The sequence below is a fragment of the Emys orbicularis genome, chromosome 8 (genome assembly GCF_028017835.1).
Source record: "Emys orbicularis isolate rEmyOrb1 chromosome 8, rEmyOrb1.hap1, whole genome shotgun sequence".
Taxonomy (NCBI): domain Eukaryota; kingdom Metazoa; phylum Chordata; order Testudines; family Emydidae; genus Emys; species Emys orbicularis.
Window position 1 is genome coordinate 5,432,010 of NC_088690.1, and position 70,469 is coordinate 5,502,478.

Genomic DNA, 70,469 nt, shown 5'->3' on the forward strand with positions numbered 1-70,469 from the left:
GGGAGTGAAATCTTGGCCCTACTGAAGTCAATGGCAAAAACTCCTGTTGCCTTCAGTAGGGCTGGGATTCCATCTGGGGTGTGGGCATTACAAACTAATCTTACCTTCTCTTTTTTCAATCACAGTAATGAAACCAATTGAAGGTAAAAAGAGGAGATCCCGTATATTGTCTCAAATTGAGGGCCTGGTCCAGAGCCCCCCAAAAGCGGAGTATGGTTTTGGTTACAAGCAAATACAAGTGAAAACACGTCTAAGACTGGTAGCCAATCGAGCAGTGGTCCAAAGCCTCAGACTACACTGCCACACCCATCTGTCTTCCTCACCGGCTAACACCTCCAGGCTCTCCCGGCCCAGCCCTCGCCTCGCAGGTAACAATCAGTGAACTCCAGCCCCCGAGCTCCTCAGGGATGTTTCCCTGCCATGCACCATCAGCATTCACAGAAGATACTCAGTTTGCTGCTCTGTTAAAGAATCAGTGCATCACAGCTTATTAATTTAACTGACGGGGGGAAGGAGGGGGGGAAGATACATCCTTCCCTTCAAACACAGCACTGGATTGGTTTGTAATAAAAGTTAAACAGGTTTGTTCACAGAAGCACATGGATAAAGTGACACCAAGTAAAAGAGACCAAGGTAGCGATGGCTACAAGTTTTAGACTATTAGACGTGTGTTTTCACTTTTTATTTGCTTATAACCATCTCTACCTTTATCTATAAACCAATCCAGTGCTGTGTTTGAAGGGAAGGGTGTATTGACCCCAATTAAATTAATAAGGAGGAGAGAGAGACTCCATCTTTATCCTGCACCTTAAGAGACAAAGAAACCAAGCGATTTGATCTCTGTGATGTGTCCTGGCCAGGCTGGCCAGCAAAAAGGTGGAAAGAAGACTGCAAGATGCATTCTTTGTTTAAGATGGTTTCTCTCACCTGCAGTCTCCTCCCTTCCGACTATTAAGCCAGCCTCTCCTCCCGACCGCTAGGCAAGGCAACCCATGGCCTGCTCTTTCCAATGGGGTTGCTGCAGTCGTAGCTGAATGAGATCAAAAGGAGTAAGTCGGTTGTTAGCATCTACTGCTGTGTCTGTACAGTGTCCTGCAGAACGGGTTCCTGATCCTGGCGGCGGGTTAGGGGTGGTACCGTAATGGAAATAATAAAGGAGGGTAGTAGTAAGAACAGAGACGCACTGTGATTTTATTCATGCTACCGTCTATTTACAGGAAATCCTTCAAGGTCTCCTTTTTTAACTCCCCTTTTCATCTCCCCAGCCACCCCATCATTCACAAAGGCCTCTCCTCAAGGCGCCCGCTTGGCCATGCTGTTCTGGCTCTCTTCAGAACCAGTCGTCCTACTCTAAAAAACAAGCCAGATGTGTGCGTCGGGGGCATTCACAAGTGATACAAACCTCTCCGTCAGTCAGGGGCTTAGCATGTTACCTCCAAGGTGTTCTCAGCTCCCTCTGGTACAAAGAGAGGGAAGACTGAGCTCAGGACCTGAACTCAAAGCCCCCCCCGAGCTTCCCTGTCTGTGAATCGACCCTAAATCCACCCACTGACATTCTGACATTCCTTATAGTGAAGAATTCTAGCTAGATGGGGTCAGCCAATTATTCTTTCCTGCTCTCCACTGAGCCAGCCATGGGCACGCCTCACGTCCAGCAAGTGCAACGCCAGAGGCTGCCAGGAAGGGACGTCAACCTTGCTTCAGGCTTGGGGTGGTTCGAGTCCTTGTCGGAGCGAGGCTGCTGGCAAGAGGCAGGAGACAATCCCTTTGCCCTACGGCAGCACTTTTCTCTGGCCCCTCAGTGGCAGAGAAAGCAGCAGTGGCCATCACCGGCGGTGGGAACCTTGAGCACCTGCTCCCCTTTCCAATCACTCTCCAGCCACACACTCACATGCTCCTAGCCTTACCCAAAGGTTGCCAGCACCATTGCAAACACACCAGTTCCACGCGAGTCATAGCAATGATTCCAACCACATCACGGCAGAGATTCCTCCCAGCTCGGTCCAACCTTGCTACATGGAGGAGTCCCTCAGCACTCTCTGCCCCCTGCCCCCAGGGTATCCCATGAGCTAATGGCACAGGAAGTCCCTTACTTGTGCAGAAACTCTACCGGGATGTCCTAGCCCCAGATCTCATGGACCTGCTCTAGCAGCCCTGCTACCACGGGGCGCTGGGCTGAGGATTTGACCAGTGAGAGATCCCGTTGGGCAAGGCATAAAGCTGGGATCATTTTCACACACCGCCTCTGGCTTTACTGTGTGCGTATCATGGTCTGGGAGGGGAGGGGGGGGGGGACAGATTTGGGTCAGGGAACTTGGGGTCACTGCTTCACAGGGCACAGCTGTTGTGGAAGGGTCAAGTCATCCACCCCCTGTTCCCAGGGTTGAGAGGAAGGATGGGGCAGTGATTAGCACACTACCCTAAGCATGTGGGAGGCCCAAATTCAGTGCCCCGCCTTGGCACAGACTCCCTATGTGACTGTGGGCAAGTCACGTAGCCTCTGTTTGCCTCAGTTTCCCCTCTGTACAATGGGGATAATAGCACTGCCTGGTCTCACACGGGTGTCGTGAGGATGACTACATTAATGATTGGGAGGTGCTCAGATATTATGGTGATGGTGCCTGTAAAGGGCTCCACTCACCACAGTTGCACTTCCTCCTGGCTAGATCTTGCCCTGCCGTGGTCTCTCTCTCTTCATGACTCAAAGCGCTCCCTCATTGTGACTCGGGGCCCTCCTTCCAGCGTCTAAGGTATCAATGTGCCACTGGACAAGCTGTCTGGATGCCACCTTGGACAGTCTCCGTCCCACTTCTGGATCCTGTGCCACTTCCCAGTGGGTGGTAGGGGAACCCGGGCCCACCCGCCACTCCTGGTTCCAGCCCAGGGACCCTATCACTAACAACCCAGGCCTGCTCAGTCCCATTCCCTGGGCTGTTCCGAGCTCCTGGTCTATGTCTGGGTTTACCACGGTCTACTCCCCATGCATACTTCATGCCTCTTGCCAATCTCCCTAGGCCAGGACAGGAGGCCCAGGACTTACTCCGCCCCCAGCCATCCTCCTTATCCCTGACCAACTCCCTTTCCTCCAGAGAGTAACTGCAGGGCCCTTCTCCAGGTCTCACTTCCTGGCTTTATAATCCTAGCCTCCCTCCTGCCCCATCTTGGCTTCATCTGCAATTAATCTTTATCAACCACTCGCTGCCCTCCAGGTGCAACATATAAGATTAATGGGCCCTTTCTGGCCCACATTAGCCCACTCAGGGCTAGTGTGGGATGAATACCCCATCCCTGGATTATAGAAGTACCAGGGAGAGATTGTAGGCAAATGCTCAGAGCATGGAACCCTCCCTGGTAAATGAGTTGGGGGATCCACCCACAAGGCAAAACCTCACCACTTTTCCTTACAGCCATACCCTGGCTCTAAGCTGCTGCTTTTGGTTTTACTGGGCCTACTGAAATCAGCAGAAAGATTCCCATTGACTTCAACAGCCAGTCTGGCCAGCAGAACAGCTGGGCCTGCTTTGCTCCCCGTGACTGGTGAATTCTAGCGGAAGCTGGAATAAGATGGTACCAATGAGAGCGGCTCCAAAGATCGCCAATATCTTTGATGGGAATTGAAGGAAATGTTGTTGTGGGTTTTTTTTTCAAATTTTCCTGCAAAAGTTTTTCCAATTTTTTTCAACGCAAACCGGAGACCGAAAAAAGGTTGGTTTTCTAAGATCATTTTTAGTTTTAAAAAAAATGGAGTCTTCCTTAAAAAAAAATCAGTTTTTGAAAGCCAAACAAACATTTTAAACCAAAACATTTTTTTGTTTTCCCATTTTCTGTGGTTGAATCAAACAGAACAGAACATTTTTGACAAAAAAATTCCTTTTTTTTTTTTTTTTTTAAGTGTGGCTGTAGAACATCCAACCAGCTCCAGTGCTCACATTCTATTGTAGATGAAGCGCTGAACACCAGACCCCAAGTGGTATCACAGCCAAGTCTGTCTGTTGCACTCAACTAGTTACTGGGCACCAAGAGCTTTGCTGCTATTGGCTAATCTGTGGATCAGTCTGGTCAACCAGGACTGGGAGCCCCAGCACAGGGGCGAGTTGCTCTTGGTTTTAATCTGCTTTCCATGTCCCGATCTCAGAGTGGTCGATCGCTTGTCTGTACGACTCCTCCAGCTGAGCAATGAGGTTGTGAGGCCAACCTGCTTTCCCAGGGATTCCACTGAAATTGTTGTCCCCCATAGCCCCAAGATCCCCCCATAGCCCCAAGTTCTCCACTGCAATGATTCTGAAGAGTTCCAATGCAGATTTATCAAAGTGTCCTCTGAGCAGTGAACTTCAGTATCTCAAAGTCCACCCGTCAAACCCTTCTGCAGCACATAGCTTCCTGGGTTTGCCACTAACAAACTGAAGGATGCAAGACCCTTTGCTGAGCCTGCCCTCCCAAATGAAGAACGTTGCATTTTGTTTGGGAGCAAGAACATTTACCAGGCGGTTCTTTATTCTCTGCTCTTGCCCCTTGGGCCGGTGCCAGATTTATTATTAAACACCAGCTACATTCTTGGCTGTGTACATGGAACAAATAGACAGTCCCTGCCCCAAATTACTTATAATCTAAAGGCAGATACTGATGAGACAGGATGTTCTGGGAGACCCCCTGCAAGCGTTGACTGATTTTTTAAAAAATGTATTTTGTCGTTTTCACACCCTCCTCCTGCTCTACCCCTTGCTCTATGTGGGTGAAGTGTCTTCAGACCTTGGAGAAGAAATGAACATAACATAAGAACGGCCCTACTGGGTCAGACCAAGGGTCCATCTAGCCCAGTATCCTGTCTTCCGACAGTGGCTAGTGCCAGGTGCCCCAGAGGGAATGAACAGAACAGATAATCATCAAGTGATCCATCCCCTGTCGCTCATTCCCAGCTTCCGGCAAACAGAGGTTAGGGACACCATCCCTGCCCATCCTGGCTAATAGCCATTGATGGACCTATCCTCCATGAATTTATCTAGTTCTTTTTTGAACCCTGTTATAGTCTTGTCCTTCACAACATCCTTTGGCAAGGAGTTCCACAGGTTAACTGTGCGTTGTGTGAAGAAATACTTCCTTTTATTTGTTTTAAACCTGCTGCCTATTAATTTCATTTGGTGGCCCCTAGTTCTTGTGTTATGAGAAGGAGTAAACAACACTTCCTTATCTACTTTCGCTACACCAGTCATGATTTTATAGACCTCAGTCATATCTCCCCTTAGCCGTCTCTTTTCCATGGTTGGTTATTAGAGCTGTGTGACTACTTCAAACAATTCTCCAAGAATACCAACTAATCAACCCCTTTCAGCTGCCTCCGCTGCTCTCACCCCCCTTCCTGCTTCTCACCAACAAGTTTACAGCGAGGGAGGGTCCCAGACGCAACAAATCATTGGCAGATATTGATCGCAAACGCTGACAGTGATATAAAATCACAGGCTCCCAGGTGTAGTAATGAGCAAACTGGGGAATGGATGTGTTCCCTAGAACATTTTTTTTTTAATTTGTTTTCCTGCTGCTCATTGATCCTTCAGCGAGAGTTTGATCCTTTTTTGCTCTTCTCCCACCCTTTGGTTAAAAATTGAACACAGGCAAATGAAGCACTGATTGCACAGAGTCAGGCTTTGGCTGAATTGTTAACGAGGAGAAGGGGCTTTTGAAAAGGTTTATTAACCACTAAGGGAAACAGTCCGATTCACAGGGGTGTCCTCACATTATTTCATCTCTTAGTAGGAAGGTGACTGGGTTTATAAGTTCAAATCATTAGTGTCAGTGTCATCATCATCAGTGGGTCCCACTTTCCTCTTCCTCCCTCGGGCGAGCGTCTCCACCTCCTTCATGAACCGCAGACACAGCTCCTCCTGCCACGGCGGAGCCACGCACTGAACGGCGACAGGCAGCCCCACGGCTCCTTCCACAGCCTGCAGAGGAGAGACAAGCGTCCTAATGTCACCCAGGGCACGCGGGCGCTGACGGCACAGTCAGCAGCACATACCAACTGGTGGGAGGGGCACAAAGGGTCAAGTGACCCTCCCCAGGGTCAAGTGCCCCCACCGGCCCGGGTGGGGAGAGGAAGGGGCAGGGCCAGAGCCAGAAGGGAAGAAGTGGGGTCAGAGCCTCTGCTCTTCCAGCCATGCTGCCTGGTGCACCGGGCAGCATCCGGGAGTGGCTCTGGGGCCTGGCTGTGAGGAAGAGCAGCCGAACATGCCAAGGGGAGCTGGCTCAGCAGGAGGGCAGAACCCCACATGGGATGGGGAGAGCGCGGGGGCATCACGTGAGGCGGTCACGTGCCCCCCCTTTAGTTAGTGCCCCCCTTTGTGTCCCTCCCACGAGTTGCCTATCTAGAGCAGTCATAGAATCATAGAATATCAGGGTTGGAAGGGACCTCAGGAGGTCATCTAGTCCAGTGGTTCTCAAACTAGGGCCGCCGCTTGTGCAGGGAAAGCCCCTGGCGGGCCGGGCTGGTTTGTTTCCCTGCCGTGTCCGCAGGTTCGGCCGATCGCAGCTCCCAGTGGCCGCGGTTCGCCGCTCCAGGCCAATGCGGGCTGCGGGAAGCGGTGCAGGCCGAGGGATGTACTGGCCGCTGCTTCCCGCAGTCCCCATTGGCCTGGAGCAGCGAACCACGGGCACTGGGAGCTGCATTCGGCCGAACCTGCAGATGTGGCAGGTAAACAAACCGGCCCATCCCGCCAGGGGCTTTCCTTGCACAAGCAGCGGCTTTCCTTGCACAACCACTGATCTAGTCCAACCCCCTGCTCAAAGCAGGACCAATCCCCAACTAAATCATCCTGAAGTCAATGGCACTGCTAGCAGACAGGCATAGAGATATGGGGTGCCAGATCCTCAGCTGGTGGAAATCAGGGGAGCGACACTGAAATCAATGGAGTTCTGCTTTACGATGTGCTCAGTGTTAACGAAGTTACCTTATCTGCCTCCCATCCCTTCCCCAGCCCTCTGCCTCACCCTGTCCTGTAATGCAGCCTCGTCGCTAAGGAGTATGAGAAATTCTCCCCACCCGACCACGCCGAGGGAAATCAGATTGGCAGGACAGGCTTCCCTTAGTATTGATCTGGAAATCGCCCTCTGTAACGTCAGCTAACCTCTCTCAGCCTCTTATCCCAGGGGTCGCCGTAGTGCCCTTTGTAATTCTTCAGCTCTTCTTCGTCAGCCTCCGTGACGGCGGTGACCGGCACAACCCCAGCGGGGAAGTTCAAGACGTTGTATAAATTGGTGTAGGAGGTAGCAGCTGGGAAAAGACAACAGAAAGAGCTCTGATCATCAGGTCTCCAATTAAGAACATAAGAACGGCCATACTGGGTCAGACCAAAGGTTCATCCAGCCCAGTATCCTGCCTTCTGACAGTGGCCAATGCCAGGTGCCCCAGAGGGAGTGAACCTAACAGGTAACGATCAAGTGATCTCTCTCCTGCCATCCATCTCCATCCTCTGACAAACAGAGGCTAGGGACACCATTCCTTACCCATCCTGGCTAATAGCCAATAATGGACTTAACCTCCATGAATTTATCTAGTTCTCTTTTAAACCCTGTTATAGTCCTGGCCTTCACAACCTCCTCAGGCAAGGAGTTCCACAAGTTGACTATGCGCTGCGTGAAGAAGAACTTCCCTTTATTTGTTTTAAACCTGCTGCCCATTAATTTCATTTGGTGGCCCCTAGTTCTTATATTATGGGAACAAATAAATAACTTTTCCTTATTCACTTTCTCCACACCACTCATGATTTTATAGACCTCTATCATATCCCCCCTTAGTCTCCTCTTTTCCAAGCTGAAAAGTCCTAGCCTCTTTAATCTCTCCTCATATGGTACCCGTTCCAAACCCCTAATAATTTAGGTGCCCTTCTCTGAACCTTTTCTAATGCCAGTATATCTTTTTAGAGATGAGGAGACCACATCTGTACGCAGTATTCAAGATGTGGGCATACCATGGATTTATATAAGGGCAATACGATACTCTCCGTCTTATTCTCTATCCCCTTTTTAATGATTCCTAACATCCTGTTTGCTTTTTTGACCGCCTCTGCACACTGCGTGGACGTCTTCAGAGAACTATCCATGATGACTCCAAGTTCTCTTTCCTCATTAGTTGTAGCTAAATTAGCCCCCATCATATTGTATGTATAGTTGGGGTTATTTTTCCCAATGTGCATTACTTTACATTTATCCACATTCAATTTCATTTGCCATTTTGTTACCCAATCACTTAGTTTTGTGAAGTCTGTCGAGCCACGCTTGGCATCTGGAACCCCAGCTCTGGGCAAAGTCCTTACTCCAAGGAATAGAACGCTCAGAGGATTTGCTGGACGGTTCAGTCTTCACTCGTGATGAATGATCAGCGGCCATGAGACGTTGGACAATGACCTTTTCCAGGACATTTCTATAAGACGGTGGCAGTCAGAAGTCTCCCAGCCTTGGGTTGAGGCCTCCTGCCAATTCAGCTTTAGCGTCCACACCGACCCTCCTGATAACTGAATGAATTCTGCCCTCATCCAATGCATCAGTGCAAGTTACTCAGACGGTGTGAATAATGCCACAGAAGCTCAAGGCTCAGCAATCAATAACCTCTTCTTCATTCTCACGAGCCAGGATGTACGGAGCTGAACAAAGCTCAGCTTGTATTAAATGGAGGTGTCGCTCCATTAACTTCAGACAGTTATCCATGAATACTGGAGATGGGTAAAACTTCCCAGATCACATCCACTTACCAGCCAGGGATTGTTCAATACTGGAGATTAGCATCCAGAGCTTTGCCCAGTCTAGCCTAGCTCAAGTGCTGGGACCTCCATCATTTCCCTGGAGAGATTATTCCACAGCCAGATATTTCTTGGTATTCAGCCTAAGTTTTATTTTGCTCAGTTTCATCCCATTACCCTTCCCCTTTCCCCCAAAACAACAGCATATGCTGCATGTATTGCACTTGTCGGCACAATGGCAGACTCATTCCTGGACATTTAGCCAAGCTAAACACATTGGACCGGATTCTCAGCTTGTGGAAATCACCGTAGTACCGTTGAAATCGATGAAGCTACATCAGTTTGCACCAGCTGAGGATCTGGCCCATTTGTTCTTTTAGGAACTGATGCAAGTCCATTGAAATCAACAGGACTCTTTCCATTGACTTCAATGGTAGTTGGAGTAGGCTCTCAATTACCCCTCCTAATTCAAACCCTCCAACCCCATAGTCATGTTTGTTTCTCTTATCCAATTGCCCATTAATTAGTCATCATCTTTCTAGCTCCGAGGAGACATCCCTCCTTTATTCCAAGGTTATCCCCACCAGAGCCATATGCCTCCTTAGCCAAAGCTAAAAGGCAAACATTTAAAAATAATCATGTCTAAATAGACTAAGCTTCTCTGCTAAGCCAAGCGGTCTACGTAACATGTACACACAGCGTATGCTGCGTCTGCCTCAGGTGGCTGGTCCACATAGAGGATAACAGCCTACTATTGTTTCTAGCTAAAGGAGTTATTCCTTTAGCTCAAGCGGTAGAGATCTTTGCCGAAGCTGTCAGGTTCAATTTCTGAAGATGACCCATGCTGGAGATTGCCACATCTGCACGGTGTATTTAGCCGCAGAAACTTTGGAGCCCTCTTTGCAACAATGAGATTGGGCTATTTGGAAGAACAATATCATCCTTGCAGCTACAACACTTGCTCGGTAGCTAGATTTACAGTCAGATCACAATGGTGCAATTAATATGTCAAGGCTCACTTCAGATATTGCTCGTTGGTTTCTGTCTTCTTTTTTAACTCATCTGCTAATGCTGAGGAAGCCTCTTGCGTTGTGCTTTGAACAAATGCTCTATAAACTGTTGCACAATAATAATCCACTAGCCACAAACCTTCGCCTGTCCCTTCTGTCAGGGCATTCTTACCCAACTCAATTTTACCTCCAAAGTGCCTGCAACTCCTCTGAGCTTGGTGTCATTTTGCAAATTTTTATAAGCCTACTCTCCACTCTATTATCCAAGTCATTTGTGAAAGTATTGAGTAGCACCAGCCCTAGGACAGACCCCTCCGGGATCACACTAGATCCGTCCGCCCAGTTTGCCAGTGAACCATTCAATAAAGAGAAGTGCAAAGAACGTCACTTAGGCAGGAAAAGTTAAATGCACAACTACAAAATGGGGAATAACTATGTGTGGTAGCAGTGCTGAAAAGGGCCTGGGGGTTACAGTGGCTCACAAACTGAATATGAGTCATCAATGTGAGGCAACTGCAAAGAGGCTCATGTGATTCTGGGGTGTATTAACGAGAGTGTTGTATGTAAGACACATGAGTTAACCGTCCCATTCTACTCGGCACTGGTGAGGCCCCAGCTGGAGTAATATGTCCAGTACTGGGCACCACAATTTAGGAAGGATGTGAATAAAGTGGAAAGAGTCCAGAGGAGAGCAACAAAAATGATTAAAGGGTTAGAAAACCTGACCCATGAGGTTGAAAAAACTGGGCATGTTTAGTCTTGAGAAAAGAAGACTGAAGGGTGACTGGTAACAGTCTTCAAATATGTTAAGGGCTGTTATAAAGAGGACAGTGATTAATTGTTCTCCATGTTCACTAAAGGTAGGACAAGAAATAATGGACTTAATCAGCAGCAAGGGAAATTTAGGTTAGATCTTTGGGAAAACTTGCTAACTCTCGGGGTAGTTAAGCTCTGGAACAGGCTTCCAAGGGAGGTTGTGGAGTCCCCATCATTGAAAACAAATTGGACAAACACCTGTCGTGATGGTCTAGGTTTCCTTGATCCTAGCACAGCACAGGGGGTGGGACTTGATGACTTCTCAAGGTCCCTTCCAGCCCTACATATCTATGATTGATAACTACTCTTTGAGTAGGTTTTTCAACCTTGAAAAGCTTGCTTCCATTTCTGGTAGTACCTCAACCATACCAGCCTGTATTGCTAGAGTTAGACATAGCCGGGGATTACCAAATAGCTTCCCAGGATAGCCCTTGTTAAACGCTGGACCCAAAGCAGGACACAACATAACATCCAGCTCCAGCTCCCTCCATTTAGCAATGAATTCTGTACGGTAAGCCTAGGAAGAAAGACAGAGAGAGAGAGTTACAGTTGTAACTAAGCTACAGTTGTAGCCAATCTGTCTTTTCTTTGAAAACTTGGGGGGTTTGTTTCACACATCTTTGTGCTTCCTGGAAGACTACAGCATAACATACGGAGCTGATCAAAAGATGAAAATTTGACCAAAATTTCAGAACTGCAAAGTAATTTCCAATTCACTGGGTTCAAAGTGGGCCCTTTTTTTATTTATTTTTATCAAAAATCTTTTGTTCACCGAAAACCAAGATTTTGGTCAACAAAGCATGTCGATAACTATTTGAATAATAATTTCAAAACGTTGAAATTTGTCGTTTCCTGAAAAGTGGGGGTCTGGTAAACTCCAATGTTTGACTATCCAAGTCATTCAAAATGTTGTTTTTCTCAACAAAAAACATGTCTGTGATGTTGACAATTTTTCACAAAATATTTTGCGGTTCGAAAAAAGGTGGTTTTGAAAAATTTCCGCCACCTCTACTAATGTCCCGGTTTACATGTGCCTACTGCTGGATGGACTATCAGACTTGCTTAAGCATGAACATATCTTCAACTAGTGGCTGAAGCCTCCAAGAATTCTGTTTTGCACAAAAATGTGAAGTTCTGACATTTGTTTTTGTTGCACACTGGAATAAAAGCGAGATCTTTAGAATTTTTTCACAAAAAAATCAAGAGTGAGACACCAACACACACTGCAGAATAGCCAGTGGTTAGGGCACTTGCCTAATATGAGAGAAAGCCAGGATCACGTCCCTGCTCCAAATTAGGCACAACAGAGGTTTGACCCTAGAGACCTTACATCCTAGGTGAATTACCTAACCACTGGGCTATTGGCTAGCCATCCTGGAACTGATGAATGTTCCATTGAAACCAGTAACGTTGCTGTGAGAAGTTTCAACTAATTGGCATTTCCAATGGGGAAACAGTTAGTCCAAAAATTCCCAACCAGCTCTACAACAGAGGCCACAAACTCTCATGCAGATTCTATCTGAACTCAAGTACTGACCATCTGTGTATTTGAATCCTTAGGTTCTGGGTTCTAGCCTCAATACCGCTACATGTGGTTTAACTAGCAATAATGGTATCCAGTGTTTGAAGCTATGGATTTGCTTCAAGAGGAAATACATGAAATTGTTCATTACAAGTTCTTCTTCCGCTATTTCTGCTTGGAGAAAGCAGGCTGAAGGATCATAGAAGCCTCTGTGCCTATAAGCTCTGTCTGTACACTCATCACCTATTCTAGAATGCGTGTTTCTCAAAGCGAGGTATGTCTGATTTATGTTCACATGATCAGTTTCAGTATTGCACTGACTGTGTAGCTGAAATGACCATTTAAATATCAATATGAAATCTTGATGATTGGTCTTAGTGAGAAAATAATATTACCGCCACTGCAGCATGATGCTTCCAAAGGTTTTTTGCTGATCTGGAAAATTGACAGGATTAATTAGTCGTTGTCAGTACATCATATAAATAAAATCCAGATAAAAGTGCCATTAAAATGATGAGTGTCATTAGTACAGAACACAAATGACCACAGATATGACAATGATATAGATCAAGCAATCATACAACATATGAGCTAAATATGTCTAGGAATACATTTAAAGAGCCTTTCAGTATTTATTTTAAAAGGGTGTCATCACATTTCTTTTCACTCAGCCATATGGACAAAATTCACAATAAATTCACGTAACTCCATTCCCACCTAGCCTCATTGTGATATTGTGCTGGGGTGTAAATCCCACACAGATGGGCAAAAAGGTTAACTGGAGTCGGCGCACAATTAGCCCACTTTATTGCACCTGGAGGTGTGTGTCAGGCTTGGTTTGTTATCAGACCCATCTGGGGAGGAGCTGGGTCTTCTCTATAAAAGAAGGAAGTGAAAGCTAGGAGGAGACCCAGGACGGGACAGAGAATCCCAGGAGGGAGAAGGTTAGTGGCCCCTCACTCTGGGACAGGAACCACAGGGAAGTTATAGAAGAGGAGCTGGGCAAGGGTCCGGGGAAGTAGCCCTAGGGGTCAGTGTTCCACAACAGGACCAACAGCTGGGGAGAACCCACCAGGACTAACAGCTCAAGCCTGGATGGGCGGAGGTTCCTTTAGCTGGGTTTGTTTGGAGTTTTCTGCATTCTGTTGGGAGGAGACCCAGGGGACAGGATGTAGTGAGCTCCCTCTTTCAGGGAAGTGGCTGCTCCTGAGGTGAACCTGAAGCCCAAAGGAAGACGGAGAACTGCACCAGCTGTACACTGTGTGGTGGAATGAGACACAGGAGTCAGACACAGACGTGAAGTCACTGGGTTGCAGCCAGATAAGCCCAATCGGTTCTGAAGACTCAGTTGTCTTTATATTTCCGTTGGATCTGTTAACAGACCCTAGGGAGCCGGGAAGGGGTGGAAACAAGACTACCTGGCTGGAGGGCCGAGTGACGAGAAGAGGCAGACCACCATGGGACTGCGGTGACCATCCCCAGGGGGCGTCAGAGGAGGAAGTCTGCCTTACCATGCCCAGCCACAAGGGGGAGTGACTGTGGTGAGTCAATACTCCCACAGATACGTACATGTAGTGAAATCATAAGAACGGCCATACTGGGTCAGACCAATGGTCCATCTAGCCCAGTATCCTGCCTCTGACAGTGGCCAATGCCAGGTGCTTCAGAGGGAATGAACAGAACAGGGCGATTATTGAGTTATCTATCCCCTGTTGTCCACTCCCAGTTTTTTGGCAATTAGAGGCTATGGACAGTCAGAGCATGGGGCTGCGTCCCTGCCCATCCTGGCTAATAGCCATTGATGGACCTATCCTCCATGAACTTGTCTAATACTTTTTTGAGCCCAGTTAGACTTTTGGCTTCACAACACCTACTGGCAAGGAGTTCCATAGGATGACTGTGCACTGTGTGAAGAAATACTTCCTTTTCTTTGTTTTAAACCTGCTGCCTATTAATTTCATTAGGTGATCCCTAGTTCTTGTGTTATGAGGAGTAAATAACACTTCCTTGTTTACTTTCTCCACACCAGTCATGATTTTATAGACCTCAATCATATCCCCCCTTAGTCGTCTCTTTTCCAAGCTGAAAAGTCCCAGTCTTATTAATCTCTCCTCATACAGAAGCCGTTCCATACCCCCCGTCATTTTTGTTGCCCTTTTCTATACCTTTTCCAATTCCAATACATCTTTTCTGAGATGGGGGCGACCACATCTGCACGCAGTATTCAAGATGTGGGCGTACCATGGATTTATATAGAGGCAATATGATATTTTCTGTCTTATTATCTATCCCTTTCCTAATGATTCCCAGCATTCTGATCACTTTTTTGACTGCTGCTGCACATTGAGTGGATGTTTTCAGAGAACTGTCCATAGTGACTCCAAGATCTCTTTCTTGAGTGGTAACAGCTAATTTAGACCCCATCATTTTATATGTATAAAATCCCACCTATTTATCTTTTTTCTGGGAATCATGGCTAATTTTGTAATTACTGTTTTTCAGAGGAATAATAGAAAGAAAACTGAAAAAGAAGAAGTCCTCATTAGTCATATACACACAAATGTAAGGATTTCCATCATTTACTGGATGATTTCATGGCCCTTGAGGCTCAGAAGATCTAGGTTCTATTCCTGGGTCTTGGCACTTCCCTGCCTCAGTTTCCCCAACTGTAAAATGGGGGATAATGACACTGACCTCCTTTGTAAAGCACTTTGAGATCCGAGGATGAGAACAGCTAGAGATTATTAGATTAGCGTGTTGCCCTCAGAATGGGATTCAGGGAAAAGAAACGTTACCTGCTATTTTTCACTTGATACATCCGATGAAGTGGGTTCTAGCCCACGAAAGCTTATGCCCAAATAAATTTGTTAGTCTCTAAGGTGCCACAAGGACTCCTCTTTTTTTTTTTTTCTATTTCTATGTGATATACAAGCTGGGGCAGTTCCATTCAACACATACGGAATAAAAGTGCAAAGGCTTAATGACATGATCTAATTTCCATTAGGGCAAACGGAAAAGACCTCAACACAGTTCAAGGGAGCTCCATCAGGCTTTACACCTGGGGAAGCATTCTGGAATCCTGGGGAGGAGGGATAGCTCAGTGGTTTGAGCATTGGCCTACAAAACCCAGGGTTGTGAGTTCAATCCTTGAGGGGGCCATTTAGGGATCTGGGGCAAAAATCTATCTGGGGATTGGTCCTGCTTTGAGCAGGGGGTTGGACTAGATACCTCCTGAGGTCCCTTCCAACTCTATGATCTGAAGTTAATGGGACCCTTTCCATTGGCTTCAATGAGCTTTGGGTCCAGCCCCTGGCTTGCAAAGTATGTTCCCAACGGACTTTCACATGCAACACAACACACAAACGCTTCAGTATGTTTCTCAAGCTCAGCTACGAGCTGGAAGCGGAAGCGCAGTCTGGGTATAGACCAGCATCCTACTGCGATTTACAATTCATACCTCATGTACTGCTATCCAAGTACCTTTGTGAGCTAAAGCAGGGATTCCCCGGGCCAGGTATGTAGCCACAGATGTGTATTTTGCCCCGCTAGGAGACAGCGGTCTAGTCTGGCGCAGAAGAAGCGGAGCACAGAGCACAGACCAAAACCCAAGCAAGAACAGGGAGCTCTACATTCCCTGAGGTCATATCAGGCCTCCAGTATAAATAAAAATGAGCTGTACAGCCTTGATCCTTATAAGGAAGGTGTTAAAATACATCTAGTCTCCTCGGGAGATACCGGCTTCCTTTCCACTTCTGATACCATGACAAAGGCACCCTTTCTACATACCTTCATTTGATGGTGCACAGGAGCTTTTTACAGAGCCACTTACCCCACTCCGCACAGCGCGTTCAGATCTCTGGCGATTCGTGGATACTTGGAGAGAAACAACATTTGGAATGAGTGGGTCACAGGGCAGGGCAGTCAAAAGCGGCATCATTCAGAAGAAATCAGCTAGTCTGCTTCAGCCTTCCATGAAAACCAAATGCTGCCGAGGCCCAACCAAAGCAGGCCTGTGTAATGAAGTCTGTCTGCTCTATAGTCTTCCATTAAAGCAATATAAATAGTGCATCGGCTTGTGAACAATCAGCAATGCCATAGTGAACATATGCGCTTCTCAGAGAGTACCCTTTTTTACTGTACCGTATTTCATGAACAGTTTCTCCAAGATAAAACCCAACAGCTGCCCTTTGCAGAACAACAGTATAAGCAGAAGTGTTCATGAGACACCCTAAAATACACGTCAACGCCAGAAAACAGGAACATGCTTTTGCATTGCTTTGCCTGTCACATGTACCCATTTCCCCAGGCTTTGTAACTTCCAGATTCAATGACGTTTTTTAATCTGCACCCATCATTGTAGTTACTAAGGGCTTGTCTACATGAACAGTGAGTCTGCAGCAAGATAGGGTGTGAATCTACCCGGCACTAGACTGCCACGCACTAACTGTCTGCATGGATCCTGCTGACGCACACTAACAGTGCCTTAGTGTGCTTTCATCTAGTCCCGCTGTGAATGGGTATTAGATCAGAGCACACTAAGGAACTGTTAGTGTGCATCAGAAGGATCCACATGGACAGTTCATTGTATGGTAGATTCACACCCCCGTTTGTCATGGACTAACTGTTGATTCAGACAAGACCTGAGTGTAAGTGAAGTAGCTCTGAATAAGCAGACACACAGGACGGTGCCCTTAAAACAATACAAGGAAATACTGTAACGAGCAATCATTAAAATGATGAAACGCTATGCATATTTATTAGAGAGTGATCCAAACTAAAAACCCAGATCCAAACACCCCCAAGGCCTTAGGATATCCGAGACTGGGATCCAGAACTGGATCTTTACTGTCCACCATGAGTTGCTAGAGAAAAAGTTCATAGCAAAATGCTGAGGATTGCTCCCACCTTTGGGATTTAACTGTTTATAGCTAAGCTCTAAATCTGATCATCAGCAGGAAGAAATGGTAACCTACCACCAGTTCCGTAAGGTTTGTGATTATTACTGTCCTGAATGACCTGTTCTGCTCTGTGATAAGGCCACTGTATGAAACAAGAAGCACATAGTTTTATTGTGATTCACCTGTTGGACCCACTAGGCGATGGTTTAGGACAGAAGGAGGAGAACCATCTTCTTGACACAATTATTGTCGTAAGGGAAATGGTCCTAAATACAAGTTCTCATTCAAATCAAATTGGAGTAAATAGCTTTGGTTTTATACCAAGACTCCAGAATTGCTTCAGACTGATTTATATCGCAACAGCAGAACAATGCAAATAGGGTCCGGAACTTCACCACAAATGCTTGCTGTATAGATGCTCTTTGGATACTTGTTCGCAATCTCATTTTCCAATGAGGGGGAGGGGGGGAAACAATCAAGAATTCGGTACACAGCCAATGGGAGCCATGCATCCCTGCTCAATTCTTTCTGGGAGATTACCTGAATGGGGCTGTACAGAGACAGCTTCCATCAAAAATATTATCCCTTCCCTGCCGGCATATGGCTAAGGGCAACACAACTGGTTTCAAAGAGCTCTTTCTGTACAAGGTATATTGGCCATAGAGCCATGGAAGGGGAACATACTATGGGCTCATTCACAAGTGGTGCAGAAGGCCAGCAAAAGGCTCTTATGCAACTTCAGACCCACCTCAACCTGTCTTTGAGGTCTCTAGTAGTATGTAGACCTCTGCATGTCATTGAATTTCACCCTTTATGCCTACTGGGCACTAACACCCAGATCATCAAAAGTATTTAGTGGCCTAACTCCCAGGTACCACCTTGGAGGATCTAGGCCCAAAACGAACACTAAGCAGAAAAGAAGTGGCAAGGTAGAGGGTCTTCCTTCTCCATCTGTGGGAACCCTCCCAGCCTGTAGACGTTTGAGCATCTCCCACCGCAATAAGCGTGCGAAGAGGATACACATTGAGGTGACTTACCACAGGCTTTAAGATGAGGGCCAGAATCTTCTTCACCAGAATGGGAAGACGGTAACAGTTGATCTGCGATTTCAGGGTCGGATCCACAATGTCCCCTTTGCTGGGAGGTGAGGGAGAAAGGAGGCATTCAGGCCAATCCAGTTGTAGAGTGCCGCTTCCCAACCGACATTTTAGCATCTTTAAATAGTAAAATGACAACTCACGCAGGCACCAACCCAAGGTATTAAGTTCTGATCCCCTGAGCATAACAGAAGTCATTGCTCAGTGTGTAAGGGTAGATGCTCCAGAATAACTCTTTGCAACATGACATGAATGCTTCATTTCCTATATTTATTTGCATTTTTTGGTAGACTATGGAGTATTTTCCATTTTTGCGGGATTTTTTGTTTTGTTTTTACACACCTTGGGACTTGCCTTCACTCTGCTGGCCTTCTACCTACATGTCCCCTCACCCTAGTTCTAAGCACTTCCACCATGAGTCAACCTAACCTCATGCAATCCTGTTGTTATCCTCCCCATGTTGCAGCTGGAGCAACTGAAGCACTCGGAGATTAAATGACATGCGTAGGGTCACGCGAGGAGTCTGTGCCAGAACCAGGAATCATGAGTCCCAGTCCAGCGCCTCAGCCACAAGACCATTGCCCTTCTTTCCTGGCCTTTCCCCGTTTGTACGTGTATTGTGCTGGTTTGGGGAGATGCTCTGAGATGCAGAGGACTGTATACATCCGGCAGCATATTTTGCTTTGGAATTCGGATGCCGATGTGTAAAGTGGGGTGGGGCCCAGATATCTCAGAGACCACATCACTCTCCGAAACCTATCTTGACAGCTGTGATCAGGCAGGATGCTGCAGCGGATGGAGCCCACCATGAAACTCACTGGGGCTAGATATAGTCAGTGAAGGACCCTCCGCCATGCAATTCCCTACCACCAGGGATTAGAATGAGCTTCAATCCCTTTCAGACTCTTCTCTTTGAGAAGCCTTCTCCATCGAACCACAAGAGCAGAATGGCCAGCAGTCACGGAGACAGAAGACCAAGAACAACCACAGCGGTGCAGATGATGAAGAAGTGGAGAATACAGTCCTACCCCACAGAAATGATGCGATTCCTAATGGTCTCAATGGCGCTTTGATGCTACAGCACCGGACCCGTTGAGAGTGTGGACGTATATAATTCAGGTTAGCGTGATGTGGCAGACGATGCTATACAAGTATAACGGGCAGGTTGATTAGGCCTAGACAATTGAAACTCAGCACCCACTAGAAGTGAGAATAATGGGACTGACAGAGCTTACTCTCTGTTTAGCATCCTGTAAATTATCCCAAACTAGTATGGGCCAGGAAGCCACAATCTTAGTTTCTTAATGACGTTCCTCAGAAGAGTCTCAGCAGGACAACAGGACACGCAGAGACAACCCATCCTCCATGTTAATTCCAGGCTAACCAAACCTGGCCTCCTTGCAGAAAGAACCTGTCTGCTGGTTCCTCCTCACGCCCCCTTGCCTGCATGACCCATTGAGCCACAACAATCGGCCGCCAGCCCTGTTCAAAGACGACGGGATTTACTTACAATTTGTCCAACAGATTTGCAGCTCCATCAGAAAAGAGGCCTCTGGTGAAAAGCTCGTCCACCACGTAATCAATCCGAGGGGGGGTAAAAGGGATGAGCTGCATTAAAACCATTGTGGCACAAGAGGAGGCAAAGACATCGGACAAAATTATATGTTTGTGAAAACCTTGCTAGAGAAGCAAAAAAGGGGCGTCAGCTTGTTCCAAATTCAGATTAGCCGCGGGTGCCCAGATACATTTTCCCTAAACACTAATGTTGGAACACATCTGCAAAGTGTGTGTCACTGCCCCCTCTAGTGGCTGGTCCAGAGTGGATAACAGCCTACTACTTCCGGTAGCTAATGAAATGACTCCTTTACTCAAGTGGTAGAGGGGCTTTGGTACTGATTGTCCCAGGTTCAAACTCTCATTATCCTGGGTCTCCCTGATGATATGAAAACTTGCCCCGACCTCTGACTTGTGTCCCCTGAAGAGAGTTGCCCTTTTGCCTGGCAAACATGAGCTGGATTAAGGGACTGCGAGACCAGGGAGCCATAGAGGTTCAGATGTCTTGATATTCGTTGGGACAGAAGCATAAGCAATATTATGGGGAACTGGCACCCACGGCTGTTTGGAAGCCCCGAGTCATGGTTGGAGATATGGAAAGAATTTCAACTTGACGATGATTTTGAGACGTCAAAGTCAGACCAGTGGGCCCACGAGGCTAGTGAGAGAGCGGTGGCTGGGAACAAAGACTATTGAATGAAGCTTTTCACTTTCTAATCTTCACAACAGGTTAGTGAATAAGCATTATCTCCATTTGGCAGATGGAGGGGCCAGGGAAGCGGAGAAGTACATGATTTGTCCAAAGCCACCTGACCCTCCAACGCTTTTCTCCCTTGCCTCGTCCCCCTCCCTTCCCTTCTTTCTATTTAACTGATCACCTCCTAAGTAAATCCACCTCCCTAAAAAACCCCTGTGGAATTAACATGATGTTTGCCACCATCACATTGTTCCCGCTAACTTGTACGTTCTACCCCTCCCTCCAGGCTCTCTCTCTCTTGTCTATTTAGATGATACGCTCTTTGGGTCAGGGACTGTTTACTGTTCGGTGTTCGTGCAGCACCTAGCGTAATAGGGCCCTGGTCTCTGCCTGGGGTTCCTAGGTGCTATCAAAATACACAGGCGTCATGTTTTATGTTACTGCTGGGATTAGAACTCTGGCAATCCCTGGCCCTCAGGCCAGCACTCAGCACAAGAAACGTACCGTATGCCCTGCCTCCTGGAGAAGCTTTTTGGTTTCCTGGACAGCCCGTCTCATGCTGGGCGAGGGCTGGAAATAGCCGTCTCCGTCGTAATACCCGATCCGAAGAGGGGCTGAACTGGAGTACGCCTGGAAGCAGAGGAGCTTTTGCTTAGGAATCAGGGAATGGCCAGATTGGGTCAGACCTGAGGTCCATCTAGCTCAGTATCCTGTCTTGGACAGTGGTCACTGCCAGGTGGCTCAGCTGTGGGTGAATTGAGGTTCTGTCCAACAATAAACCATGTTCTAAGATGGTCTGCCCATAGTTGGTTAATGGGGCTATTTCCAGAATACAGATCATAGGTTTGCAAAGACTAGGATGTTTTCATCCATGGCGCCATCTCTCATGGAGGCTCCCTCATTGAGGAGCAGTCTGAGTCTGTTACCTCCTCGTTGAAGGGCAGAGGTGGCACGGTGGGGTCCAGGCGGAACATGTCGTCACATAGGAGCGCTCTCATGCACAGAGCCAGGCTGTCCACGTCCCTCGCCATTGGCCCGACCATTCCTGTAACTGCAACCAGAAACGCAAGGACGCCCGTCACCGAAGATGGAATGCAGAGGTGCCCCGTTACATAGTCCATCTCTTGGCTAACGCGGGGAAGGCTGTTCCACAACACAGGGCATGGTGGGTCAAACGCTTGGGGCCAGATCCTCGATCCTACTCTGTTTCCTTTGCAGCAGGCAGAGCAAAAGGAGCAGATGGTGTCTGTAATCTCCCTGTTGGGGATCCCCCCAGCAGGGAGGAGACCCCAGAGCCAGCAAAGCCGGTCCTTATCCTTCCCCAGCTGCCATTCCCCAGACCAGAGGGATGGCCAGAGTGCAACCTGCTCTGGCAATCTCCGACTGGCCTTAGGGACCCCACGCCAGCTGGCGCAGGTTAGGGCAACCCCCAGGCTGCTCTAACCTGTATCTGGGGCCAGGCCAGGTAGAGAATCAGGATCCCATTACCCACCTTCCCCACAACACACCCCTCCGTGCTGCACCCAGAGACAGCTGGACATAGCAGACAATCTTGTGCTTAGTCATCAAAAGAATCAGGCCTGTCAAGATCCTCTTCTATACAGCATGAAGTGTGAAATTTAAAGGGACAGTGTCGTATTTCTTAAAATACCTACTCACCACTAATAAAAATGGAAAGTGACAGCACAAAGGGGCTGCAGCAGGGGCCAGGATCTGGCTAACCACCTCTTCCAATTTTCCCTGCTCAGAACTTGTCATCAACCAACCATGTCTTTAACTAGCATCCATATGTTATCCTCCAGGTAACCAGGTTCTATTTTCTAACCTGGACGGACTCACCTGATTTCATGCCGGTTATCGGACTGGCGAGACCAAGGGTGCTATGAAATATATAAAATGGGAGAAAAATTAGCAACAGTTAACTGTATTTGGAGGGGATAGCTCTGCCTGAGTTGTAGATACTGCACTTGCTACCGAAACAGACTACAGGTGCTACTTGGTACGTGTGTTACCAACATGCACGGCACTGTATCTGGTCTAGAGCAAAGGGTCTCATTAAAGCAGGAGCAACGTGGGAGGACAGCGCTGAGGTAAGTGGATCCAAAGATGGGTACAGGATAAATTGGCCTATATCTTCCCTCGTGGATATAATCTAAGCTTCCTCTGCAAAGGATAGTCCACACCCTTTGAAAAGGGCAGGTGAATGCTTGTCTCTATTAAACGCCCCCAAATTTAGTTAACAAAGAGTTACAGTTGCTCAGTGGTGCCTTGTACCCTTCCAGAACGGGAAGGGTGGCTAAACTTCACCCTTTGAAAATCAGGAAATACAAAATACCGTCCAGGTCCAGAGACAAGGAGGTCCAAAATCAATTTCTAGCAGCCCCACCTGTCGGGCTGCCATGAATGGAGCAACTCCCCTGACTCAATTATTCCCAAGTTAGCACCTACGCATCACTGCTTGTTGCCTCTGGGCAGGGAAGCAGCCATAACACAATGGTTATGCAGGGCACAACCGTGCCTTGGGGCCACCCGATGCCTGGCTCCATTGACTAGTAAAACAGATTTCACTAGTGGTCACGTGGTCGTTTTCTACTTCAGCGCGTACCTCAGCCTGATGCCCGTCGGCTTGAGCCCGCACAGCCCGCAGAAGCTGGACGGCAGGCGGATGCTTCCGGCAATATCTGTCCCAAAGCCCAGGATGGAGCCTCCTCCAGCGATCAGCGCCCCCTCCCCTCCGGAGGAGCCGCCGGGGCTTTTCTGGTGGTTCAGCGGATTCACCGTCTGGCCGAAGATCAAGTTGCTGCAGTCGTAGCTGGAGAGAGGAAAGGAGCGGGTCGGTTGTTAATTATTTCTATCTCCACGCACAAAGCGAGAGTTCAGGGTGCGTAGACGGGCCAGTGCGGGAGATCAACGTGGGAAAGGTTTGCGGATGACGCTGGACTGACGGAGGCGTGGTGATAAGAAGCAGGAGGGCAGGTAACTTTTCTCCTGCGCTGGAGGTGGGAGGAATGGATTCTGCAGGAGAAGTGCTGAAAGGGTGAAGAAAGCCAAGCCAATGTCTCACTTGCCCGATTTCTTTAAGGAGACGACAGAAGGAGGCATGGGGGGCCGGGGACAGCTGTAATACAGAGAACAAGCTATTACTTTATCATGCTCTGAGGGACGTTGGTTTTCACAAACGGAATCGCCCCCTGCCTCTTCAAAACCTGGACTATCACGCTGTCCTCTTCCTCCGCTCGGCCGAGAAATTGCACCAAGCCACTGGTGGAGACGTGACCCTTTGGGGGAGTGGGAAACAAAGCTCATTAGACATGCTGGGCTGACGTGGTTGGGAGCTGGTAGATTTCCCCCCCAGGAGCGAGACATGTCAGCCCTATTGGTAAAAAGAAAATAGAAGACCCCCCCACTCTTTAATTCTGAGGCTCTTTGTCACAAGGAACAGCTGCTCTGTGGCAGCCGGAGGAAAGTGGTCTCCCCACTCGGCCACCAAGCATCATCAGAACTGAACAAAATGGACCTGCAAAGGTAACCAGATAGCATTCACCTTCCTCCCCGGGGGCGTATATTGTTGCACCTGTTGCCTACTGCTCAACTTTTCACTATAAGTCTAGCTCATCCTCCATCCCTCTTCTTGCTACATGGCCAGTCAGTACATGGTCTCTGTAGCTTTACCATCTTCAAGATGATTTTCATGAGCTATCGAGCATCATACACATTTTCACCATGTGTCATTTGTCCAGATTTTAGCCTCTTCTTGGAACCTGTCCATATTTCGATTCTGTTATTACATCTGCGTGTATACAGCACTGAAGACCTTCTTTGAGTATTGTGGCATCCACGATACTATCCATGATACTATCCACCCCAAGGGTTCTTCATCCATCCTTGGTTCTTCTCCATGGCTCATTTCCATGGCTTGGGACTCCCCAGTCCCAGGATAACACACTGTCCTCAAAGAGTTTCCATTTCTTTCTGATGTTCTGTTCTCCCATATTGACCAGGCCAGAGTGTGGCTGGCTTCTGTGCTGTTAGCTGGATGATGAGGCCTCTACAATACGCTCAGGGCAGCTAGGAACCACCAATTATGTCCGTGTCTCGGAGGGTATGTCTACACTACAATAGAACACCTACAGCTGGCCCATGTCAGGTGACTCCCACTCACAGGGCTTGGACTGTGGGGCTATAAAACTGCAGTGTAGACATCTGGACTTGGGCTGGAGCCCAGGCTCTGGTTCTCTGCAAGGGGAGAGGCTACAGTGTCCAGGTTCCAGCCCACGCCCAGATGCCTACCATGCAATTTTCTAGCCCCACAGCCTGAGCCCTGTGAACCCAAGCCGGCAGAGATGGGCAGCCGCAGGTGTCTTATTGCAGTGTGCATTGCAAAGCAAGGTATGTCCACAGGTCCCATGCATCCGGCCCATCTCTTTGATGCTATAAATTAGGCGACATGGTGGTGGGATCAATCAAGCATTTAAGTTAAACTTTCCTTCCTTCGGGCTAGACATGAAGGGCCAGATCTGCAGTTGATGCAAAGCTCCCAGTTCAGCGGAACTGCCTGATTTACATGAGCTAAGGATTTGGCCAATTTTCACAGAGCGAAGAGATGGGTGATACCCCGGAGTCTGTGGTTAAAGAGTCTCATCGAAAGCCGTTCAAAGGTTGAGGCCGTCCATTAGAAATCTTATTAGTAGGGCTCTCAAGCGATTAAAAAAAATTATCGCAATTAATCGCGCTGTTAAACAATAAGAGAATACCATTTATTTAAATATTTTTGGGTGTTTTCTACATTTTCAAATATATTGATTTCAATTATAACACAGAACACAAAGTGTACAGTGCTCACTTTATATTTCTTTTTATTACAAATATTTGCACTGTAAAAAAGGAATAGTATTTTTCAATTCACCTAATACAAGTAGTGTAGTGCAAACTCTTTATCATGAAAGTTGAACTTACAAATGTAGAATTATGCACAAAAAAATAACTGCATTCAAAAATAAAACAATGCAAAACTTTAGAGCCTACAAGTCCACTCAGTCCTATTTCTTGTTCAGCCAATCGCTCAGACAAACAAGTTGGTTTACATTTGCAGAAGATAATGCTGCCTGCTTCTTGTTTACAATGCCACCTGAAAGTCAGAACAGGCATTTGCATGGCACTGTTGTAGGCAGCGTCGCAAGATATTTACCTGCCAGATGCACTAAAGATTCATACGTCCCTTGATGCTTCAACCATCATTCCAGAAGACATGCGTTCATGCTGATGACGGGATCTGCTCAATAATGATCCAAAGCAGTGCGGACCAAAACATGTTCATTTTCATTATCAGAGTCAGATGCCACCATCAGAAGGTTGATTTTCGTGGTGGTTTGGGTTCTGTAGTTTCTGCATCAGAGTGTTGCTCTTTTAAGACTTCTGAAAGCATGCTCCACACCTCGTCCCTCTCAGATTTTGGAAGGCACTTCAGATTCTTAAACCTTGGGTCGAGTGCTGTAGCTATCTTTAGAAATTTCACATTGGTACCTTCTTTGCATTTTGTCAAATTTGCAGTGAAAGTGTACTTAAAATGAACAACAACATGTGCTGGGTCATCATCCGAGACTACTATAACATGAAATATATGGCAGAATGCGGGTAAAACAGAGCAGGAGACATACCATTCTCCCCCAAGGAGTTCAGTCACAAATTTAATTAATGCATTATTTTTTTAATGAGCATCATCAGCATGGAAGCATGTCCTCTGGAATAGTGGCCGAAGCATGAAGAGGCATATGAATCTTTAGCACATCTGGCATGTAAATATCTTGTGATGTCGGCTACAACAGTGCCACGCGAATGCCTGTTCTCACTTTCAGGTGACACTGTAATTAAGAAGTGGGCAACATTATCTCCCGTAAATGTAAACAAACTTGTTTCTCTTAGCGATTGGCTGAACAAGAAGTAGGACTGAGTGGACTTGTAGGCTCTAATGTTTTACATTGTTTTATTTTTGAGTGTAGTTATGTAACAAAAAAACCCTACATTTGTAAGTTGCACTTTCACGATAAAGAGATTGCACTACGGTACTTGTATGAGGTGAATTGAAAAATACTATTTCTTTTATTTATCATTTTTACCATGCAAATCTTTGTAATCAAAAATAATATAAAGTGAGCACTGTATACTTTGTGTTCTGTGTTGTAATTGAAATGGATATATTTGAAAATGTAGAAAACAACCAAAATATTTAATACATTTCAATTGGTATTCTACTGTTTAACAGTGCGATTAATCTTTTTAATAGTGATTAATTTTTTTGAATTAATCGTTTGCGTTAACAGTGATTAATGGACAGCCCTACTTATTAGCTGTCTTTAGTCTGAAATTTTTAGGGTGACTTGTTTGAGATAAAATGCCCCTTTCAAAAGTCTAAATTCCCAGGCTTTTATGAACACCTGTGCTTACTTAGAACGGTACAAGGTAGTCAACAGACCAGCAGTTTATAGAAAATACCGTGCCAACCTTGCAGCCAATGTGATCCTTGATGCTGATGGGAACTCCATACAGTAACCCTCTCTCCTTCTGCCTTCGCACTTCCCGCAGTTGCTCCTCGCAGCCTTGCATAAAATCTGTCACACAGTTCACCTCCCGGGTCACCTCCAAGGCCTTTCCGTGGACACGGAGAACAGCGGCAGGGCAAACACACCGAGAAGGGAAGGGGGTATAACAATGAATAAAGACAGTATATTTGAGGTTGAAAAGAGAGACCTTGCCAAACCTTCGGGGCTTCATTTTTCAGACTTTAGATTCAGTCCTTGGCCTTTCTATAGAGAGTATGCTAAGAAGTATGCTCATTGTGATCAGTTGTTAGAACAATTTTGTGCTCTGAGCACTTGTCCTATTCATCTGACATAGGCCACCGAACAGCTATTAAGATGGTGATGACTTTTGGTCTCCAATGTTGCCAACTCTTGCAACGTACAGGGTGGGTTTTTTTTTTAAAGTCCCAGCTCCTGGAGTCATGTGATGACTCGAGACTCTCAACTTTCATTTTTAAAAAAATAGTACCTGGGGGTTGCAGAGAAAAGCTTGAGCATGTCAATCCGAAGGGCTCAGATACCAGAAGGCAAATAAAATGAACCCCAATGTTTATTTAATTCTTAGGATTTTTAAGCCAGCCAATCTCTTGATTTTTAGCACTTGACTCGTGACTTGGCAATACTGAGGTTCTATGAGTCTGGGCCAAATTCCAATTGGTGAGCTAGAGGTGCCAGACTACATCTCTCCTTACCAAATCCCTCCCACTCCGCCAAGATACCCAACTTCCCAGAATGCACCTGGAGAACGTAACTCATGCTTGTGTGGTGCTCTGTCACCCTCTAGTGGCTGGGCCATGCATAAATCATGAGTCTTCTACAGGCTTGGGGAAGGGGAGCTAAAAGAGGTTTTAGCTCACGCAAAGTGGCTCACACTTTGAGATCCAAAGGTCCTGGGTTTTATCCCCACTTCCAATGACTAGTGGTGGGTGGGGAAGGATTTTCCTGGCCCCTAAAATTTTTTCTCATCCTAAATGGAACAAAGTTGAAATTTTCATGAACTGAAAATCCAAAGGAAAAAAAAGGGATTTGGGTCAATTGCAACGTTTTATTTAGATATTAACCCTTTCTTAATTTTTTTTTAACTGCCATTAGCTTAGATTTTGAAACAAAAAGCCATTTCAGACTGGGAAACCAGAATTTTTCATTTAGAAAATATTGAAACATCTATTTGGCCAATTGAAAAAAATTCAACTACGGTCAAGTCAAAAAATTCATCCAAACCAACCCTTTCCCACCAAAAGTTTCTGTTTCCACCAATCGGCATTTTCCGATTGAAAAAAACCTTTTGTTTAAAAATTCCTGAGCAGGTCTACTGACGACGTTACATTTACGGCTCGCTTTTCTACTTCAGTCTCTTCTGCAGACACCCCACCTAAGAGGACATGTGCAGTACCCATTCTCCACTGCTAAAAATTCCAATGCGTTGCATGCAATTTCCTAGGGCTTCATACTGCCCCCCATTACCGGAATATCTGAGCATCGCTGTGGTAATTCCCCTCTCTTTCCACCCGAGACTACATTACCCAGCAGAAACACAGAGGCTTCCCCTCCTAACTTTATAGGGCCAATACACCTTGTTGTACTCACCTGATCTATGTACGTGTAGAGGACGCTCTCTGGAGAGAGGAAACCTTCCTTCAGTTTCTCAGCCAGCTCCACAAGCGGCAGGGAGAGGATGTGACCAGCCTGTATCCCTGGGTTCTACAAGGTGTAGATGCATTGTTACACAGGGAAGGTTTACAGAAAAGATACTACACACAGTGGATCAATTACACTCCGGGAGTAACTCAGAGTTACAGCAGGGATGAGCTTGACTCCCTGGGTGAACTTATAAACACCACCCAGGAATATTAAAAACCTCTTGGTGATGATTTATTCATGCTCCTCCTACCTAAGTCCACGTTCCTCCTCCTCAATAGATATATCCCCAGCCAACATGGTAGAATCCGTTCTCCTGGACTCGGTGCGAGTCCACCCAGGTGAAGCTCCTTACAGCATTGGAGCTTATCTTCTGGTTACATTATGGGACAAAGCAGAGACTTATCGAAAAAGAACAACGTTGGTTGATTTCAGCGAGAGCACTCAAGCAGGTGGTCTGCCAAAATCGAGTTAGCTGGGTCGGGGCAAATTAGGCGAGCGGGAAATAGCTGCAGAAATTTTATTTTACAAATTCTGATAATGATTTACAAAGTGATGCAGAGAAAACCTTTTGGTAAAAACAGAAGAATCACGGTAAATTTTGCAGGAAACAAGCCAGAAAAGAGTTCCATTTTGAGTCTTGTAAAAGGCAATTTTGCAGCAGTTTCCCTATGAAATTGTTTTGCCATTTTTGATCAGCGATCACTTTGCTGGATGATTTCTGCTAATCACCTCCAACGGGGGATTTTTAAAGATCATAGAAGATTAGGGTTGGAAGAGACCTCAGGAGGTCATCTAGTCCAACCCCCTGCTCAAAGCAGGACCAATCCCCAACTAAATCATCCCAGCCAGGGCTTTGTCAAGCCGGGCCTTAAAAACCTCTAAGGATGGATATTCCACCAGCTCCCTAGGTAACCCATTCCAGTGCTTCACCACCCTCCTAGTGAGATACTTTTTCCTAATATCCAACCTAGACCTCCCCCACTGCAACTTGAGACCACTGCTTCTTGTTCTGTCATCTGCCACCACTGAGAACAGCCAAGCTCCATTCTCTTTGGAACCCCCCTTAAGGTAGCTGAAGGCTGCTATCAAATCCCCCCTCACTCTTCTCTTCTGTAGACTAAATAATAGAATTATAGAATATCAGGGTTGGAAGGGACCTCAGGAGGTCATCTAGTCCAACCCCTACTCAAAGCAGGGCCAATCCCCAACTAAATCATCCCAGCCAGGGCTTTGTCAAGATGTTCACTTTAAAAGAGGTAGCCTTGCAATGCAACAGACCATGCAGGAGGAGGAAGAACTGACAGCCAAGTTCCTGTTAATAATACAGCCCCTTCTCATGCAGAAAACCCACTAATGACCTTTGTCCAAGGAGCTGCAGCAACCTCAGCGTTTTGAGACGTGTGACATACTTGCATTACTTTTCTGTACAGCCTTATCTTTGTCTAGTTAGTGCCTTGATTTTTCAGCTGAGACGCAGTCACCATTTTCAAAAGGTAATATTTAGATGGAAAAAGAATCAAACATTTTCACATTCTTCTGCCCGCAATTTGCAACTAGCAATAACTGTCAGTTTATACAATCTCTGCTCCAAGGACCTTACAATCTAAGAGCTACATACACACTGCAGCAGTGTGTGCCAAAACCCCTTCTGCTCATTCGTATGCAAAAGTTAAGCAGAAATAAAGTCCCTTTGCCTGGGCGTTACACCAAGGGCCCATGGCTCTCCAAAGGGAAAGGAAGGGCTGAGGCCGTGGAGAATGGGGGTGCAGTAGGCTGCACCTGATAAAGGGGGTACATCACTGTATATGGAAGCGAGCTCCCCCTCAAGGTGGGCCGCTGCTCAGCATGATCTTGCCCCAAATGATCGTTTAGGGAATTAACAATCTCCACCCACTCGTTTAAGGCGACACAAATCCACCCCCGGCCAGAAAGTAAAAGTTACCTGCTGTTTAAACCGCCGAGCCACCTTCTCCATTCGTTCTAGACTGAGATCCCGCGTCCTCCTTGCCTGTTCCATCTTCTCCTGGATCCGTCTCTGTGCCACCCATCTCAGCGCCAGCACCGCTGCGGCTGAGCCGCAGAGCAGGGCTACCACGGCGCGAGGATCGACCTCGCCCTCAGGCAGGAGCAGCCTCCAATCTGCCTGGATCATAGCGGGACCGTCTCCCAGCCTTCACGCCTGCCGATACGCTGGGCTCGGGCGCGCTAGCAGGAAAGGACAGGCAAAGGCTGGTGCTACTTAACCGCCTGCAGCGCGCAGTCAGCTAGAGACCAGTTCTGAAACAGGAGAGCATAAAACTCCAGAGCTGGGCGTCCTAAACCCTGGACTTCACCCTGGCACTGAACCTTTGCCCCGTCAACGATAGCCGAGTGGGGACTTCATTTCTCCTCTGAGAAGGCCAAGAGGCCGTCCCGTTTGGAATGAGATGTTGAACGTCAACGGGAACCAATGAGAGCCTCACGAGTACAAGACAAGCAGCACCTCTGTCCCTGGTTTGGTCTCCCTGAGGGCCTCCTCTCCACAGATCAGCCTCTTGCCTGACCTTGTCTCGTGAGATTCCCCCCAAATTCTTCCACTCTCAGACCAGGACCCTGGCACACTGCCCTGCGTACCAACCACTTATCCCCCTGCAGCTCCAGCTGGGTTTGGGCCCCTGTGTTTCCTCCCTTCGGGGACCTGGAGCCCACGATATAGCGACCCTCCGCCTCCTTGCAACAAAGTGTTTTTATTGAGTGGCTAGAACAAAGCATCAGAGAAAAAAGGGTTTGGAAAACATATCAAACCCTCTGTGTTTATTTCGCCCTATCTAACGGACAGAACCAAACCAAGTCACGTTCTCCTAGCCAGCCCAGCAGTGCTTAAAGGGGCCTGAAAGAAAGCAGCACTCCCCCGTCTGCCCATCCCGGTTAATTCTGCACCCAACCCCCAAGTCAATCCTGTCCCCCCATCAATTCTACCCCCAGAGCCCCACTTCTGCTCCTCCTGGGGTTCTTCACGCCCCACTCCGAGGCCCGGGGGCAGCAGCGGGCTCCCCTCTCCCCCTGCCAGACATTGCTGGGAAGCACACAGGAGTGATGAGCAGCTAACCTCCTCCTGTTCCCTCCCCTCCCTCTGCTTGTCTCCTGCAGCAGCCCTGCTTGGCTGTTCCTCCCCAGGAGGCGGGCAAAGGAGAAAAGCAGCCAGTCAGGGAGTTTTTCTCCCAGGCGGTGCTTTAAACACTGCAGCCTGGGTCGTCCTGGGACCCGCCCCGAGCTGGCTGTAGGCCCTGCGGTTCTCCTTCCAGCCCATCAACCTCGCCTTCTCTCCCCTTGTCCCTTGGGTTCTCCCAAGTGTACGTGGGTCCTGACCCACCCTATCAAGCCAGGTTGGGGGGCTGCCCAGGAGACTGGCCCAGGGCTGTTAAGACCACTGGCTCTGGCAAGGTCTCCTACTGACCCTTACGTGGAAGTGGCTCGGTGACTTAGAAGTGGCCTCCTTGCCTGGAGCACCCTAGACAGAAGCATTTAATCAAAACTCTCCCGACAGACACACCAGGCTAGTGCCAGATCCAGAGACCAGTATCAATCATTATCAAAGAGCACCCCCACACTTATCCCAGCTTCCCCGTCTCCTTCCCAAGATGTGGACATGGGGCAAAGAGCAGTGGCACTCCACCTGGGGCAAGCTGAAGGACGTCTCCATCAGACTCTGTGATTGTCACAAATAGAGAGATCCAGAATACAGCACTCGTGGTAACTAGCTCATAATCCAAAAAAGGGAGAGGTCGAGATGGGGCCCATCTAAAATCCCAGAGCTTTGGGGACAGGGTGGTTTGAGAGGGAAAACCCTTTTCCCTCCCCCTGTAACTTTCACGATTGACCCATCTCAAAGGCGCTTATCTGTACCTCATCACTGTGGTCTCAGAGCACTTCACACTCTGATTCTTTTATCCTCAACACCCCTGTGAGGCTGGGCTGGGGTATTATCCCCATTGCACAGATGGGAAACTGAGGCACAGAGAGATTGACTTACCCAAGGTCACATGGGAAGTCTCTGGCTGAGAAGGGACTTGAACCTAGGTTCCCAAGTCCTACGTTTAGTGTCCTAACCACTGGGCAGTCCTTCCTCTTTATATAATGGACAGACCTCTGACCAACCCTGAGCGTAAGGCGCTCAAAATCCAGCTCTGAACTGTGTGGCTTAGACCCACTTCTAGCAATAATTAATATAGTAACTAACCCCACTAACTAAAGGTTACAGCAGGAGTAGATGTTTTCTCTTACCCTGGCTACAATGCAACCAAGTTTAACCCGTCGATCTCTGCAAGCGGTTTCGGGTTTTTTCTTTTTGCCTCTCTTGGTGTGTCTTCACTACACCGTTAACCTGGCCTCCTACCCGGGTTCTAGCCCAACCCTTCCCCCCACCTTCCAAACACAAAAACCTCAGACCTGGGTTTCGATGCTTACAGTGGTCTGAGAAAAAAATGTGTCTGTGGAGGGTGGGGTCTATCACCAGCCCCAGATGTGCCCATCCTCTTGCTTAGAGCCGAGACCTCCCATCAGTTCTACCCACGTCTGTTCTGCCTGCCATCAGTTTTGCACCCCCCAGCAAGAAAGCTGTCAGCTCTGGAGGGGAAGGGGAAAGAACTCTGCCTGCTTTCTGACGGCAGGGCGCTGGGGAAAGCAGCTGATCAGAGAAGCCCCCCTCAGGCTCTTGGCACACTGAGCACTGCTTAGGTCGGAGGTGCTCTCAGCCCCGATGAGTTAGCCTGGCATGGAGGTAGCCCGGGCTCTGCTTTCACTCATGCTGGAACGTGCCCAGTTTGCAGTGAGGACGCAGGCTAAGCCACTCCAATGCTGATAGTCCCCCAGAGCCTTCCCACAATGGCCCCCCGAGGACAGACAAGTTCTCCTGCAAGTCACCCAGTGGACTGGGAAAGACTTGGAGCATCTCAGCCCAAAGAACCAAGGAACGTGCCCCCGAGTCTCTTGGGGGTTAATGCAGAAACCATGAGGGCACAGAAACGCAGGTGAGACTTCGCTGGGGGCTGCTCACACCAGTTAGGCTAAACTATGTACTCAGACCAGGGGGCTGATCACGTGGGCTAACTGCGCAGTGAAGATACACCCTATGTTTTTGTCGCCAATTGCCTTGATCCCTTCCCGGCAGCTGCTCGTCTTTAGTCCAGCCGTCAGGGGACACAGAGCACACATCTGAGAGAAGGCCCCAAGCATACTCAACAGCAATGGATTTCCATTCTAGGATGTGGCGCTAGAATCACCAGGCCAAGCGTTTCAAAAACGACTTCTGCTTATGGGTGCCTCCATTTTTGGGAACCCAATTTAGGTGCCTTAAGGTGGTCCGATTTTCAGAGGATGGATGCTCGGCCCTATCTGTGAATCGGGATCTTTAAAGTGTCTCAAGCTGGGCACCCAAAACTCAATAGTTGCCTAAGAAAATCTTGGCTAATATCATCACAGATCAATAGTTATATGGGTAATTTCTCTCCTTTCCCCCCCAATGTTTTGACCAGCAGAGGGCAGCAGGGATGTGCAAAGTGTTCTCACCATATTAAAAACCCCACAGAATTCAACTTTTTAAAAACTTTATAGCAAATTCCACAATCACAGGCCAATGCAAACAGTCCAAACCACCACCCCCAGAAAAAACGTGTGTAAGATCCAGAGAACAGTCTTCCTTAGCTTTCCATGGGTTTACATCAGGCCCTTTGTTACTCAAGCTTAAACCTGGAGAAACTCCACTGAAATCAGAGGAGTTACTCCAGATTCACAGCACCACCACCCAGGGCGGAGTCAGGCCCAAGAACTTTCAAACTGGCTTTGCAGAAACGATTTCCCTTTTCCGTAATTACCTTAAGAGCGGGCTCTCCACATTGCTCCTAGTACGGTGACATGAATTTCAACGCGCCGCTGGACAGTCCGAACAGGTGAGTGGATCGTAAACGGGTATATTTACATCACTGCCAAATAGGATTGTAGGGGTCGTTGGATTGCTCGTCTGGGTCTTGGAAGATGTGGGTTCAATTCCCTGCTCTCCCAGTGTGCCGAGGACATGCGGGTGTGTGTGTGTGTGCGCGAGCGCTCCAGTCTCCGGTGGGCAAGGGGGGGCAGAAGGGGAGGAGCATAGGGGAAGGGGCTGGGAGTAGCCTCCTGCAATGGCACATTCACCTGCAGCCCATGCAGAGAAGGAAGGGTCAGAAAGTTAGGAAAGGGCTCAGGGAAATGCAGCAAGGTCTGGGGTGGAACAGGCCTAGACTGCTGACTAGAGGGTCCCTGAGCCAGAACGCGGAGTAGAGGGTGGGCCCAGGTTCTCCAACCAGCCACTGGGGAAGTGGCACCAGAGGGGCAGTGAGTAAGGAAACTGTTGGAGCCTGTGTGTGAGGAGAGACTTTCCTACCCCCCGCGAAGGGGAAACCACAATAGTGACCTGAGTCACAAGGGGGCCACCGCACACCTGGGGTGAGAGAGGGGCTGCAGACAGAGAGAGGCGGCGGGACAGTGCACAACTGCAGAAAGGGGCATCGACCTGGTGAGCTATTCCCAGAACAGCCAGGAGGAGGCGCCATACCTGCCGTGAGTGGAGCACCCCGTGACAACTACCTCCACAGCGGATATGAATGATGAGGGAGCAAGTGACGTGACCTGTCTTGGATGTGCTAGGTTTTCATTTCTGCCAAGGGACATTAGAGATTCCTGGTGCAAGCCGACGGACATATCGGAGGAGAAGATACGCGGGCTGGAAGTGCAGATTTCAACCCTGAATAGCATTCGAGAAGACAAACTTGTCTTGGACAACCAGACTTAGGAAGAAATCGAGCCCACAGGGGAAGGATCCGTGACAAGGCACTGGGAAAGAGTGGAAACTGAAGGACAACTGGCCATCTGGGACCAAGAGGGGAAAGAGAACCATGAAGCGGGGTGCTGGAATGGGGAGGGGGCCAGGACCCTCCCACTTTTCACCACAGGTCCTGCCCCTTGCCCCTCCCCTTCCCCCCGAGGCTCTGCTGCCCGGCCAAGCTGGGGAGCCATGAACCTTCCATCTGCCTGGGGTGGGGGGAGGGGCCTGAGAGCAGCTCCCAGCCCAAGGCCCCGCCCCCTGGGCCCCCAACCAGGGCAGATGGAGGGTCTGCAGTTCCTCAGGCAGCTCTTACCACGGCCCGTTCTGCACATGCTATGGGTCAGTCTTCGCTGAGGAGTTAACGCAGGTGATCGGCAACCGGATCTGAGCGCCCAGGTTAGCCTAGCCCGGGTGCGAGGGCCACAGTGCAAAGCCTTACTCGCGTTACTGTGTCCTCACGGGTGCCGCCCTCCCAGTATGTGTATCACTGGGACTGCAGGTGTCACATCCCAGGGTTCTCTGTGCTGCACTCAGCTGAGCTGCTCTCCTGATTCCTTCCCAGTGAATTGTGGGAGAACTCGTCTGGGCCCGCAGGGGGGACTGTGGGACGGCACTGGAGGACTAGCAGCACTGGAGTGATGTAATCTGCACCCTCACTGCAAAGTGGGTGGGTTACCAGCCCGAGTGAAAGCAGTACCCACGCTCTAACCTGCGCCCTGGGCCAGGCCAGCTAGCCTGGGCGTGAAGTACCAAACTCAGGGGAGAGGGTTGTGCGTGTGGACGGGAGGGAGGCTACAGGCAACGTCTGAGTAAGAGTTAACTTTGCAGTGAAGACAGACCCTACGAGGCCTGGACCGACTTACGAACAGCTCTGTGCCTCAGTTTCTCTGCCTAGAATATGGGGAAAACAATACTTCCCAGGACCGTGGTGTGAGCCTTAGGCCTGGTCTACACTCAAAGATTAGATCGACCCAGCTCCGCCGCTCAGGGCGGTGAAACGTTTTGCCCCCAGTCGCCATGGTTAGGTTGACCTAACCCCCAGTATAGCCGCAGCTAGGTTGACAGAAGAATCCTTCCATTGACCTAGCTACTTCCTCTCAGAGAGGTGGATCAACTACAGGAATGGAAACAAACGCCTTGCATTGCCGCAGGAAGCATACAGCTGTGCTGCGGTAGCGTCGACATAGCCGTAGTTAGCGAATGCTTGCAAAGAGCTCAGAAATCCTAGAATGAGACTATGGCAGTGCCAGGTATTGTATTGGAATGTCAGTGCTGATGCGAGCCCCACCACAGCCGGGCACGCCTCCCCCTCCCGCCGCCTGGAAGGGGCAGGATACAGCGATTAGCCGGAGAATAGAAAGCACCATCAAGTTATTTAATTAAACAAAGGTTGTGCCATTAACATCACTGCTTGATGCAGAAGGCTGGCTGGCGCAGCATTCTAACCCCGCAGCGTTCTATCCTGCCCGTCGTTCAAAGGTTTCTTTTCTTCCTCTGGGTCAGCGTCTCCACCTCCTTCATGAACCGCAGGCACAGCTCCTCCTGCCACGGCAGAGCCACGCACTGCACCGCCACGGGCAGCCCCATGCCTCCCCGGATAGCCTGACAGAGAGAGGGAAACAGACTGACGCCCGAAGTCCAGGGGAAGCCGCCGAGGGCGATACAAGTTGGGGTTAGATGTTCAGCTGCGTGTGGGTGTTCTCCCTCTGTGCTACCCCAGCTCTGCGCAGACAGCCGGCACAGGAGACCTCGAGCGAACTGCCCAATGACCACCAGATCCGTTAAGATCTTGAGCTGTTCGATCAAAACATTTCTACTTATTACACTGTGATCCTGACCTTATCTTTTAGGAGGGGTCAGTGTGTTCCTGTTATCCATGGGGAATGTTTTTATACCATCCTTGATATCGGGATGTGTTTGCATGAGTGCTTTGTGCCTAGCACTTCTTAGGAACGTGTATTTCTGCAATATCAGCCCTGTTCTTGCCAGATTCAGTGAACTTGCAGGCAGAGCCTGACGCTTGCTCACAGCCTGACTTTGGCTCACTTTGCTTTATATCAGCAAAGCTTGCCCACTACTTTAGGTCAGGCCTCATACCAGGCCTCTGATACAAGGCCTTCTCTCTCAGGCGCTCTTCCTACTACACAAGTCTCCTGAGAGCGGTTAGCAACTGACCTTTACAAAGACCTTGTCCCACCAATCGTTATAGTGTCCTCTGTAGGTCTTCAGCTCTTCCTCATCCTCCTTCGTCACCGTGGTGACAGGCACAACCCCGGCGGGGAAGTCCAAGTAGTTATACAAAATAGTGTAACTCGCTGCCACTGCGAGAGAGAACAAAGAGGTGTCGCATTCAGGTTACCAACTGTACCCAGTTCTAACGGAAGAGCCTCCTTTTATTTCAGCTATGACACCAAGAGCAAAGATTTTTCATTGGTGATCGACTCCCTTTGTGAGGGAGGCGCTAACATTGTTAGCTTAGAGAAGATTTCACTGCTGGTTCCTCACATGCAGCATGGTAGGAACATTGGACCATAAAAGGCCTGACAGCCTCTCTACGTCTGTCTTCTCTTTTGGAGGTCACTCCATCCAAGAATACCTCTTTTCCAGCAGACATTTCTCAAACGCCTGCCAGCTACCCTTCTCTATTCAGGGGCTTATCCCACGTCCATCACCACAGTATCTGCTCCCAAGATTATTCCATACACAGACTACGCAACTCTCTGTAAGAGCCACAGTACTGCGAAAACTTCAGGCTGTGCCGGGGAGGATATTAACAAAACATCAGGGGTAAAATTTTCAAAAGTGTGCAAGCAACTTAGGAGCCTCCATACCATTTTCAGAAGTGACTCAGGCACCTAAATACCTTTGAGGATTTGGGCCTAAGTCCCACTGACTTCAAAAGGAGTTAGGTGCCCAAATATCTTTGAGGATGTAGACCTATGTGGCTAGGTCTCATTGACTTTCAATGGGACTTGGTCTAAGTTATTTTTGAAAATGGGATGTAGGTGCTTTTGAAAATGTTATCGGGCATCCTTTGCTACGTGTCCTGTGGCTGTGGTCTGACTTACAGGTGGACAAGTGTCATCAAACTCAGAGAATTCTGCAAAGAAACCACTGCAGTGAGACAACATTAAACTCTCCGGCATTAATGCTCGGAAACTGGACCAACATTGAAAGGAATTTTTAACAAGTGCCTCCTGAACTGGTATCAAAACTGGTTGAGTTACCAGCGTAGACAGGACAAAACCACTCTCGGCATGGAACGAAGCCTCAGTCACGCTTTCCAAAACAATATTGAAGATGGTTTGGTCCAATCTACATTAGAACTAACCCATTTTCAGCAATGGTTCAACTTCCGAGCATTGGCAGGGCTTTCCAGGGAGAAGAAATCTCTTGGTGCTAGGATATACCCGAATGCAGGGCTTCCGAACCTGGGGGCTGCGACCATCCTGGTCTTTCCATGTTGCTAAATGTCCTAGCTGGGTCCTAGATAGATCCAAGCTAGAAGGACAGGAGATCCTGAGGTAGGCTAATCTCCAGCCATTTCACAGCAGACTGCGAGGGCTATTACGCAGAGTCAGAGTTCCTTGAACAACCCAAAGAGTTGAGATGGGCCCGACTCTAGAAGTTCCCAAGGAGTTCTACCTGAGAGCTTCCCAGGAAATCCAATCTGAAACGCAGGGCCCACAACCGGACACAGCATCACATCCAGGTCCAGCTTCCTCCATTCGGCGATGAATTCTCGGCAATACTCCTAAGGAGCAAACACACACTTGGAGTTCAGCATCAATAAAATCATAAAAATGATCCTACCAAGAACAGACTTAAAATAATAAACCCAGGGCCAGATCCAAATTCCTGCTGAAGTCAATGAAACAAAAACCCCTTTCCATTGGCCTGTGGGTCAGGCTCCAGGTTAGCAGGATCGTCAGTGGGGCTCCACCATTAAACAGCTTTTTAAGTGTTCTTGGCGGTGGGAGTTTGCCAGGACATCCCTCCTCCTGACAAGGCTCCCAGCTGTTACGATTTCAGAACAGCAAACAGTTTTCCAGTCTTTTCTCAAAGCCTGTACATAATAAACCACAGTATTTGGCACCTGTCAACCGCCCAACTCAAAGTGCTTTCCAATGGTGGGTAAACACCAACACCCCTGGGAAACTGAGGCACTCAGCAATCAAATGACTTGCCCAAGGTCATGCAGCAAGCCAACGGAAGAGTCAGGACTAGAACCCGGATCCCCTGTCTGCCCTATCCCCTTCCTCCCACTGGTGAATTGCTGAAGATAAAACACAACCTATGACTGTTCTCACACAAGACAGTGTTTTCACAGGGCTGGCTGGAAAGCAAGAATTCTGTTTTGTGAAACATTTTGAGGATTCAGAATTTGGTTTCGTTCTGCGTCTCTCTCTCTGGCTAATGGATATTATTTAGACAAAGTGGATCAGCTCCAACAGAAGAGACAGAGAGACTCTATAGCCTGGTGATGAGAACACTCAGGAATTCAAGTCCCTGCTTCAGATCCCAGGTACAGTAGCACCTCAGAGTTATGAACCCCTCAGGAATGGAGGTTGTTCGTAACTCTGAACAAAACATTCTGGTGGTTCTTTCAAAAGTTTACAACTGAATATTGACTTAATACAGCTTTGAAACTTGACTAGGCAGAAGAAAAATGCTGCTTTTAACTCTCTTAATTTGAATGAAACAAGCGCAGAAACAGTTTCCTTACCTTGTCAAATCTTTTTTTAAGCTTTCCCATTTTTTTTTTTTGGTTTTAGTCATTTGCGTTTAACACAGCACTGTACTGTATTTGCTTTTATTTTTTTCGTCTCTGCTGCTGCCTGATTGTGTACTTCTGGTTTCAAATGAGGGGTGTCGGTTGACCGGTCAGTTCGTAACTCTGTGTAAACCTGGATTTCTCACAACCCAGAGGGAGAGTCTCTCTCTGGTTTTGACCAGAAAACAGTGTCAAAAAAAGATTCCTGACCAGCTTTAGCCACCAAAACGAAAGTTAGGCTCTTAAATGCCTATTTAGGGTCCTGAATAAAAGTGGCCTGATTTTCAGAGCTGCTGAGAATTTGCAACCCTCGTTAAGTCACTTTCGGAGCTTCCGGTTGCTCAGTATCTTTGAAAATTACACCACTTCTATTTAGGAGCCTAAATATGCATTTAGGGTCCCCAGCTTTAGGCACCGGGATTTGAAAGTGTCGGCCAAAACACTCCTCGGGAAAAGAGCAGATCCCAACGCCTTTGTTTAATTTGCCATCACTCTCAGTTAGAAGGCCCAGGGAGCGGAGTGTATCCTCTGTATTTGCCAACAGTAAAGCTATGGAGCAGAGACCTGATTAGAATACGCAGGAGAGGAGCTCCTGGGAACGCCTTGTTTTCATACACTGGACAGCAGGTTACACACTGCAAAACTCACAGAATTATCCAGAGGCAATGTGGTCTAGAGGACAGAATCCAGGTCTCGGTCCAGTATTCCAAACTCTACCTACCACCAACCTGCTAGGTGACCCCAAGTAAGTCATGTCTCTCTGTGCCTCAGTTTCCCCTCTTATTCATTGTCTAGAGAGTAAGCTCTTTGGGATATGAATGGTTTCTTACCATGTGCGTACAGCACCGAGCACAGTGGAATCCTAGGCCTGGTCTACACTAGGAAATTAGGTGGGTAAAACTACATCGTTTAGGGGTGTGAAAAATCCACACCCCTGAGCCACGCAGTTAAACCAACCTAACCCCCACTGTAGACTGCACTAGACCGACGGAGAATTCTCCCGTTAACCTAGCTGCCACTCCTCGGGGAGGTGGAATCCCCACGCCAATGGGAGAACTTCTCGCGTAGTATTTTAAGCGTAGATAAGCCCCTGATGTTGGCCGGGGCCTCTAGGTTCTATCATACTAATGACTTCCAAGCTTTTTATTGTCCTTGAAAGAATTTCTCCTTGTTTAGTGGACCCGACCTAGAAGGACACCCCCAATTCAATCCTAGCTTCCAAGGAGATATTTCAGAGCTGCCATAATAAATGAGCTGAGCAAATATATTGGACTCTATCCTGGTTTACCCTACAAATGTTTAGGGCCGGACCCAAGTAACTGGTAGCCTTTCTGCTGATGTCAGTGAGCACTGAATCAGGCCTGACAAAAGAGATTAAAGAGCAGAACCAACTGTTCCGGATGGTGCTTTACCTCAATCTCACAATGAAGTTTCCAGAGTTCTTTCACCGACCTACAGATGTCAGAAAGAAATTTGAAAGAATTAAACTCAATTGCAAGAGACAATTAAAAAGAAGTGGCTTTCGCATCCCACAATCTGCTGGCATAGTGTGCAACTGAGAAAGTGGGGGGAGTGGTTACGACTTGACTGAGGTTGGCTAAAGACATAGGGTGAAATACAGGTCAATGGGAGTTTTGCCATCGACTTCAGTGAGGCCAGAATTTCATCCATTCTATATTACAAGTAAGGATTTCAGTATTGGGCCGTGGCAGGACAGAGCCGGTCATGGGGAGGCACCATCAGAAGACAGCTAGCACATTCCGGACAGTGGTTCGGTGATACCTGCAAGGTGGATTCTCCATCATTTTAAAATCAAGCTTGGAGGGTTTTCTAAACGATCTGCTGTAGGATTGATTTCGGGAAAGTTCTATGGCCTGGGTTAGACATAGGCTTGGAAAGATTCGATTTTGAATCAGTAAATGTTGGTAAACGATTTCACCGAACACACACAAACTGATGGGGAAAAAAATACTTCCATAGGTGATATCCGAAATGTACAGATAGGTGAAGCTAGAAAAACGCTGCCTGAGAACTTAAGAGTTTAATTTAAGGCTATTTACTTTGCATATTTTGACATGTGATGTTGACAATGCGGCTGAAGCTTTAACTTTTACATCTCGATGTCTACTCTGATTAAATAAGTATTGTCTGACCCCTCACCCCATAATTTCCGGCAACTATGAAAATTTCAAATCGAGACAAAGAAAAATTCTTTAAAACATCGATATCACCCATCAGGCTTGAATTCTGCCAAGCCTAGTTACAGAGGAGATCAGGCGTATTCCTTCCAGAGGGAATTGTCATTTCAGGGCACACGTTGGGCGAGATTCTCACCCTGCTCTGGTCCCTTTGCATCATGTAAAAGGGCTGGAGCGGTGTAAAGTGTCCCTAAAAGTCCTGGGTTAGGAGCCAGCCGGGGGCGTGGGGGCAGGAAGGGTGTGTCCGAGGCAGGGTCCCAGTGTGCAGTGCTGCAGAGATTCAGGAGCTGTGGCCCACAGGGCAGCCTGGGAAGGTTAGAACATAAGAACGGCCATACTGAGTCAGACCAACAGTCCGTCTAGTATCCTGTCCTCTGACTGTAGCCAATGGCAGGTGCTTCAGAGGGAGCATTTTATTGCGGAGGCATAATATTATGAGGTTAATTTTTAAACTCAATATGGTAAAAACACAGAAAAGTAGAGCGAAGCCCTGATGTATTTGTTCAGGCTCAGAATTATTTACCTCTCGTTCATGTTTCTCAGGACGTTTGCTAATCTAGGCACCTAGAGGGGGAAAAAGGAGGAAAGAAAACTGACATGGAATACAGGTTGTTTGTTTGTTTAAAGATACGTCTAACGGCTCAGATGACTCTGGCTACAACAAATGTACATTTGGGAAATTAAAGATGAGATGTGCATGTCTAGTGGTTTGAGCAGGGGGCTGGGAGTCAGAACTCCTGGGTTCCATTCCCAACTCTGGGAAATAGTGTAAGGTAGTGCTTAGAGGAGGGGACCGGGGGTGAGGACTCCTGAAGTCACTTCTTGCTTGCGTGACCTTGGACGGGTCACCCTCAAAACGGGGATACCACCACTTCATTGCTCTCACCCTTTGTCTGCCATGTCCCTTTAGAGCACGTCTCTTTGGGTCCATCTACGCTCAAGATGGAGGTGTAATTTCCAGCTCAAGTTTAAATACATTCTTACTATATGTATGTACCGCACCTAGCGCAATGTGCCCCAGATGTCAGTGTAATACAACGAACCAACCGACAGATCTGTAACCAGGCCCAGGTTTGGACCCAAGTTCTGACAAAGCTGGACTGAGTTTTGCTTTTGTACGGAAATCCCACGCTGCATAAATTGAGCCTGATTTGACTAGGAATAGACAGCGCTGGGTGAATAATATTTCTGAATAGTTCAGCCAAGTATCCCCCTCCACGCCCCCAAGTGATAAACGAAGTACCTGGGAGCACACTGGGGCATTATCCAGCCAGCTCTGCAGATGGGTGAATACAATTTGTCCAGTAAGTTACCCGTAATTCCCACCCACCCGTCTATCAACAAGTCATTCACCTCCCTGTGCGACCGGCTCCAACAGTGAACGTTTCGCTCGGCTCTAGTTCAAGGTCATGGCAAAGTGGGAGAAACTGCCATTCCCTGCCCACTTGGAAGAGAGGCAAGCCCCAGACCACACCCCTTCTCTCACTCATGGTACGGCTACACTGCGGCTGGGGGGTGCACTTCCCCGTCTGGGCAGACGTGTACACACTAGCTTGGATTGAGCTAGCGTTGCTAACAGGCTAGCGATCTCAGGACGTACCTATCCCGAGCTGCCGTCTGAGACGCCATGGCCGCGCTGCTACTTTTAGCACCTCTGTGCTGCTGTGTGGACCGGATCGGGCCATGATTCTTAAGGAGTGAGAAGGGGGTTCCCATCCAGAGATTGCCAACTGAGCCAAATCACACATGTCGTGATGTGGGCTCTTCTCTGCTCTGGTTACAGCTCAGCTGAAACACCTTTCATGAGGAACTCCAGACTGAACTGGCCATCTGCAGATCATTGCGGGAGGTTTAGGTTGGATATTAGGAAAAACTTTTTCACTAGGAGGGTGGTGAAGCACTGGAATGGGTTCCCTAGAGAGGTGGTGGAATCTCCATCCTTAGAGGTTTTAAGGTCAGGCTTGACAAAGCCCTGGCTGGGATGATTTACCATATATACTCGTTCATAAGCCGAATATTTTTGGTAAAAAAGCGATGCATCGAAGAGCGGGGGTCAGCTTATAAATGGGTCTACACCAAAATTTGATGATTTTAAACTCTATGGAATCATTGAATTGAATATCTAATACATTGCTATTTTGTTTACCTGGAGTGTCTGCAGGCACGGAGCCCCTCAGCTCCCTGGGGCTGAGGTTCGACGTTCCCAGCCAATGGGAGCTGCGGGAACTTCCCGCAGTTCGCCGTTCCACAGCTCCCATTGGCTGGGAACGACGAACTGCGGCCACAGGGAGCTGAGGGGCTCCGTGCCTACAGACGCTCCAGGTAAACAAAACGTCCCGACCCGCCAGCGGCTTACCCTGACGGGCTGGGAGCCAAAGTTTTCCAACCCCTGAAATATAGGGTCGGCTTATGAAAGGGTCATACAGTTTTTGCTATTTTTACTTATCCGTCTTGGGGGGGGGGGGGTCGGCTTATAAACGAATGGGCTAATGAATAAGTATATACGGTAGTTGGTGTTGGTCTTGCTTTGAGCAGGGGGTTGGACTAGATGATCTCCTGAGGTCCCTTCCAACCCTGAGATTCTATGATTGCTATTTCTCTCCCCCTGTGTATATTGCCTGCCTTCTTAGACTGCAAGCTCTTTGAGGCAGAAATGGGGTCATCCTATGTCTATGGCAAATGCCCAGGCATACTGTGGACACTGCCGGAATACAGATAAACAGTAATAATCTCCATACACAGATGAGCGGTGTACTGTGAGCCACCTATTTAAATTAGCTGAATAAATATGTACAGCAAGTGGTGGCCCCGAGGTGGCTGCAAAGGAGCAGGTGGGAGTCGCTTGGACGGGCACGGTGCAAAAATCAAAGGAAGTGGTGCTTAAAAAGAGACGCAGTGGACTGGAAACGGCTGATTAAAGACAAAAATGTTTCTACCTTAGGGACTTCGCTGGCCCCCCACGATGGTAGAATCGTCAGTGTATTTATTCTCAGATAGGAAATGCTCTTATCCCTGTTGTAGAGCTGGGGATCTGAGGCCCAGAGAGGCTATGTAACTTGCCCAAGGTCACACAGGGAATTGAACCGCTAAGTCTTAGGCCAGCACTCAAACCACTGAACCATTCTAGGTACGATATTTTTTGCAGCTAGAAAGAGGCACATGCAGGGGGTTCCCTTGCCCATGGGCTGTCCGATGTCTCCTCCCCCAAACCCTGCTAAACTTCTCAGGGCCAAGTTCTGGCTTACACCACTCTGGCAGCACAAAGGGGCCTTAAAGCAGCAAATAATGTATGCCGACGTTAAGCCCTCTTTACACTTGTGGAGCGGTGTAAGGGGGTCTCAGTGCAACTTGAGAATCAGGCCCTCAGCGCTCACCTTAGTCACCAGCTGTTCAATACATTCTAAGTAGGTTAGCAATAAATGAACCTTACTATTGGTTTGACAATCCAGGACAAGAGTCTTCTTAGCCAGCCTGGTGCTTTACACAACAGAAGTAATTGTTTAATGTTGGGATCTTCTGGCTCCCCTTTGCTGAAAGAGAACAATACACTCAGTTTATTAGGCCTTAAGTACCTCAGCTCTCATACCATCAACTCCCCTGCATGGCATGTTAACTCTGAACTCCATGAAATACTCCACTGGGTTCTCCTGAAAGCTGTAATTCTAACATTCCTGAGCAGAACAGCCAACCTAGGGTTCAACTCCAAATTTATGTTCTTAGGCTGCCAACACTACTGATATCAGCGGGTGTCAGCTACCCTCAATATCCAGCAGATCTGCTTTTCTATCTAGCTACTCCCCCGCCCCCTTCCCCATCACTACAGTATCTGAGCACCTCACAATCATTAATGGTTTTATCCTCACAATAGCCCTGTGAGACAGGAAAGAATTATCCCTCATTTACAAACAGGAAACTGAGGCATAGAGAGGTTAAGTGACTTGCCCAAGGTCTCACGCCGAGTCTGTGGCAAAGCACTGACCCGAGGTCTTTGGAGTCCCCGTCCAGCACCTTAACCAATAGTTTGGCCTTCACCCCTCTTTGTCACTTGGCCTTACCCAACAGACTAGCCTTCATTCCCATTTGCATTTTTTAATGAGACCCAGATGCACATTTTTTAATTCCTAGAAATACAGATGCAGACGCACATACAAACAGTTGCTCGAGAGGATACTTACAAGCGGTCCAAAAAGGTGGCGCACCCGTCTGCAAACAATCCTCTTACCGAAATATCAAACATAAAGTATTCAATACGACAGGGTTTGAACGGCACCAGCTAAAAGGGACAAACGACAGTGGGGTATGAGATGCTTTAGTGATGCAATACAGCGAGTGGTACGGAACTGGGATGGGGGCATGGTTAAGGGCTTCTGCCTCTGTACATTAGCACAATTCACTCACACCCTGTTCACCAGGGTTCACAAGGAATATCTGATGCTGATGTTCCAGCCCCCAAACCTAACAAACCCCCGGAGGACAAAGAAAGCTGCTATTCCTGCACTGGGTGGCGGTGAGCCCGAGTCTGCTTAGAGCACTTGAGCACATAGTGATGGAGCAGCTGTGTAAACTTGCACCCACAAAGAGTTTGGCCCAACGAAAAGCAAATCTGCAGCCAGCAACTGCTCTGCTCACTCTGTATACAGCCCCTGTTCCGAATCATGATGGAAACTGGAGAAACAGACCTGATTTCTTACACTATTATGTCTGCAGTGCTCAAAAGGGATCCCCCAAACAGTGGGGACCCCTAGGAATTTAATAGGGTCCCTAAAGAAATTAAAATCCTACAGAATTGAATAGAGAAAGAGCCTCTCTGTAGGTTTTTTGAATCTTTCTATACAATTCTATTCCAGGGATATAGTTGTCTATCGAATTCTATAAAGTGGTTTTAATGTTGTTATTTTCTATTGCATTCACAAGGAATTGGAGAATTTTAAACCAGTTACTGAAATGTTGCATTTCTCAATTAAAAAAATAAAAAACCCAAGATGCACAAGTTATCGGACAACTGACCATTTATTTCTTGCAGTAAGCGTACGCTAATATCATGGAGGATGCTTTCGGGATAGCTATATACTGGAGCCCAAGGGTGAAGTCCTGACTCCATTTAAGTCAATGGCAAAATTCCCACAGACTTCACTGGGGGCTTGATGTGAAGTGTTTAGAGCAGGCTTTGTGCAGGGAAGCCCTGATGCGTGCTCTTTGGGTGGGACGCAGACTGAGGCATGAAAGAAGTGGGGAAGGCTGATATGTACACCGATAACAGTTAGGCAGGGCCTGTCTTTTAGTTCTGTGTTTGTACAGCGCCTAGCACAATGGGGTCCTGGTCTAAGTTCCCTCTAAGCTGTGCGGCCGCGCAGCAGGCTATCAAGGGCCGCGCAGGCGCGCAGCCACAGGGGCCTGGACTACGGCTGGGGAGAGGCGCCTCTCCCCCGGCCCTGACCCCGGAGAGGGCTGGCGGGAGTCCTCTCTTCCTGCCGCAACCCCGGGGCAGCCTGCACCCCAAATCTCTCATCCCCAGCCCCACCCCAGAGCCCTCACCCCCCGTAACCCAACCCTCTGCCCCAGCCCTGAGCCCTCTCCCGCCTTCAAACCCATCCCCGGCCCCACCCCAGAGCCTGCACCCCCAGCCAGAGCCCTCACCCCCCCTACACACACACACCAACCCTCTGCCCCAGCCCTGAGCCCCCTCCCGCACTCTGAACCCCTCAGCCCCACCCCCGCCACACATCACCTCCATATTGGTGCACATAACAAAATTCATTCCGCACATGGATGTAAAAAACGAGAGGGAACATTGGTCCTGGCCCCCAACTAGGGCTCAGAAATGCTACCGCAATACACACAAGTGTATGATTGTTATCAGTACCGTATGGCCTGCGTTCTCCAGAAGCTGCTTGGTCTCCAGAACCGCCCGTCTCATGGAAGGACCTGGCATCGTAAAAGAATCAGTGTCATAATATCCTACGCGGAGGGGCCGTGAGCTGGAGAACACCTGGAAGAAAGGGTTTTAAGGGAAGGTTGTTGGTGGTGGTAGTAGGGACGAAAGTGAAGCTTCTACCAAGAATGACAGTCACATTTGAGGCTTTAAAGCCAGGAACATACATCTATTAAATCAATCCCACTGGGCGAGACTTGCAGGTTCCCTTGTGTCAGCTTTCACATCCTCCCTCTGCCCGTACACCGATGGGTACAGATCATAGAAACGTAGGGCTGCAAGGGACCTCGAGATGTCAGCAAGTCCAGCTCCCTGCACCGGGGTGGGACCAAGTAAACCTAGATCATCCCAGACAGGTGTTTGTCCAACCTGATCTTAAAAACCTCCAATGACGGGGATTCCACAACCTCCCTTGGAAACTTATTCCAGAGCTTCACTATCCTGAGAGTTAGAAAGTTTATCTTAATATCTAACCTAAATCTCCCTTGCTGCAAATTAAGCCCATTGCTTCTTGGCTGACCTTCAGTGGACATGGAGAACAATTGATCACCATCCTCTTTATAACAGCCCTTGACATATTTGAAAACTATTACCAGGTCCGCCCTCAGTCTTCTGTTCTCAAGATTAAACAGGCCCAGTTTTTTTAAACCTTTCCAGGTCAGGTTTTCTAAACCTTTGATCATTTTTGTTGATTTCCTCTGGACTCTCTTCAATGAATTCACATCCTTCCTAAAGAGTGGTGCCCAGAACTGGACGCAGTTCTCCAGCTGAGACCGCACCAGGGCCGAGAAGAGCTTGGCCCTGGCGAGGTCTCAGCACCAAAGGCTTATGCGAAGATGGATATAGTTCAGGCACGTTCGGATATGAGTTAAAGTTCATATAACGGATGGTCTTGCAGGTAAAGCCAGAGACCTGCAGAACCTGGGTCTCCTCTTACTCGGCCATTGATTGCACTGCATGCCCCAAGCAAGTCACTCCCCTGCTGCATGCCTCAGTTTCCCCACTGGTAAAATGGAGATTATGCTATATTAACCTCACAGGAGGGAAGGGAGTTGGGGAGATTTAATTTGTTAAAAGTGCTTTGAGATCCCCCAGCAGAATGCAAGTGACTGTTATTGTTCTATTTTCAAAGGTAAAGGATAATGAGCTGCCCATCAGTTGGATGCTCTTGAAACCTGTCTGGTTCTTTACCTCCTCGTTGAAGGGCACCGGCAGCACGGTGGGGTCCAGGCGGAACATGTCGTCACACAGGAGCGCTCTCATGCACAGAGCCAGGCTGTCCACGTCCCTCGCCATTGGCCCTACCCCTACTACAGCTGGAACAAAAAAACCAGAGAGAACGTTCATGCAGTCAAACATATGGACCTTGTGGGCATCTTCAGGGGGCATAGCTTACATAGGAATTGCCATACAGAATTAGATTGGGGTCCTCCTAGTCCAGGATCCTGCCTCTGACAGTGGCCAGTACCAGCTGCAGCTGAGGAACGTGCTAGAAATCCTGCAGCAGGCGAAGATGGGATAATCTGTCCCCAGGGAATGTTTCTGCCTGAGCCCAACAATCAGAGGTTGACTTGTGCCCTGAAGCATGAGGGTTGATATCCCTGCCAGAACTCTTAACCAATCCCTCAATTCTTACTATAGCAACTCTGGATGTTCTCATTCGCCGTATAAATGTAGAAGTCATCTAGGTATCTCTGATACTTATTTAATTTCTAATCAAAAAAATTGCCAAACTGTGTTGAGTTTTGTTGTTGGGTTTCTTTTACGGCTTAACAAGAACCCCCACAGCTCTATCACAAGTGGAGACGGCCTGCGCTGGAAAAGAGGCAGGGAACTCTGAAGAATTCCAGGAAGAGTTGGTCCAAGCTCCGGCCTCCCGCCAAATCTCTTGCTATGCCTCCGCACTCCAGTGAGAGGCGCAACACTCCACAGTTCAGACCTGGAACAGGACATGCAAACTGGTGCCTAATAAGACAGCTAAGGGATTTTGGAAAGGGAAGCGCCAGCAATCTCAGGAAACCTTCAGATGTTTTTATGGCTGGCCCTTGTGACTAGATTAGGAATCGGGATCTGTCCTTCAGTAAGAATGGACACCAGACAGACCAGGCTCTGGCTGAAAACTCAGGGTTTTCATTTGGCCTTTACCAGAACAACCCATGAAAAAAGAACAGCAAAGCACCCTTTATCCAGAATCATGGGCCAGGTGCTCCCTTCAGCACCAAAGTGCAGAATGCAAAATAGAAGAGTCCAAGCAGAAGTACATCTTCCCCAGCCACTTGTCCTGCATGCAAGACGCTCTATCTAGGCATTTATCAATCCCGCATAACCATACTATCCCAGGGTCTACAGCTTTCTGTTACCTTCCACACCCCACCTCCCATGCAAGAGCAGCAGATTATGTGCCTCTGGCTGCGTTAACGGGCAGGTCACCAAGTTCACGTGTCTAGCAAGCCCAACCTCTTGACCTGAATACAACCCCCCAGCTCATCTCCAGAGAACATCTCAGGGTGGGGTTCTCTCACTCTGGCTAGGTTCTTCTCTTGAGCCCCTAAAGGGACACTACATCACTTTGCAGATTCCCAACCATGTGGATCTCGTTTAAGAGGAGCCAAAACCCAAGAAAGAAAGATTCCCCAATAATCAAAAGATAAAATCCTACCTGATTTCTGCCCAGGAATACTGGAGACCATTCCTTTCTTGCTGTGGGGAGAATATAAAGACAGACAACAGAGAAGATTTGTTTTAAGATCGTGGGTGATATTAAGCAACGTGGAGAACCAGCAGAGATTCTCAGCCACCTTCCTGTGAATTGCTCTTCCTTGATATGAGCTGGACCCCAACAGCACTTGAAAACAACTAGGAGTTCCTGAGATAAAAGGAATCGGGTCTATTCTGGAAGGATCTGCTTGCTTTCTTCCCGCTTTCACTTGGTCGTGAATGCTGGAGCCAAGCTTATGGAGGATTCCATTCGCTCACAACCACGGTCATGACCTACCAAAGCATTCACACTTTGGGCTGAAGCTTCGCGGAGTTAAGTCTCTGCCCAAAGGAGAATTTGCATGTGGACAAACCCGGACACAGAAAACCTGGGTTCTAGTTCTGCCACTGGTCTGCTGGGCGACCTGGGGCAAGTCACTCTCTGTGCCTCAGTTTCCCCATCTCTAAAATGGGGATAATGATACTGCGCTTCAGGAAAGTGCTTGGAATCTACTGATGAAAGAGAGTTAGGTAGTGTTAATTAGGTAGCCCTCTCCCACTAAAATGAGAGAGGAGTACCTAATGCCCTTCAGTGCCTTTGGACTCCCAGCCTCTCTCTCTTTACGGGAGGGCTACACGTGGCGGGGGAGGGACTGCGCTGGAAGAGTGCTTCTCATGGGTTTTGCTTTTGCGATGAAAGGAGGAGTTTGCGGAGTTGTGAAAAACTTGTCTGTCAAATGCCAACATAGAATCGTAGAAATGTCGGGCTGGAAGGGAACTCGAGAGGCCATCCAGCCCACCCCACTGCACCAAGGAAGGACTAAGTAACATAGCCCAACCCTGACAGGTGTTCGTCCAACCTGCTCTTAAAAACCGCCACTGATGGGGATTCCACAACCTCCCTTGGTAGCTTGTTCCGGAGCTTGTCATTAGAAAGTTTTTCCTAATATCTAACCTAAAGCTTCCTTGCTGCAGATGAAACCTTCTTGTCCTGCCTTCAGTGGACATGGAGAGCAAGTGATCACCGTCCTCATTATAACAGCCCTTAACGTATTTGAAGACTGTTATCATGACCCCCGCACAGTCATCTCGTCTCAAGGCTAAACATGTCCCGTTTTTGTAACCTTTCCACGTAGGTCAGGTTTCTAAACCTTTTCTCAGATTTGCATGATCATTGCGCATGGTTGAAGAGGTGCCCACTCAACATGCTGGCACGGTGAAGTTGTTACACGGTGTCATATACTTTAGACACATGGGCAACATCCCGGTCCCACTGAAGTCAATGGCAAAACACCCACTGACGTCAGTGGGTCAGGATTTCCACCCCTGGAACGGTTTTCACTGAAGGATGAGTTACTACGAGGCAGCAAGACCCAGCGATACACAGTACCTCAGTCTGCCCCCAGTGGCTTTGAGCGAACAAATCCCACAGAAGGCAGCTGGAATACGGAGGCTTCCTCCTACGTCCGTCCCAATGCCCAGGATGGATCCGCCGCTGCTAATCAGTGCCCCTTCTCCTCCGGAGGAGCCGCCAGGCGTTTTGGTGTGGTCCAGAGGGTTCACTGTCTGGCCAAAGATTAAATTACTGCAGTCGTAGCTAAAGGGGATCAGAAGAGAAAGGACATCGGGTACACACAGGGCTCACTTAAAACCTGATCCAACGTCCATTGAAGTCAATGGCAGTCTTTCCATCAACTTCAATGGGCTTTGCATCAGGCCATTATAGTGTAATATGTAGTCATTTGTTACAGTAGATTTCCCCCCCCCCCTTAGCTAAATACACTGTAATTAACATTGATCTTTTCTAGTTAAGTTTATAGATAAGTGGAGAGGGGGAGAGGGGAAATAATATTACATTTTTTAAAAGCCCACTTATTTGTAGAAATTTAAATTAATTCTATTTTGAACAGCTCTAAAACTGGCGGAAAACGTAGGAAACTGGGAGAGGGAATCATTAGATTTTGCCCCCCTACACCATTTTTCATTCCAATTAGAAATGCTGTCAGTGTTTTTTCATTGAAATTTCAACCAACTCTAGTGACGTATAAACACGCTACGGCAATAAAAATGGGTCAGATCCAATAAAAGGATTCCAGTTACCTTAATAGGGACTGGGGAACGTTGGTCTTCACAAATGGAAGCGCCCCCTGTCTTTTTAACACTTGCACCACCACAGAGTCCTCAGCAGCAGGCTGATTGAGACGCTTCGCAAGCCCCAGGGTGGAATCGTGGCCCTGAGGAAAAAAAAAAAAAAAAATCAAAGGAAAAGAGACGGTAGATTCAAACTTCCAAATGGAGGATTGCAATTTTCTCAGGATTAAGCAGCAGTGTTTGGCACAGTTTACTTTATGAAGCTACGTGTGTGTGTGTATGTCTGCATGAATAACAGTGTGCGTATTCATGTGTACACACACACACACTTACTTTAGAAGAACATTTCAAACTGGCTTGGGGAGACCCATGGCCATGCAGAATGATGCCTGACTGAAGCCCCCAAACAAAAACAAAGAGGGGGAGGAGGGGTTAACAGGAGAGTATCAGGTCACAAGGAGTGATACTAGCATCACCTCATAGCTAAACCTGGAAGGATTAGATTTTTAAACTGGTAAATTTCAGTCATGCTGATTTCACTGTACACACACAAAACTAGGAAAAAATATTTCCAACAATAATTGAAATGTACAGATAGGCAAAGTAAAAACAAAAAAACAAAAGCAACGCGGTTTGAGAACGTAAGAGTTTGATTTAAGGATATTTGCTTTGTATATTTTGACACGTGATGTTGACAATTTGTGTTTTAAGGCTTATAAAGCTTTAACTTTTTGAATCTCAACAGCTGCTATCATTAATGACTGTCTGAAACCCACATTGTCTGATCCCCCCATAAGTTCCTGCAACTATGAAAACTGTATTTGATAAAAATAAAAAAAATGCTTTAAAAAAAAAAAAATCAACAAACACTGATATTATCCATCAAAATGATAAAAAAAAACCTGAATTCTGCCACGCCTACTCACAGCTAAATACATTCCTAATATTGCTTTCCCATGTAAGCAATTCACAGGGCTGGGCTGCAATTGTTACTGAGAGGGAGGTGTCCGTGAAATGATTTCTCTATTAAGAGGTTGCCTACACTGTGGAAATGTTTGCGAGCACCTGTCTTAACCCATCCAGCCATTAATTGACAGAATATGCCTGACCCAGAGGCTGCTACTGACATTACAAATCATGAAGATATAAACAGCTGAAGATAAGCGAATAAGGAAGTGTTTTGCTCACAACATTCCATTAGGCTTATAATCCTGCAGCTCTCAAGCAATTAGCAGATGTACCTTACAGTTAATGGAGTCCTTTATACTGACTGGGACCCCATACAGCAAGTCCTTCTTCTCCTGCCTTTTCACTTGTCGAAGCTGGGATTCAGACTCCTGGAGGTAATCAGTCACACAGTTGATTTCCTTGGTCGCTTGCAGGGCCTTTGGAAAGCAGACAAAGCCAGTGAGGGAGACAGTCACTCCAGAGAGAACCCCACAACCAGGCTGTGTTCTGAAGCTGCCTACATCAGAGCAGACAGTAGCTCTGACCATTCTTTTCCCCATTCAGGCAGCTTTGTTTGAGGACAATTATTTCTGGGTGTGTGCAAAATGAGCATTAGGGAAAGACACCAAGCCACAACCTCAGATGGGGATGGTGGATTAATGAACTGACGGGAGAACCCCTCAATGAGATGGGGTTCTCCCATCGATTCATTAATTCACCTCCCCAAGAGGTGGTAGCTAGGTTGATGTCAGAATTCTTCTGTCAACCTAGCACAGTCTACATGGTGACTTAGGTCGGCTTATCTAAGTCCCTCCAGGGTGTTGATTTTTCACACCCCTGTGCCATGTAGATGGGTCACTCTAATTTTCTAGTGCAGACCAGCCTTTACACTGATGTATTCCAGAGGGGTTACCCTCATTGACCCCAGCTGAGGACCCGGTACAGTGAACAGTGTTTCAACTTATTTGGAGATGTTTCTGTGATTATATTTTAAAAATAACGTGTTGGTCATTAACTATTTTTTTTTTTTAAATAAAGTCAATTCTAAGTACATGTCTAAGTTTACTAGTCATGATTAAGGATATGATTTTGTCACGGATTCCGTGATTTTAGCAGACCTCAGTGACTTCTGGCTCCGGCTGTCAGCCCCCCGCCGGCCGGCGGGGCTTGGCTTCCGTGATTCATTGTTTATTGTCCGTGTCCTGCCCGTGAATTTTAATAAAAGACCCTGTGCCAAAATCTTAACCTTAGACATGGTGATGGAGGACAATGAAAAGCTTGATGCTTTATTTGCCCATAAAAATAAGTTGGTCAAATGGACGTATTGATTTTTGGAAGGCAGAAACTACCATGCCCGAATCCACATAGGCAGATGGAGTGACAGCGTGGGGCCTCGTTGATTTCACTGCCACATAAGCATCAACCCGTATAAGTCCCTTTGTGCAACTGGGGCTTTATTGTTTGTTATTTCCCTTAACCCGAGTTGCAGAATACTCCACAGCAGTTTCCCTAGCTTGGGCAGTGCAGGACTTTGTTAGCAAATCCGGCTTTTTCATGAGTCAGGTCGTGACGTGGTTAAGGATACACACTTTAAGGAATGTTAGCTTGCTTCATAAGCTCTTTTAGGACACAGATGGTCTTTTCATTGAAATGCGTGTACAGCACAATGTGACACTGATCAGAGCCTAGACACTACCCTAATAATAGCTTTTCTTTGTAGTCATCTCGAATTCTGAGGAATTCTGAGCATCCCCTTTGTTTCGCTGTGAATTGTTTGGAAAGGCTTGAGCCTTGAGCCCCAACCACATATTAATAAATAAAATAAAATAATTAATGGAGATATTCCATCTCCTAGAACTGGAAGGGACCTTGAAAGGTCATTGAGTCCAGCCCCCTGCCTTCACTAGCAGGACCAAGTACTGATTTTGCCCCAGATCCTTAAGTGGCCCCTTCAAGGATTGAACTCACAACCCTGGGTTTAGTAGGCTAATGCTCAAACCACTGAGCTATCCCTCCCCCCCCCAAAAAAACATTTTGTGGCACATGGATATACAAGTATTAAGCTGATCACAGAATCATAGACTATCAGGGTTGGAAGGGACCTGAGGAGGTCATCTAGTCCAACCCCCTGCTCAAAGCAGGACCAACCCCCAGACAGATTTTTGCCCCAGATCCCTAAATGGCCCCCTGCAGGATTGAACTCACAACCTGGGGTTTTACCAGACCAATGCTCAAACCACTGAGCTATCCCTCCCCCGTTCTGTTTGCACTGAGCAAGGCTCTCTTTTCAGACCTCCAAGCACAAAATCACACATGGTTTGATTAGCAGCAAGCCTTGGAAATACATCACGTGCATTCCTCACCTTGTCCATGTAGGTATAGAAGACCCAGTCTGGAGAAAGAGAACCGTCCCGGAGTTTCTCGGAGAGCTCCACCAAGGAGAGTGAGAGGATGGAGTCCGCATCTACATCAGGATTCTGAGGGAGGAATTACACATGGCATCCGTACACGTCTATACTTGTGAAGCGCTGGGGAATGTTACTGAGCTCTCAAACGGCTGCTGCAATCTGCCCCAGAGATGGATCTATTTTGGCAGCAGGTGAGGCAATCCCTGTGTATAACCCGTGTTAAATAAAACACCCCCGGATCCTTAAAGGTGCATAGTTAAGGCTGCAGAACAGCGATGACTCTCTGGTTGTCATACGCTCATAACCTTTCAAAACCAGCCGCCTCTGGGCTGACTTTCCCCATGCTTGTTGTCTGCCTAAAGGACTTTTAAAAAGTTCGAACAAAGTCATTTCTTCTGGTTTTTGGATGATGGAAGGGGCAAAACCAGCACCATTTCCTGCCCTGTATTAAAAAAATAATAATTCTAAAACCACTTTTTTTTAAGTCTTGCTACAGCGAAAAAGGACCAAACAGTGAATCTTGACACTGAGAGAGACCCCAGTTCTGCCATTTGGTGTCGGGGGACGCCGTGTGGTGTAAGGGTCAAACGGCAGGATTGGGGCCATGCTCCTTAGATTGAGCAGAACAAGTGTAAAAACAGAAAAGTAACAGCTGACTCAAAGGTCACTTCTGGGGTAGCTCTGGGGAGGTCAGAGAGCTAAACGGCCCCCAGGCCTCTCTCAAAGACCATGAGAAACTCTCAGGCACTATGGAAAAAAGCAAATAAAAACAGAAGTGCCCTTAGGCCCTTTCATCTCAACAGACCTGCTTTTATTTTAGTCCAGACCTTCCCGCTTTCCCCAGCCCCTCCTTTAACTTTCCAGCCTCCTCCAGAAACAAACTCGGGGCTCAATCCTGCAGGCAGCTGAACGCCTCTGACCCTGACCCAGCCAAGCACTTCAAACATGTACTCGCAACCTCAACGTTCAGTCGTCTCAGCTGAAGCCACTGGTTTAATAACATGCCTGAGTGCAAAGCCGGACCAGGGACAGAGTACACTACTCAGCAGCCTGCAGGATTGAGCATTTGGCTCCAACACTGACGCCTGTAGGTTAGTTTACAAACATACACAAGAGAGGTTATGGGAGCAGGGTACGAGGTATCTCTGGAACTCATCCACGCTTACCTTCTCTAGGTTCAGAGATTCCCCGGTGGCACAAGTTACAGAGTAGAACCTTGTTCATCTCAAAATGAGAACTGGCTTTGAAGCAACCCCCCCGGAGCTGAACACACCAGAACTGCATTTGGGTCCATGTGCAATGAAACCCCCTATTTTCCCTTGCCATATATCACTAGCACTGAAATCTGAATCGATCCAAATCTTATTTTTCTAAATAAATGCTGCATCCCGAATATTATCCAGGTAATAAGATGACGTAACTCTTACGCAGCACTCTTCATCAGTAGATCTCAGAGAGCTTTACAAAGGAGGGTAGAAGCTTTATCCCCATTTTACAGATGGGGAAACTGAGGCACACAGGCACAGCAACTCGTCCACGGTCCTCCAGCCGGCTAGGTCTCTTGACTCCCCGCCCATAGCTCTATCTAGTAGACCACACTGCCTTCCTAAACAGCAGGGGCCTACTACACCTGATGAACTATATGCCTTTATATCTGACTCTATTCATCCTGGTGAAATATACTAGTGAGACTCTAGCACTGGTGCTTTCACATCACAGAGTTAAAGTGGGCAGAGGTGATGCAAGATGTGGCTATAATTGGGATGCAACCTCTGAGACTTCAGGCATTTAAAAGAACCTGAAAAAATCTGCTCTCTCCAGTTTTATAATGCTACCACGTGATGCAACAGATTACTCTGTGCATGTGGGTTGCTCATCAATCAAACTCGCTGATCAGCCTTGTGATTAAACTACAGCCAGCGTGGGCAAACAAACAGGGACTGGACAGAGGAGCCAAATTCCAGGACATTATGCCTGCAAGGTGATCCCAAGGTGATCCAGCCTCTCCTTTCTTGCTTTGGGTCTTGCTGGTGCAGGGGGAATTGAAACACACATTGGCCACAGCTCATTATGAACAAAGCACATTATGAACAAAGACACAATGCTGGAAAGCCAGAGAGTTGGCAGTTAATGTTCAATTCACTCTTAGTGCATTGCCCATACACCCCCCCCCCACACACACATCTGGAAAAGTCCCATAGAACTCCGCAGAGAATTCGTTCCCCTGCTGTAGAGTTCTCTACTGAACAAGTTCCACAGGGGCTTGGGATCATCTCCACTAAACCCTATTACGGGGTGGGCAAACCACATGCCGCTCTTTTACATTTAAAGTGCGGCTGACAGAGCCCCCCCCCCCCCAATTCTCCACCTACCAGACTGGGGCAGGGGGGAGCTCGGAACTTCAGCCCCACGGGAGGCACCTGCCAGGGCTTGAGCAGGAACAGGGCTGAAGCCCCAAGCCCCAGCGGGCGCCCTCCCCGCAGGGCTGAAGCCCCCCGGCACGCCCAGCTCTGGAACTTCTGAAGATTATCGTGTGCGGCTCAGAGGATCTCTACATTTGCCCTATTGCCTTGCGACAGGGCCCTGGGGGGGTCTCTCTTTCGGACAGTCGCTACCACCCATCCCTGCCCTGCCGCCCGGTGGCAGCTAAGCACCGCGATCTCTGAATGTCCGCCGGCCACACCCAGCACGCACCAGGCACCGGGGCATCTCCAGCGCGGCTGGGGAAGGTGCCTGGAGCCCGGGGGTCCGGCCCGGCGGAGTTAACCTTGGAACTCAGCCCGGAGCAGCAGCATCGGGGCGCCCACCTGCTCCCGAAACCGCGCGGCGGCCTTTTCCATCCGCCCCAGCGCCAGCTGCCGCCGCCGGCCAGCCTCGGCCAGCTCCCGGCGGAGCCCGCTCCTCCCGCGCCAGCTCAGCAGCAGGGCGGCCGCGGCCGCGCCGCAGAGCAGGGCGGAGATCGCCGAGGCGCCGGCTCCCATCGCGGCGGGCGGGCGAGCGGCTCCAGCAGCGCTCCGGATCTCCAGGCGCAGCTGGGCGGGCGCCGCTCCGCCACGTCAGGCAAAGCCCAGCCCCGTGTGTGAACGCCCCGGCTGGAAAACCCGGGCTGGATTCCCGCCCGGTCGGTGCCGGGGTGTCCCGGGGCAGACAGCGAGACAGGCTGCAACTGCTTGGCCTGAAAAACGTCTCACTTCAGCGGTGTGCAGGAAAGCAGTAAAAATACCCAGGCGTCCTTGTGGCACCTTAGGGACTAACAAATGTATTTGGGCAGAAGCTTTCGTGGGCTAGAATCCACTTAGAATCATAGACTATCAGGGTTGGAAGGGACCTCAGGAGGTCATCTAGTTCACCCCCCTGCTCAAAGCAGGACCAATCCCCAACTAAATCATCCCAGCCAGGGCTTTGTCAAGCCGGACCTTAACCTCCCCCCCCCCCCCCAAAGATGAGATGTATGAAGTGAAAAATACAGGAGCAGGTAGAAATGCATGAAAGGATGGGGGTTGATTTACCAAGTGTTAGGTCAGTCTAAGGAGATAAATCAATTAACAGCAGGATACCAAGGGAGGAGAAATAACTTTTGACGTGGTAAGAGAGTGGCCCATGACAGACAGTCGACAAGAAGGTGTGAGTAACAGTAGGGAGAATTGAGTATTGGGGAAGTTAAGTTTAGGTTTTGTAATGACCTAACCACTCCCAGTCTTTATTCACGCCTAATCTGATGGAATCTAGTTGCAAATTAATTCCAGTTCTGCAGCTTCACATTGGAGTCTGTTTTTCACGTGTTTTGTTGTTGAAGAATTGCCACGTTGAGGTCTGTTATTGGGTGACCCGGGAGATTGAAGTGTTCTCCGACTGGTTTTTGAATGTTATGATTCCTGATGTCTGATTTGTGTCGATTTATTCTTTTGCGTCGAGACTGTCCGGTTTGGCCAATGTACATGGCAGAGGGGCATTGCTGGCACATGAAGGCATATATCAAGTGTGTGTGTGTGTGTCCTTGTGCAATGCAGCCCCCGAGGGAGGGATGGGGTGTTTCCTCTGACAACTACCTCCGGCCTCTCTGGAGCTGAGCAAAACGTTGCTCACAAGCACAGGTTGCACCAAGTGCCCGGAATTTCCAGGGAATCCCACATTTTGATCCCCCTCAAAATGATCTTAAATTGGAAAGACGCAGGGATTTCCCTACACCCCCCTGAATTTCCCCCCCCCCCAGTTTTGTGAGCTAGTTATGCGTAGTGTTGCCAATTTAATGCTTGTTTGGAATTTTGAATTGAAATTGAAACATTAATACACATTTTAAAAGCATATAAAGTGTATGATAATATACATGTATCTGAAAAAGTGTAACAGATTTGAAAAGTATGAACATAGACTAGGGGCTGGTCCACACTGGGGCGGGGGATCGATCTAGGAAATGCAACTTCAGTTACGAGAATAGCGTAGCTGAAGTCGACGTTTCCTATATCGAACTAAGTTTACTTACTGTGGGTCCACGCGGCGCAGGCAAGCTCCCCCGTCGACAGCGCTTCCTCCTCTCGGCGAGCAGGAGTTCCGCAGTCAACGGGGGAGCGCTTCTGGGATCAATTTATCGCGTCCAGATGAGACGCGATAAATCGATCCCAGAAGATCGATCTCTACCCGCCGAATCGGGCGGGTAGTGTGGACCTACCCTAGCTTCCTTATACAGCTGTTGTTTTTTATGACATTCAGAGTGCATTCATTTCGGTGATGTTGGCCAACCTAAGAATTTCAAATGATGATTTGTAAGCAAAGTCTAAATGAGCTCTCCCTGACAGCTAGTGATGGGCTGGGGGGGAAAGGCTTCAGGACCAGATTGTATTTCCATTCACACCTAATCTACCGAGGTACCCAGCAAACAGAGCTGTGTTGCCCAAGTGATAGATTTTGGCTGGGGTTTGGTTACAAATCACTTGAATATGGGGGGGGGAGAGGGGTAATGAAATGTTGTTATTCTTATTGTATGAGTAAAGGGCAGTAGAACTGTACTTAGCCTGTGCTGATTGAGGGATTAAGAGCAAGGGTGGGGACAGGTGTTTTGCTTAATGGTCTGCCTGAGTCACAGGTACTATTTGACCTGCCCCTCTCCACTGTTTAAAGACAGAGCTGTTTAGGCTCCATAGATAGTCTTTTGTTTTGTTAAGTGACCACTGCAGCTGAAATCACTGATAATCAGGTCTAAGTGCTTAGACCTGCTGTGGGACAGTGTTTCTGTGGAAGAAACGGCCCAGTCTGCACTAACAGCGAGGTTCCCCAACTGTGAAACCAACCAAACCCTATTAAGCAACAGAGAGTCCTGTGGCACCTTTAAGACTAACAGATGTATTGGAGCATAAGCTTTCGTGGGTGAACTAACCTCATTATCTCCAGACTGATTCCTGCCTGCATATTTATACCTGCCTCTGGAAATTTCCATTACATGCATCTGACGAAGTGGGCATTCACCCACGAAAGCTTATGCTCCAATACATCTGTTAGTCTTAAAGGTGCCACAGGACTCTCTGTTGCTTTTAACAGATCCAGACTAACACGGCTACCCCTCTGACACTTGAAACCCTATTAAGTTGCTGGTAATTTACATAGCTGGGAACACAGAAGCAGGGCCGGCTCCAGGCGCCAGCCGACCAAGCACGTGCTTGGGGCGGCACCTTAGAAGGGGCGGCCAATGTTGGGGTGGCGGGGGGCGCTCGCGGTGGGTTTTTTTGTTTTTGTTCGGCGGGGCGGCGCTCGAGGGGCTTTTTTTTTTGTTTGTTTGTTTCGGCTGGGCAGCGTGGGGGGTGTTTCGGCGGCGCGGCGCTGGGGGGACCGGGGGATTCGGCGGCGCGGCCCGGCGCTCCGGGGGTTTGGGTGGCGCGACGAGGCGCTCCGGAGGTTTGGCAGGCACGGCAAGGCGCCGCACTCGGGGGTTTGGGCGGCCCGGCGAGGCGCTCGGGGGGGGACGGGGGTTTGGGCGGCCCGGAGCGGCACTCGGGGGGTTTGGGCAGCCCGGTGCGGCACTCGGGGGGGGGGGGCGGGGGTTTGGCCGGCGCGGCGCTCTGGGGGTTTGGGTGGCCCGGCGAGGCGCTGGGGGGGTGGGGGTTTGGGCGGCGCGGCGTTCTGGGGGTTTCGGCGGCGCGGCGTTCTGGGGGTTTCGGCGGCCCGGCGCGGCACTGGGCGGGGGTTTGGCGGGGCGGCGCTCTTCTTTTTTGCCTGGGGCGGCAAAAAAGTTAGAGCCGGCCCTGCACAGAAGCTACAGTTTTATTTGTATTGCAGCTCTCTGGCCATATTAGAAATCAGAACAAAACAAATGTAAGGTGAGGGTTTTGTGCTTGACAATTTTGATAGCAACTATTTTAATCTTCAAATACTCGTTCACAATGGGTGTTAGTAGGCTAATAAGATGAAGACTACCTGTGGCTGTTAGAGGTTTAAAAGTAGAGCTAGTTGAAATTTTTCCGATGAAATAAAATTTATCGTGAAAATTGTCTGCTTTTGCCTGAAAATTCTAATATTTTGTCAAAAAAAGTATCTATTCTGGATGAAATTTCACCAAAACATCAATTTTTTAGTGGAAAATTTTGACAAAAATGAAAAATAATTAACTGTGGGGGGTTTATCACTAAACTGGCAGTTGATCTGTTGACCGATCTTAAATCTACTTCCCTTGCCTGTCCCCTCTGCCCCCTTCAAATGCCTCCTATCGCCCCGTAGTGCGAGCTGGAGTCAGTTGACTGGGCTCCGAGACTCACTTCCACGGGGTTGTTATTTTTCCAGTGTAGACGTAGCCCATGTCTCTCCACCCCAGCCAGTGCTGCTCCGTGTGCTGGATGTAAGTGGATAGATATGGTGCGAGCGGGTCCCCTGGCCGAGGGGCAGGAGGCTGGCAGCGGGAGGTTCCGCGGCCGAGGGGAATGGCAGTTGGAAGTGGGCAGTTGGCGGGAGGCTGAAGACAACGCCCAGCGCGGCAAGGTCCCCCTGCGCTGCGGACGGGGGGGCAGGCAGCGATGAGGGAGCAGAGCGATGCACTTGGGAGGGACGGGGTCTGGGGAGCGCGGGCGGGGAAATGAGCTGAAGAGAGAGAAGCAAGGCTTAGCCTGAGGCGAAATAGGGAGAGAGCCTGGAACGCCCCCCAACAGAGAGGTCAATGTGCTGCTCCTGGCTCTGAGATGGGGGTACAGGGAGGGGGGATGGAGGGTGAAGGGAAGGAAGGAGGAAGGGGTTGGGTGTGTGGGGATGTGGGGAAGGAGGGGGATGGGGTGGGGGGATGGGAGGCTGTGGGGAAGGAGAGGGGGTGGGGGAATGGGGTGCAGGGAAGGATGGGGTGGGGGAAGGAAGGGGGATGGAGTGTGAGGGAGTTTTGGGAAGGAGTGAAGATGGGGTAGGGTGTGGGGAGTGCGGGGAAGGAGGGGGGATGGGATGGAGTGGGGTGTGGAGGGCTGTGGGGAAGGAGAGGGGGTGGGGAATGGGGTGCAGGGAAGGATGAGGTGGGGAAAGGAAGGGGGATGGGGTGTGAGGGAGTTTGGGGAAGGAGCGAAGATGGGGTGGAGGTGGGGCTGTGGGGAAGGAAGGGGGATGAGGTGGGATGTGGGGGGCTGTGGGGAAGGAGAGGGGGTGGGGGAATGGTGTGCGGGGAAGGAAGGGCGATGGGGTGTGAGGGAGTTTGGGGAAGGAGTGAAGATGGGTTGGAGGAGTGGGGGGCTGTGGGGAAGGAGAGGGGGTGGGGGAATGGGGTACAGGGAAGGATGAGGTGGGGGAAGGAAGGGGGATGGGGTGTGAGGGAGTTTGGGGAAGGAGCGAAGATGGGGTGGAGGTGGGGGCTCTGGGGAAGGAGGAGGGATGGGGTGGGGGGCTGTGGGGAAGGAGAGGGGGTGGGGAATGGGGTGCAGGGAAGGATGAGGTGGGGAAAGGAAGGGGGATGGGGTGTGAGGGACTTTGGGGAAGGAGTGAAGATGGGGTGGAGGTGGGGGCTGTGGGGAAGGAGGGGGGATGGGATGGGGTTGGGTGTGGGGGGCTGTGGGGAAGGAGAGGGGGTGGGGGAATGCTGTGCGGGGAAGGAAGGGGGATGGGGTGTGAGGGAGTTTGGGGAAGGAGTGAAGATGGGTTGGAGGAGTGGGGGGTGCGGGGAAGGAGAGGGGATGGGTTGGGATGTGGGGGGCTGTGGGGAAGGAGGGGGGATGGTGTGGGGGTGCAGGGAAGGAGGGGGGATCGGATGGGGTGGGTGTGGGGGGCTGTGGGGAATGGGGTGCAGGGAAGGATGAGGTGGGGGAAGGAAGGGGGATGGGGTGTGAGGGAGTTTGGGGAAGGAGCGAAGACGGGGTAGAGGTGGGGTGTGGGGGGCTGTGAGGAAGGAAGGGGTGGGGTGCAGTGTGGGGGGATGGGGTGCAGGGAAGGAGCAAGGATGGGGGTGGGGATGTACGGGGGAGTGCGGGGAAGGAGCAAGAATGGGAAGGTGCAGGGTTTGAATACCCGCCTGCTTCGTTTTTGTCTGACGTCGCTGGGAGTTAAACCCCAGGGGATTGGCCACATGAGCCAGCCTGATGCAATGGGCTGACCTTTGCTTTGCTGCTCAGCCTGGGGCCCACTTCTCCCACCAGTAGCTCCCGCCAGTGTCAATGGAGGCTGCTCAGATCCTGCAGCGACAGGAGACCAGGGCGTGGGGTGAGGGGAACGGAGTGGCAGGATGGGAGCGGGCACTAGGCCTTGCGAAACGTCCCCACTCCCACAGCCTGCAAACCAAGCATACAGGCACGTCAATGCACTCGCTATAGCCGGGACCTAGACCCTCTGGGAAATCAGGGCCTTAAAACGAGACCCCTTGAGAAGCACCAACAACCAGCACTTCCATTTTCTGACCCTCCTTTAGCTCCAGCGGTAGCGGAGGCTGATTGTGGTTGGTATTCGAATGGCTCAGAAGTGGCCCCTCCTTACTTGCCCTGTCGATTTCAGGGCGCTGTAGCAGCCGGCGAGGCCCATCTCACTATGATCCCCGAGAAGATGCGGCAGCTGCTGCCGGAGGTGGAGCTGGATCCCAGCGTTATCTCCGTCCTGCTCTGCAGCTCCACCGTGGCCTTCCTGGTGCTCAAGTGGATGGTGAAGAAGCTGGTGGAGCAGAGGATGCGGGAGGCAAGGAGGAACCGAGTGCGCGCCCTGGGACAGATGGAAGAAGCTGTCCAGCAGTTCAAACAAGAGGTGACACGCCCGGGTATTCCTCTCGTCCTCAGAAAGGATCATGCACGCTCATCTCATTAACAGTCTCAAATAAATGTGTCATGGGTCCAGCTGCAAAAAGAACTCCCCTCAGAACTGGGAGAATGAATGATCCCTGAAGTCTTGTGACTTCTGCCCGAAAGTTTCCTTTATAGTCTCTGTATACAGGGGTCTTAGCTGTCAACCTCACCCCACAGCACACAGACCTGTCTCCCAATGTGAGATCTGCTTTGTCCCTGATCATCCAGGACCCCAGGAGGGCTGCAAGCTTGCTAGCCCTACTCACGAAATAAGGAACCGCTCAGCTTAAGGGCAACAGGATCAGACCCTAAATTATTTGCAAGTCTCCTACATAACCCCAGACTGTTTAGCTGAGTTGCAACCTGGTATGTCAGAATCAGTGAACTCATTTGAACGTTGTCCGAGCTACAGCCCCATCCTCTGTTTACGCAGTGACCTACCACGTGGTGAGGCCCTGAGCTAATTTTTTTGTCATATGTGTTGCATGAAATTCAGCTTTACCGTGCATCCTGCCGGTAGCAGATGGCACTGAATTTGATGTAATGCATTGTGTCATAGACCAGACTGCATGTCAAGTTAACAGTTCGGAGCTACGCAGAGGACTGCTATAAATAATGTAGCAGCAGGAGATCCTTAGGAATGAGTCCAGACCACATTCAGCATGGAGACTTGCAAATGATCGTCTATGTGTCATATACCCTATACTGCATTGATGTAAAAACTGATTTTGTTTGTGTTTTCAGCCAAATTTCCCTGGACAATGTTGGGGAGGGGGGGGAAAGCAGCTGTTTGCTCAGAAATTAGAACCGTTTGGGAGTGAAAACAGTAAATCTTGCAGATGATGATTATTATTATTTTTGGCTGGGGTGGAATTTGACCATCTTTGCAACGAAATGCAACTGTCTTGAATTCACAGGTCTTGAGATGTCGATGGGAATCATTCACCCAGGTCTTGCAAACCCAGAGACAAGATAGGGAGAAAAGATGACCCCGTAACTGTGGGGCAATTCTTTGCGAGAGCTGGTCAGAAAACAGGGGGAAATATTTATGGGGGAAAACAACTGATGGAAAGTTTTCACCTGATTTTTTTTAATTATACACACAAGAGTTTCCAACCAGCTCTGTGCTCTACACAATAATTGCCATGTATCTACTACACCTTGCAGAACGCAGAGGTACAGGCCAGTCTCATCCTCTCTCTGCCGCTTGTTGAGCTGGTCAAGAAACTGAATGAAGGTTCCCTGTCACCAGAGAGCGTCCTCTACACGTACATGGACAAGGTGAGGAAGTCATTCCTTCTTCAAGACAGCAAGGATGTGGTTAAAGCACTGGATTGGGACTCAGGTGATCTGGCTTCAATTGTAGACTCTGACACACACCTCCCTGTGTGACCTTGAGCAAGTGAATTAATCTGCCTTGATCTCAGCTAACCAACTGTAAAGTGGGGATTATAATGCTCCCTTTAACTTGCTATTTGTAAGCTCTTCCAGACAGGGACTGATGCATTATGTGTCTGAACAGTGCCTAGCACAATGGGTGGCCCTGATTTTAGTTGGGTCCTTCAGGCCAACTCTAACAGATACAGTAATAATAACTGGTGCTAGATTTAGGATAAACTGGGATGGTTTGTTTAAAATTTCTCTTTGAAGTAAGTTATCAGAGTTGCTTAGATCTAGGGCTGGCCCTCTGCACTAGGGCAAATTTCCCCCATAGAGTTGTTAGGAGTTTTTCCTGGAGCAATGCCACTTAGGGCTTTTCTGTCTACACACGAAAGTTGTTCCTGATTAGGTCCCTGGGTGGAAATGTTTATTGCGGAGAGATAATGTCTTGTTCTGTGGTGTATTGAAAACTGTGAAAATAGTGATCTATCACTTTAAGTTCTCAGGTTTTCCTCATCCTCCTTGCACACCAGGGGGCTCTGTAGGGAAGCATAAGACCTGCCTAGCACGCAGCAGCAGTCAGTCTGCAGCTAGCCAGCTAGAGTAAGGTGGGGTGAGTTGTGCCTTTTTATTTTAGGGAGCAGCCTGTTTTGTCTCTCTCTGTTTTTTTTTTTTTTTTTTTTTTTTTGCATTCTTGTGTGTGTGTGTTATGGGTCTGAATTCTGAGAAGTAAAGTTGTGTTACATTGTAACCTTGCAGCAAAAGTATTTTATGTTTTTTTTTTATCTAACTCCTCTGTTTCTATGCCATGAAACACAATAAAGCATTCTTGTTTCAGAATAAGTGTGTCCACACATGGAGTTAATCAGGAATAGCTATTGCACTTTAACTTCACACCCTACCTTAATCGGAAACAACTTTCAAGTGTAGACCTGGGTACAAGGTTTTGCTTTTCTTCCTTAGATATAAAGCATAAACTCAGATGCAGGGTGAATTAAAGGTCTAAAGAGGTGAATGACCTTTTCTTTCCCTCCTGTGTTTCCTCGGCAAGGCCTTAGAAGTGAACCGGGACGTGAACTGTGTGACGGATTTTATTCAGGAGTGTGTGCACCTGCTCCAGGAAGTGAGGACACAAAAGGAGAAAGGGTTGTTGTATGGAGTTCCCGTCAGTATCAAGGATCCCATTGGATACGAGGTGCTTCTGTATTTCCTTTTTTTTAAAAGAAGCATGTAATGTTGAGATAAGGGAGTGCAATACGTTGGGGTTGGTAATAAAATACACGGACCACTGTATTGACAGGTATAAAGAGGAATTGATACGGTAAAAGTGCTAGTTGGTGTGTCTGTGCACCACTGCCCTCTGCTGGATAGAAGTGGAACTGTCTATATGTGTCAAAAGCTCTATGCTGCGGACAGTGAACAGAGTTCAACTGATAGGGGGCTGTGCTTTTGGAGCAGGGGGTCTGAGTTCTATCCCTACTGATGTCGTGAAGTTCCAGGTGGCTGTGGATTCATTACAGTGTCATTAAACTTAATTAAAAGTATTGACTCAGCCCTGAAATATCGGTGAGCTTGATTATGGCTCTGCCATCAGAGTGTGAGTGCAATGAGGCTGCACTGAAACTGCGTCATGGCCAGGTTGGCAGAAAGATCCCTGTGATCTACGGAGTCAGCTCCCTTGAGGGGTTTGGAGATATCAAGGGGGTGGCTTGCAGAGGGCTGCTGGGGCAAAAGGGGGTGTCAGACTGTAAGAAGGTGTCTCATGCCTGGGACTGAAGAGCAGTCAGGATATGGGGGGGAAATCGCTCAGCAATATGACCCCCAGGAGAGAGAGGAGGGCCTTCAATGGAGCTACCAGCCCTTGTATTATCATTAGTTGCCATGTACCAGAGGACACTGGGAGGCAGCTGCCTGTCCGTTTCCACCCCGCACGTTAGGGCTCAGAGGTTTCATCCGTGGTGACTATGGCGTCAGTCCCGTGTATCTAACATGCTCTATGTCTGCCCCCATTCCAAGGGTCACGTCTCCACCTGTGGCTTGGGACAGTACCTCGGCTACCCGGAGCAAGAGGACAGCGTCTTAGTGAAGGTGCTGAAGAAGCAGGGGGCCATTCCGTTTGTGAAAACCAACATCTCCCAGTGCTTGATCAAGTAATTGGCCGGTTCTCCTACTTTTCCGTACCCCCTGCCCTGGCGATCAGTGTGGGAGGGTGGAAAGACAGCCGTTGACTTGGGTAGCCTTCAAATCTGGCCCTCAGTGCTTAGTGAGAGAGAGAAACACCAGAGGCCAGACTGTCATCGCCTTGCCTGTGTGACTAATCATGTTGGCTCAGATCCAAAGGTATTTAGGCACCTAAAGTCAGTCGAAATCAATGGGAGTTAGGCACCTAATAATCTCTGAGGACCTGGGCCGTTACCTTCACCGGGATTACTCACAGCAGCAAGGCGGTCCCAACTGGACCGTGACGATTCAAGATCCAGTGGCAGTTAATGTAGCCCTTCTCTCTGTGCTCAGTGTAGGGTGCTCCCCACCCCACCAGAGAGGGCCTTCCCAGCGCTGCTGGGGACTCTGATGGAAAGGGGTGAGCGAGAGCCACGCAGCTCTGAGTAACTCTGTGCACTTGGGGCGGCTCAGGTCCTGCTCCCCCTTCCTGCGTTTACCTCAGAAATGCTCACACAGGGCAGCAGCAAGGGCGCTGGCAGCTCCCACTGGGAGGCAGTTTCCATGCAGTCCTCTTGCTTTTCCGTCAGCCTCAATAGTCCAGGCACCTATGCAGGAGAAATATGCCGAGTCCACTGCTCTCCAATAAATAGGGCCCTACCAATTTCACCGCCGTGATAAACGTGCCACGGACCGTGAAATAAGTCCTTCCCAATGAAATCCGATCTCCCCTGTGCTGCTGGGAGTGCCCCAGCTGGGGGCTCGTAGCTGCTAGTCTGGGCGAGCTGGGGTGGGACATGACTTGTCCTTCCCCTGCACTACTGCTCTCGGTGGGGAGATCAGACCCACCTCCAGAGACAGTGCAAAAGTGAGGGTGGTACACCCTCACTTCTGTGCTGCAGCAACCCCGGAGCTGGGCTCGGGGCGCCCCCAAATTGTCCAGAGCTCCTGGGCACAGTTAATCCACCACTGGCCAAGACTAGCAGCTAGGAGACCCTGGCTGCGGCACTCCCAGCAGCAAGGGGGAGATCAGACCCACCTTCACTTCCGGGAACCTCCTCCAGCTGCAGGAAGCTCCGGGGCTGCAAGAAATGAGGGTGGCAATCCTGTGACCCTCTACAACAGCTTTGCAACCCCCCTTTTGGGTCGGTTACAACACTGTGACATTTCAGATGTAAACATCTGAAAACGTGAAATTGACTAATTTTTCAAATCCTATGGCAGCGAAATTGACCAGAATGGACCATGAATTTGGTAGGGCCCTACCAGTAAAGGAC

At 48.7% G+C, this 70,469-nt stretch overlaps 3 protein-coding genes across 3 annotated transcripts in view; 1 reads left to right on the top strand and 2 right to left on the bottom strand.

Annotated features, from left to right (window-relative positions):
- Positions 1 to 5,765: 5,765 nt before the first annotated feature.
- Positions 5,766 to 30,694, bottom strand: LOC135882632 (vitamin D3 hydroxylase-associated protein-like). The gene is made up of 15 exons (XM_065409606.1): positions 30,485 to 30,694; positions 28,489 to 28,602; positions 26,825 to 26,968; positions 23,468 to 23,601; positions 22,929 to 23,135; positions 22,163 to 22,203; positions 21,250 to 21,374; positions 20,828 to 20,953; positions 19,583 to 19,680; positions 18,013 to 18,112; positions 15,907 to 15,950; positions 12,473 to 12,512; positions 10,964 to 11,072; positions 7,119 to 7,264; positions 5,766 to 5,939 (listed from the first exon to the last, which is right to left on the bottom strand). The coding sequence occupies exons 1-15, from the start codon at positions 30,692 to 30,694 to the stop codon at positions 5,766 to 5,768; spliced, it is 1,812 nt and encodes a 603-aa protein (XP_065265678.1).
- Positions 30,695 to 36,853: 6,159 nt separating this feature from the next.
- LOC135882645 (fatty-acid amide hydrolase 1-like) lies at positions 36,854 to 59,486 on the bottom strand. The gene is made up of 15 exons (XM_065409620.1): positions 59,236 to 59,486; positions 56,384 to 56,497; positions 54,314 to 54,457; positions 53,082 to 53,215; positions 52,372 to 52,578; positions 50,944 to 50,984; positions 49,476 to 49,600; positions 48,216 to 48,341; positions 46,528 to 46,625; positions 45,783 to 45,882; positions 42,876 to 42,916; positions 41,567 to 41,606; positions 39,026 to 39,134; positions 37,556 to 37,701; positions 36,854 to 36,982 (listed from the first exon to the last, which is right to left on the bottom strand). Exons 1-15 carry the CDS (start codon positions 59,407 to 59,409, stop codon positions 36,854 to 36,856), a joined length of 1,728 nt encoding a protein of 575 aa, XP_065265692.1. The 5' UTR covers positions 59,410 to 59,486.
- Positions 59,487 to 65,037: 5,551 nt separating this feature from the next.
- LOC135882639 (vitamin D3 hydroxylase-associated protein-like) overlaps positions 65,038 to 70,469 on the top strand; it is a 22,554-nt gene continuing 17,122 nt past the window's right edge. The window contains 5 exon segments of the mRNA XM_065409615.1: positions 65,038 to 65,096; positions 65,098 to 65,614; positions 66,820 to 66,933; positions 68,084 to 68,227; positions 69,049 to 69,182. Of these exon segments, the coding sequence (XP_065265687.1) occupies positions 65,038 to 65,096; positions 65,098 to 65,614; positions 66,820 to 66,933; positions 68,084 to 68,227; positions 69,049 to 69,182 (968 nt within the window).

Excerpts from the sequence above, each read along its gene's own strand:
- LOC135882632 (XM_065409606.1), bottom strand. The coding sequence starts at position 30,694 with ATGATCCAGGCAGATTGGAGGCTGCTCCTGCCTGAGGGCGAGGTCGAT. Across the intron at positions 28,603-30,484 it reads CTCGGCGGTTTAAACAGCAG|AACCCAGGGATACAGGCTGG; the intron begins GTAACTTTTACT and ends TACACCTTGTAG. Across the intron at positions 26,969-28,488 it reads TCTACACGTACATAGATCAG|GCCTTGGAGGTGACCCGGGA; the intron begins GTGAGTACAACA and ends GTCCACGGAAAG.
- LOC135882645 (XM_065409620.1), bottom strand. The coding sequence starts at position 59,409 with ATGGGAGCCGGCGCCTCGGCGATCTCCGCCCTGCTCTGCGGCGCGGCC. Across the intron at positions 54,458-56,383 it reads TCTATACCTACATGGACAAG|GCCCTGCAAGCGACCAAGGA; the intron begins GTGAGGAATGCA and ends TGCTTTCCAAAG. Across the intron at positions 45,883-46,527 it reads GCCACCTTTTTGGACCGCTT|CAAAGGGGAGCCAGAAGATC; the intron begins GTAAGTATCCTC and ends GTTCTCTTTCAG.